This window comes from Zingiber officinale, chromosome 4A, assembly GCF_018446385.1.
Source record: "Zingiber officinale cultivar Zhangliang chromosome 4A, Zo_v1.1, whole genome shotgun sequence".
In the NCBI taxonomy this organism is placed as follows: domain Eukaryota; kingdom Viridiplantae; phylum Streptophyta; class Magnoliopsida; order Zingiberales; family Zingiberaceae; genus Zingiber; species Zingiber officinale.
This window is the reverse complement of record NC_055992.1, coordinates 153987136-154048083: the sequence shown is the minus strand read 5'-3', so window position 1 is coordinate 154048083 and position 60948 is coordinate 153987136. Positions and strand designations below refer to the sequence as shown.

General features: G+C 34.7%; 5 protein-coding genes across 17 annotated transcripts in view; 2 read left to right on the top strand and 3 right to left on the bottom strand.

Moving 5' to 3' along the window:
* The first annotated feature begins 7144 nt into the window (after positions 1–7144).
* LOC121971762 (ENHANCER OF AG-4 protein 2-like) lies at positions 7145–26759 on the top strand. 11 transcript variants are annotated; one of them, XM_042523179.1, is made up of 17 exons: positions 7145–7612; positions 8210–8286; positions 9466–11913; positions 11992–12508; positions 12670–12778; positions 13040–13152; positions 13408–13595; positions 18185–18785; positions 18860–19367; positions 19481–19564; positions 19658–19762; positions 19870–20079; positions 24496–24615; positions 25405–25498; positions 25584–25794; positions 25873–25938; positions 26543–26759. In XM_042523179.1, exons 1-11 carry the CDS (start codon positions 7502–7504, stop codon positions 19735–19737), a joined length of 4836 nt encoding a protein of 1611 aa, XP_042379113.1. In that variant the 5' UTR covers positions 7145–7501; the 3' UTR covers positions 19738–19762; positions 19870–20079; positions 24496–24615; positions 25405–25498; positions 25584–25794; positions 25873–25938; positions 26543–26759. The 11 variants fall into 11 exon arrangements, with proteins under 11 accessions (XP_042379113.1, XP_042379114.1, XP_042379119.1 ...); XM_042523180.1 differs by having other exon boundaries at positions 25869–25938; XM_042523185.1 differs by adding an exon at positions 21003–21081 and having other exon boundaries at positions 25584–25938.
* Positions 26215–36315, bottom strand: LOC121971763 (katanin p80 WD40 repeat-containing subunit B1 homolog KTN80.4-like). Of its 3 annotated transcripts, none has more exons than XM_042523189.1 (18): positions 35879–36315; positions 35468–35598; positions 35235–35352; positions 34924–35150; positions 34592–34694; positions 33840–33910; positions 32263–32337; positions 32054–32197; positions 31772–31943; positions 31121–31660; positions 29879–29935; positions 29687–29811; positions 28583–28705; positions 27849–27923; positions 27616–27728; positions 27079–27198; positions 26923–26991; positions 26215–26730 (listed from the first exon to the last, which is right to left on the bottom strand). In XM_042523189.1, the coding sequence occupies exons 1-18, from the start codon at positions 35907–35909 to the stop codon at positions 26667–26669; spliced, it is 2358 nt and encodes a 785-aa protein (XP_042379123.1). In that variant the 5' UTR covers positions 35910–36315; the 3' UTR covers positions 26215–26666. The 3 variants fall into 3 exon arrangements, with proteins under 3 accessions (XP_042379123.1, XP_042379124.1, XP_042379125.1); XM_042523190.1 differs by having other exon boundaries at positions 31121–31651; XM_042523191.1 differs by lacking the exon at positions 28583–28705.
* Positions 36316–38262: 1947 nt separating this feature from the next.
* Positions 38263–44224, bottom strand: LOC121971761 (probable prolyl 4-hydroxylase 3). Its single transcript, XM_042523177.1, has 8 exons — positions 43804–44224; positions 43643–43724; positions 42675–42772; positions 42496–42593; positions 41489–41618; positions 41195–41382; positions 40964–41041; positions 38263–38653 (listed from the first exon to the last, which is right to left on the bottom strand). Exons 1-7 carry the CDS (start codon positions 44037–44039, stop codon positions 40971–40973), a joined length of 903 nt encoding a protein of 300 aa, XP_042379111.1. The 5' UTR covers positions 44040–44224; the 3' UTR covers positions 38263–38653; positions 40964–40970.
* A 1633-nt stretch (positions 44225–45857) lies between these two features.
* On the top strand, positions 45858–49286 carry LOC121971760 (clathrin light chain 2-like). The gene is made up of 3 exons (XM_042523176.1): positions 45858–46345; positions 48458–48611; positions 48702–49286. Exons 1-3 carry the CDS (start codon positions 45945–45947, stop codon positions 49086–49088), a joined length of 942 nt encoding a protein of 313 aa, XP_042379110.1. The 5' UTR covers positions 45858–45944; the 3' UTR covers positions 49089–49286.
* A 9311-nt stretch (positions 49287–58597) lies between these two features.
* LOC121971759 overlaps positions 58598–60948 on the bottom strand; it is a 10572-nt gene continuing 8221 nt past the window's right edge. Inside the window, exons 7-9 of the mRNA XM_042523175.1 lie at positions 60276–60389; positions 60163–60202; positions 58598–58997 (exon numbers count right to left, since the gene is read on the bottom strand). Of these exons, the coding sequence (XP_042379109.1) occupies positions 58845–58997; positions 60163–60202; positions 60276–60389 (307 nt within the window). The 3' untranslated portion in view covers positions 58598–58844. The remainder of the gene's footprint in view (positions 58998–60162; positions 60203–60275; positions 60390–60948) is intronic.

Here is a 60948-nt window from a genome sequence, read left to right as displayed (position 1 = left end):
TTATGATTTCATACTGAATAAAATAAATAGTAAACCAAAAGAACCCCTGATTTGGTTTGTTTCAATTTCTAAGGGATTCTCGCCGAGCCCAACCAGTCCATGTGATACATGTACGCTTTGTAGCAACAAAAAACCAATTGATGCTCCATGATCAAAACCAAATTAACCAAACCAAAACAAAATTAAAACACATGTAGCAACAAACTTAAACCTCCCCTCTTCAAGTTCTCTGTTCCAACTGTAAACGGAATTGATGCTCCATGATCAATTAAAACGAAATTGTTCAACCTAATTCAAAGCAGCGACAACATAATATAAGAAAAAAAAAAAAAGAAAATCCAACCTGAGAAAGGGAAGGATCGACGAAGATATTCAATTTGGTGGAGAGCTTCGGAGGAAAGGGCTTCACAGGAGAGCGCTTCGTCTGGGAGAGGATGGAGATGTTCAGCAGAGAGACAATATTAGGGTTGCGGCAGAGAGTCTTCGACGGAGGGAGTTCGCCTGAGGAGGCTTCGGCTGAGAGGGCTTCGATGGGGAGAGATTGCGTGAGGAGGAGGGCTTTGGCTGAGAGTGCTTCGCCGGCGAAGATGTTGGCGGAGAGGAGTTGGGCTGCGGCAGAGAGGTTCGGCGAAGCGAATTTCTTTTGAGAGGCTGTGTTTTAGGTTTTGCGGGAGAATATAAGATTATTTCGCCGCGCGGGCAGCTTGGGTGAGAATAATTCGCGGCCTTAAGAAGCGCGGAAAATATTGGGAGAAATATTAATTTAGAAAATGTTGAAGATTATTAATGGCGCCTATTGTATGCTGTTAATATTTTTTAATATTTAATAATTATTAACAGCGCGCTCTACGCGCTGTTAATATTAAATTTTAACAGCGTACTTTGCACGTCGTTGAAAATTGTATTGACAGCGCACTTTTTCTGCACGCTGTTATTTGTATAAATATTATACTTTCCGCAGCGCACATAATTAGGCGCGCCGTAAAAACTATTATTAACAGCGCGCTTTAAATGCACGCCGTTGATGATGCGCTGCGGAAAGTGACTTTTCTTGTAGTGTGATCAACAATGATAATTAGAGAAATCTTTTTTCTACCCACAAATATACCTCTTTTGTGGCTTATACTTTAGATCTTTGATGAGGTTGTCGAGATATACTGTTGTAACGGATCAATTGGTGAGGAAATTCCTAAGGAATATTCCCCAACAACTTTGATAGTCTGTCAGAATGTTATCTGCTAAATATATCTCAGTCAGTCCTTAAGTTGGTCACTTAACTGGAATGTATTTCATTGAATCTATTTTAGACAGATATTTCATTTGGCTGAGCATTTATAGTGAACCCTATGAAATGAAGCACCTAACCTGTATTGGTATCAATATGCTCTGTCGTATATTAAATACTATAAAGATTTGTTCAGAGACTAGTATGATGGTCATAGCATGCTAAAGATCTATTCAAGGAACCGTATGATAAATTATGTATGTTAGAGTCTTTATTTATTTTAGGAACAATATAACATCATGTAACTTAAACTCAGTCGACCATTTATGTAAAGTTTTCTAAGGATAAGTGTCTTTAAGCTCGTGCAGTCTTTGACCGGTCGGGCGTACACATAGAGCATTCTATTTGACAAGCCTTTATCCGACCGATTGTATATTAAGGTCTTTGTGAGGCTGTGTCTTTGGGCCTGGTCGGACTTTACCCGGCTCGGCATACACATAAAGCCTTATGTTTGATTTGCCTTTATCCAATTGATCATATATTAAGATCTTTGTGAGACTAAGTGTCTTTGAGCTCGACCAGACTTTGCCCTGCCCGGTGTACATAGAAAGTCTTATGTTCGATTTGTAGGGGATCGATGGTCGGCTAGAAGGGGGGTTGGATAACTAGGTCACCTCCAATTCCCTTTCTTCTCTATACGGTTAGTTTGCGCAAGCGAAAATGAAACTAAAACAATTAAAGCAATAAATAAGAATACAAATGCTAACACGATTCCTTTACGTGGTTCGGAGATTACTTGCTCCTACTCTACGGCGTGTTCTTGAGGTGGACGAACCCTTGATCCTTCAGTGGATTAGTCCCCGGCAATCTCCGGCTAGAGCTTACTCCTTCTCGGTGGAGTACAATCTCTCACAAAGCACTCTTCTAATTTTATATGATGGAGATTAAGAGTAGGAAGAAGAGTATGACTTGGAAAAAAGCTTTGGACAATGACAAAGGAGTCATTCAGCAATAATAAGTAACCTCCTTCATGCCTTAAAGCTTCCTATAAATAAGAGAAGAGAGTTGATCATCATATCAACTCATCTCAGCACCAGTCAACTGATACTTCCATCAGTCGACTGGTGCTACCGTTGAAAATATCCAACGGCTACTTCACAGTGCCAACGGCTACTTACCAGTCGACTGGTAAAAGTACCAATTGATTGGTCACTACTGGCTGAGCGAACAGAATGCTTCTGTTCTCTCCCAGTCGGCTGTCACTTCTAGCAGTCGAATGATCCCGGTTGCACACTCACACTCATCCTCTCCGGAGTCGCCCTTGAAGCCCTCTTTGGCCTTTGTCCCTCAGATGCACCCGAGCCCGCGGCTCCTCTCCGTGTCATCCTTCACATTGCTTTGAAGTCCGCTTCCTTCAGCTTCACTCTGTTGCTCCTCGTTCGGCGATTCCTCGGATGTCTTCCACACCATATTTCATCGACTCAAGGATTTGAGCCCTTGGATGAGCTTCCCAAACTTGGTTGCACCAAGTTCCTTATGTGTTTCACCAAGTCCTACAAGATTAAACACATATCAAAATAATATGAAAGTCTAACTTAAACTCTTTGACACACACATCAAAATCATAATTGTACCGATCAAACTTAGGTCGATTGCACCAATACAATCGACTCTTATCTAGCCGATTGTATATTAAGATCTTTGTGAAGTTAAGTATCTTTGAGCTCGGTCGGACTTTGCGCGGTTGTGCATATACAGAAAGTCTTATGATCGATCGTCCCTTATTCGGCCGATCGTATATTAAGATCTTTGTGAAGCTAAGTGTCTTTGAGCCCGGCCAGGCATATACAGAAAGTCTTATGTTCAATTGGCCCTTATTCGGTCGATCGTATATTAAAATCTTTGTGAGGCTAAGTGTCTTTGAGCCCGGTCAGACTTTGCCTGGCCGGACATATACAGAAAGTCTTATGTTCGATCGTCCCTTATCCAGTCAATCGTATATTAAGATATTTGAGAGACTAAGTGTCTTTGAGCCCAGCCAAACTTTGCCCAACTAGATATATACAGAAAATCTTATGTTCGATTGGCCCTTATCCGACCGATCATATATTAAGATCTTTGTGAGGCTACGTGTCTTTGAGTCTGGCCAGACTTTGCCTGGCCAGGCGTACACAGAAAGTCTTATGTTCAATCGGCCTTTATTCGGCCGATCGTGTATTAAGATCTTTGTGAGGCTAAGTGTCTTTGAGTCCGATGGGACTTTGCCCTGGCCAGGCGTACACATAATGTCTTATGTTCGATCGACCCTTATTCGGTCGATCGGATATTAAGATCGATCTTTGTGAGGCTAAGTGTGTTTGAGTCCGACCGGACTTTGCCCAGCCAGGCGTGCATAGAATGTCTTATGTTCGATCGGCCCTTATTCGGCCGATCGTATATTAAGATCTTTGTGAGGCTAAGTGGCCTTAAGCTCGGTCAGACTTTGCCCGATCGGGTGTACACAAAAAGTCATGTTCAATCGGCCTTCATTCGACCGTGTGAGCATAAAGAGTTTTTAGAAGGCTTAAGTGCCTAAAGCCCGGTCGATCTTTCTTCCGACCGGGCTCTTTTGAACCCATCCGGCCATTTATCGCTCTAACGTATTATTTTTTTAGTTCTAGAGTAAAGTCCTTATAACCGATCAGATTTGTAGCCAATCTGCTTTATCTGAGTGTCCTGCTTTAAGGCCGTGCAGGTAAAACCTGAAAACTTTAGGACTGAGCGATCAACACACCTAAATGTGAAATATTTTTCTATCTTAATTTTAATAGTACACATCACTTTAACTTTGATTATTATGTTATCTTTTAAGTCTATTTATTATAACCCGTATCGATACGAAAATAGAAATTGTGTACTGAATTGTCAGAATTAGCTTCGATAAGGTTGATCTTATAAATGCAGTGTCTCAAATTGAAGCCAACTGCAATTTTCATATTCACTCATTGTTTCCGGTTTAGAACCTTTAGTCATGTTTTAACAGTTGTATTGGAAGTTAAAATTCAGAAGTGATAATGCATGTTACTATCTGTATAATATGTTACGGTAATGTTTGATTTTAGTAATTGGTCAAGGAACTGGATTATATAAAAAAACCAGAAAATGTAATAATTCTGATCAATTTGTTAAGGGCTTTTTAAAAGGGGCCGTCCCTCGTAAGATTCAGCCCAGAACCGTCTGTTTCACTTCATGGTTGAATTTATAATCATATAGTAAAAGACGATTCGCTCGTCCCCAGCGCCCCCGTCAATCCGTCCCTAGGTCAACACGGAGGAGGTAAATCACGGGTGACTACTAGCCATTAGTGCAAATGGCCAAGACATGGGGGAGGTTATGCTCGGTCACGCTGAGTTTCGACCCCAAGATCTCATGTGGCAACACCTCATATCTTAACCATCGCACCACCACGAGGGGACATGGTTGAATTTATAATTAGGACAATAATTATAAGGATACTCCTTCCTTATTATACAAGTCATCACGTACACACATTGCCCCTTATACCAGATAGGGTAATATAAGGAGAGATCATACTCTTCTTAATAAAAAAAATTAATTTAATTATTTATATTAGAAATTAAATCGATGAGAACAAAAATTATAATTAATCTTAGCTAAAGGTAGTCTATAAATTAGGTAAGAGTGTATAGACTATGGTGTTTCTCAAGAATACCAATAACAAGCTAATATAACTAACTTCCCCTTATAAAAAATTAATTTAATATTATACCTTAGCTAAAAATTGAGAAAAGTATACTTTTAATATCGCTGGCCCAAGGTATTTATAGAAACTTTTTTGTTATCACTTCTAAGATGTGGAACTAAAGAGAACTCTAAATTTTAATTGATTAATGAGAAAAATCCTCAATAATACACCACAGTGATCCCTGATTGATTAATAAGAAAAAATTCTAACAATACGTCTTAGTTGAGTCTCAAACTCTAGACCCCTGATTGATTAATGAGAAAAATTTCTAATAATACGCTACAACTGATTCTCGTATAGGGATAGCAATGGGTATGGGTTGGGGCAAGTTTGGTCAAACCAGTGACCCGCCCTCGCCTCCCTTTGGACCCCACCCAGCCTCATGAACTTGGCAAGGCGGGTTTGAGTTAGACCCGCTATATTTATTTTTTATTTTTTTTAAATACAAAATAAAAAATTTAAAAATTAATTAAACATTAAATTGATTTTCAACATTTATATTAATAATATTTTGTAACTAAAAAATATTATCACAAATTAAAATCTATCAATTTTGATTCAATTATAAATTAATTATCAATTTTTATTTAATTAATAATTAATATAAAAATTATACGGGGGTGGATCCGGTTAAACTCGGGACCCGCCCCAGACCCGCCTGAGACCCATTTATACGAGTTTAAACCCGCCTAGCTGGGACGGGTTTGCTAGGGGTCCGGATTTCAACCCGCTCCATTGTCATCTCTAGTCTTGTACTCTAGATTCGTGATTGATTAATGAGGAAATTTCCTAATAATACGCCGCAGCTGAGTCTTGAACTCTAGATCACAAATTGATTAATGAAAAAATTTCTTAATAATATATCGCAATTGGGTCTTGAACTCAAGATCCTTGATTGTTGTGTTTATAGAAATTACTAATAAATCTTGAAATTATTTTCGGTGTGAAAACATGACATTAACGTAATTTTATTTTAGTTTTCACGAAAATTAATTAGTAAAAGGCCTAGGTTCTTAACAAAATAGTAAGATAGTAAGATAAATAGAATAAAAGTAGATGATCAACCCTACAATTTATCCGTCAAGTAAATTGAGGAAGCGCGACAACGCTTAATATGGCATCCAAGTATCACTAAAATTGATTATCGTAAGCAGTGGCGGATCCAGAAATTTAAGTATGGACGGGTGATTTTTACGTGAAACAAAGGGCAGTATCTTTTATCTCCACCGGTGGAATCACATACTACTAGGGGTTCCATTACTGGCAGAGGGGCGACTGCCGATGCCGTCCCCCCTCTGGATCCGCCCCTGATCGTAAGTATATTCTATGTGGGAATTGAACCCCCACTCTTTGAGAGAAATGTCAAGTCTTTTATCATTACTTCAGGTCCGGGGGCAACACCCCCTTTCTATTAGAATTGTCAAATAAATGCTATTTTTTTATTTTTTTAATCAAAAGAGCACCTTATCCTATCAATCCATTGTAAAACTGATAGAGCTATCATTAATATATTATTAAATATTATTATCTTTTATCACCTGATATTAATATAGCAATTTCATATTATAACAATTATAAAACTGTAACTATTATAATATTTATAGCAATTATGATTTCATAATCACTATAACGATTAACATGTTAAAAAATATTTATATTATAATCATTCACTTAATATTTATATTATAACAATTATAAAATTATAATTATTATAATTTAAATTTCTCCATCTAATATTAATTTTATAGTAATTATAAAATCATAATTATTATTATAATTTAATTTATTTTATTCAATAATATTTATATTATGATATACTAGTTATAAATCATGACTATTACGATATGACTTTATGTTTCATACCATTGGCTGAGAGGACAGGATGATAAGAGAATAATATCGAATTATATATCAGAGGGTATCCTTATTATTTTTACAAGAGGAGCTAGTGCCTAGCGGGGTTGGGAAGCCTTTTGATTAAAAATAATAATAAAAAAAGGGCTTCTGTTGATTGATTCACATAAAATAGGTCCCTTTGATTTTTAGCCCTTATAATTATGATTTTTTTATTAAAAAATATACGATCAATTATATTATATAAATATTTTAGGTTCTAGGCGCTTTGATATTTTTATAAAATTATATGATCGTATAAAAATATTTTAGGTCGATGGTGCGGTGTTTAACCCAGTTCAGATCACCTTCAGCTCCTCCTATTCGGTCCCTCGCCCCATTCTAATCCCTTTCCCCACTCGTCGGCGCCGCTCTGTTGCCGATCCTGTTTGGCCCGTCATCCCTAGCACTACACCGGACGATTCTGCGGCGTAGCCAGCCGCCGCGGCCGCTCCCCGCCCACTCACATCAGGATTGGCGCAAAAAAGACGCGCTTCGGCTGGTCGGAGTCCGTCGCCGCTGTGGATAGGAATTAGGGATTTTTTTTTTTTTTTGACTTCTAGGTCGGCTGGCCTTTTTCTGCTGGGGCTCTGCTGGGGAGAAGACGGAAGCGCATTAGGGTTTGAGCGCTCGCCGCCATGGCTCCCGGGCGTAAAAAGGGCTCGAACCGAGTTAAGGCGGTGGGTCAGCTCAAGCTGGGGGATCTTGTGCTCGCCAAGGTGAAAGGCTACCCTGCTTGGCCTGCCAAGGTTAGTTCGTTTTTTCATCCTGAAAAGTTCGAATTGTTTTTATCCTTCTGAGGCTAGGAGCCTCTTATCACTTGTTTTTTTTACCTACAAAATGTCTTTGCTTGGAACCTGATTTTTTTTGGAGCAACGCAACTACGAGCTATTCTCCCAAGTTAGTGTTGGGATTTTGCTAATCTTTTTTTTTTTTTTATTATGACTTCTATGCTTCTCTCTTTCTTTGCTTTGCTTTATGGTTGCTTACTATATTCCTAATTTTTCCTTCAGTGATGTCTAGGCTCATCAAGACCTTTGTTTCACTTTGAAAATTTACTAGCTGAAATGTTGCTATTTATTTTATTCTTTTACCTATAAAGAGATCTTTAATTATCTTTTGCTCGTCGGATTCCTTGATTCCTTTTTTCTAGTTATTGGAACCTTTGCTTCGTTTTAAAGATCTACTTGTTTTTAAAGTTCTTCATTTTAAAAATCTACTGGTTAAAGAGTAACTTTTGTATATCTGGCAAGATGTTTACTGATCCATATGTTTAAGGAAACCTATACATCATCGTTTCCTCATGTGGTTTGACCTCAACTTAAATATATGCTACTTCTTTTCAGATAAGCAAGCCAGAAGACTTTGAACGACCACCAGATCCTAGGAAATACTTTGTTCAATTTTTTGGGACTAATGAAATGTAAGTTTGCTAGACTTTTTGCTGGGGCTCTCAACTATGTTTTACTCTGCTTGATTTGTCCACATTCTTCTTAATTGTCACATTTGGTTGTGATATTAATCTGGCATAGACTGTTGTTTATGGGAACTAAATGAACAAGAACTGCCTTTTCTGGTGTTAGAGAACTCAGTGTTGTTTTATTATTTTTGATTGATGAGTGAGGATTTGGCTAATTGGAACACAGTTAGCCCTTTGGATCTGCGATTCAATGAATCTGTTGAATGATTCGATTCATCTCTTTGAAAGGACATAAATTACCACAACTATGGAAAAACACTCCACAATATGTTGCACAAACTATTTTGAACTACGGAGAAACTTATTTTCTTGCGTTGCACCATCATTAAGCCTTTAGATTTCTGTAGTCAACATGCATTGTTCATTTGAGGCGAGGCCCATTAAAGAAACAAAATGAGATGATTGTTTTAGAATCAGCCAGATCTCTGTAGTTACATATTTTGTATTTAAACTTGAAAATAGCCACAAACGTCCAATTGGACTATTATGCTAGTGAAAGAAAATAAAGTAACTATGATTCTGACTAAGGTGCCATGCACATGATTGGAGTTCTCTCAAATATGGCTAGTAGACTATTAATTTTTCTTCATATTGTTGTATGGTAGAACATACTCCACTGATTTGATTTAATATAGGAATCTAATAGCCCATATGGAGTTTGAAAATAGAGTAGGAATGATGGCGATATAATAAGAGGCGAAATGATTTGAAAATGTAGGACTGCAGGGGTGTAACTTGGTAAAGTTGAACTAATTTGTTTAAATTGTAACCATTTACATTTAAGTCAAAATGGCTGGCGGAGAACAGGTTAAAAGGGGGAAAGATATGCAACTGGTAAAGTTCCTTGTTGCCCCTTTTCCTATTTTATTTGAGTTTCAGTTTACATGCCTGATGCCTTTCTTACATTCCAGAGAGTTTTGAGATCTTGGATTCTTTTCATTAGGAATGCATTTTTTTCTTCTCAATACATTTTTCTTAGTCTTATTGAAACTTGATGTTGGTAGCCTTTCTTGAAGTCATATTAGGTATGTTTGAATGGTGATTTTTGTACAGTCTATGAATTTATATGGCTGATGCAATCTGCCACCATCGTTGTTCACCATTAAGTTATACTTTTTGCAGTGCCTTTGTAGTCCCAGCTGACATACAGATATTTACTGATGAATCAAAGAGTAAGTTGATAGCCCGTTGCCAGGGCAAAACAGTCAAACACTTTGCTAGTGCTGTTGAGGAAATTTGTGAGGCTTTTGAAGAATTGAACAAGAAGCAATCAGTAGAATCTGTTGCATCTCCTTCAAATAGTGATTTGGAAGATATCAAACATCCAGTGGAACATAGTGGGGTGTCTCATTTGAAGGATCTTGAGAAAAAGGTTGAGAATAATACAAGTGGTGAGCCACTAGGTGTTAATGTTGATTCGAGGAGCCAAGAGGCTTGCATCTCTTTGGATCCGTCTTCAACTAATTTAAATGGCAGCGAATCTCTCTTGAAAAGGAAAAAAAGCTCAACTAATGATGGTCAGATTGCAAAAAAAAAGAAACCAGTAGTTTCCAAGTCAGATTTATACCCTTCTTCACACAAGGAGAAATTGGTGATCACTAGTTCTGATGATAATAAGGACACTAATATTGAGATATTACCTGAATTGGAAATTGGAGAGCCACTTCCGAAAGTTTCAGCAGCTGGGGGACATCACGATTGCAATGATTCCAAAAGTGAAAGTGAACATCATGGGAAAGATGTAAGCCATGCTCTTCAAGAAAATGATGGTATTGTTGCTATGAAAAAGAAAGTTTTAGTTTCAAAATCATCTTTTTTTGCTTCTGGCAAGAAGAAAAAATCAACGAGTGCTAGGCCAGATGAAATTAAGAACACTGATATACAAATGCTATCTAAAATGGAACCAAAAGGTTTGGATCTTGGCGAACTTGATAACTCTTGTGATCTGAAAGATGCTAGTAAAAGTCTGAAGGTTCAAGAAGTTCGTGCTCAGGCTGTAATGAGGAGAAAAGTTTTTGTTTCCAAATCATCTTCCTCTACTTCTTCCAGCAATGATAAATTAATGAGTATCAATCCTGATGATATTAATAATGAGGACATGATAATGTCGCCTAAAATGGAAACTGAAGATCTGTCTCCAAAAGGCTCAGCAGGGGGATTTCAAGATCACAGTGATTCCAAGGGTGAAAATGATAATGAAGAGGGAGATGCAAGTAATGCTAAGGTCCTGGAAGTTGGTCATCAAACAACAAAAGTGCTTACTGAGCCGAAGCAAAATGTGGATGGTTCAGGAATAAAATCAAGTGTGGCTTTACGAAAGCAGTTGAAGGGTTCTTCTGGAAAGGGAAACAAGCTGTCTGGAGGAAAAAACACAAAGGTTACCTCACATGACTCTAACAGAGAATCATCTCGAAATACTGCATCAGGTAGTGATTCCAAAACTAGTAAGCTGCCAAAGAGCTTGAAAATTTTGAAGGAAAATTCTTTTCAAAAAGGAAAAATGCATAATGATCCTAGCTGTACCAATGACCATTCAGTGGCTTCTAGTGATGTTGAGGAGAATTTCAAGGGCAGAAGTAAAAAGCACAAGTTCGACGGAAGCAATGATTCAGGCCCAGCTAAGAGAGCAAAATTGGTAAAAGAGGACCAGCGTAAGAAATCAATGCAGGGTGACTTATTCCTAAGTGAGAAGACAAAGAAATCAAGGAACTCCATACTGATTGAAAATCAGTTTATATCACCTACAAATAATGATGCTCATGTTCCAACAGTAAAACATGCTGAGGACATGGATGCAGGTGCAAGTTCTGCTGCTCAAATTACTGAAAGTTCAGTTCAAACAGATTCTAAACTTGTGAAAAAGCATGATAGGCCCTTGAGCACACATATCCGATATAAACGAAGATCATGTAGAATTGATGATGATGATGAGGTGGAAGAGATTAAGACACCAATTCATAAAACGTGCTCTGGGAACTTGGTTTTATCAGATTCAGGCACTTCAGTTTCTGAGCAGAAATGTCACCCTGTGATAGAGAGTAATAAGGATTCTCCAACCAATAAAGATGTAACTGAGAAGGCTGGTTTCACCAGTGATCAGAAGTCTTCAGATGGCATAACCTTGCCCATCAATATAACTGAAAAGAATGAGAGAAAAGCTGAAAAATCTCAAAGCCCTCAGACTTATCAGAGTCCGACAAAGCGAGAATATCAGAAATGTTCTTTTGGTGATTCCAGAACTTCTATGCTTTCACCTAAGGCTTCTTCTTCCCTTGATGAGGTATCAAAATTGACAGATCAAACATCTGTTAAGCCCCATGTAAAAACCTTTGATTCTTCAGGGAGAAAATCTCAAATCACACCCTCAAAATTCTCAAAAAGCAAATCTGAGAGCTTACACTTATCTACTAACCAATCCGTGCCTGAGAAAAACAAGGCATTGAATAAATCTATCAATATGAAGGCACCTTCCAAATCTAATTCACACAATACTGCACTTACCGAAAACAAACATGAAAAGAGAGTTTCCTCTGAACGGAACACTGGAAAGGATGCTTTAATAGAGAAAAGGTATTACTTGGTTTTTCAGGTATTAGTTCAGATCTTATCATGATTTAATTATTTGCTGATCGCTTTCATCAAATACAGATCAGGATTGGCTAAAGAAGAAAAACTGATTTCTGTAAGCGAGTCTTCATTTTCTGATTCCAGTAAATCAATGAAACACCTTATTGCAGTTGCTCAGGCTAAAAGGAAAGAAACACAATCACGATATGTACACCCAGAAAATCCTATTTCTGTTATAGTATCGACTCCAAATTTAATCCATGGAATGAGTCCAAGTCCTGCTGCATTGATTCCCTTCATTTCAGCAAATTTGGCTAACAAGGATATGAAAGGAGCCTATGCTGCTATGCCTTCTGATTCTCCATATGCAGTTCCTCATGAGTCTTCTTTAACAAATAAAGTCGATCATGAAGAATATGAGCACAGGATAAGTCCTGAATACAGGCCAGCCGGGGGTTCGCTAAGTGGTGGCACAGAAGCTGCTGTTGCCCGTGATGCTTTAGAGGGTATGGTTGAAACCCTTTCAAGGACAAAAGATAGTATTGGGCGTGCAACTCGTCTTGCAATTGACTGTGCTAAATATGGTATTGCTGGTGAGGTAAAATTACACACATAACTATGACATGCTTTCGTGTTCTTACTGTTTTCATAATTTAGCAAAATTTTAAAATTTTCTTTTAACTCTTATATTTAGTATTGGTTTGGGAAAATATGCTAGTGTAACAGTTCATGTGATACATCTTTTCTTCCCCTTCGCAGGTTGTAGAATTACTTATCCAAAAGTTGGAGAGTGAACCTAGCTTTCACCGTAGAGTTGATCTTTTATTCCTTATTGACTCTATCACTCAGTGTTCTCATACACACAAAGGTGTGCTTACATATAACTCATCTTTGTTGTTGTATAGGGAGATTTGGAAAATTCACAGTAATCATTCGTGCCATTCCTTTCATTATTTGAGGTTGTTGGTCAAATAAATATAGCACTGTTTCATCTCTTATTGTGACCACAACTCGTTTTAAACAATTTGACCATGTTCTTTGTTATGTGATATGACTTCTTTTCCTTCTGTATTCTGGATTTGGACTCATCCAAAATTGATTTTGTCAGTGATGGTTTCATAACTTATAGGAATTGCGGGATCATCATATATTCCTGCTGTTCAGGAAGCATTACCACGGTTACTGAATGCTGCTGCTCCAGCAGGGGCTAGTGCTCGCGAGAACCGCCGCCAATGTCTTAAGGTGACTATGCTACCTTAGTGACTATCTGTCAATTTTTATCTTTTTCTGAGAATTAAATTTTGGAAGGGGAGCCTTTGGCGCAACGGTAAAGTTGTTGCCATATGACCTTTTGGTCACGGGTTTGAATTATGGAAACAACCTCTTGCAAAAAGCAGGGTAAGGCTGCGTACAATGGATCCTTCCCCGGGGCTCCGCATGGCGGGAGCTTCGTGCACCGGGCTGCCTTTTTTTCTGAGAATTAAATTTTCTGTTCAGGTTCTGAGGTTATGGCTTGAGAGGAAAATTATGCCAGACTCTCTCCTTCGGCGCTATATTGATGACATTGAGATTCCCAATGATGACTTAAGTGCTGGGGTTTTTCTAAAGCGTCCTTCTCGAGCTGAGAGGTCTGTGGATGATCCTATTAGAGAAATGGAAGGCATGCAAGTTGATGAATATGGAAGGTATTTGGTCTTTTGTACTTTATCATTCCATTTGGTTTGGTAGGCACTTTAAGCCATTATTCATATTTGTTTCAGAGGCATTGCATGCCTTTTTTTTCTTCTTCTTCATTGATATCCTATGATTTTGGTGTTTGTCATTCATTTAAATCGCTCTTTTTCAAATGTCAAATTAGAACTGAATTTCTGGAATGTAAGTACTAGCATACTGGATACTTAATTTCATATATGTGATTTTTGTAATTCAACCAATTTTATCTCGTTTTGGTAAAAAAACTGAATTATGTTGATTGAATTGTCATTCGCCAAAGTTCTTACAGTTCAATATTTATGGGCAAGGTGATGCAACTTGTGCAAAGCATAGCTTGCACCACTTTACTTTCTTGTCTTTTCTTTATATACCTAAGAAGTAAGCAAGCTCTGCATTGATGTTTTTTAATATCTAGTTTATATATTCTCAATCTAAACCTGCCATTGTTGGTCCCAAGTTTGGATGCAAAAGGGCAAGAGTTTGCACGTTAGGTTGCCCGCTATCATGGACTTTTAGGCAAATATTCAATAAATGGATCTATCAAATTTCTGTGCTAATACTAGGTTGTTCCCTGGAACGAACTCTTTGCAAGGTCAGACTGTAATGTCCTGGCAAGGATCATTATATCTCTATGAGAACTCGAGTATAGTATTAAATATATAAGAGTTTTCATACTATAGATTGGTTAAGAACAAACATTATAAAAAAAACTAGTTGTCTAAGATTTGAAACAGGAAATCTAATAATGCTCACTGATAAAGCCATAAATGTAGTAGACACGATTATTAAGAGAAGAATTAATATTCTATGTGTACAAGAGACAGATGACAGCGAATTCAAGTTTTAAGTTATGGTATACAGGAAAGAGTAAAATAAGAAATAAAGTAGGTAATAGCTAAATGATTAAGTAGGAGTAGTTAGAAAGAGAATATGATTATAGCTCTTAAGATAGTAGTGGTGAAAGAAATTATTAATGTAATTACTATATATGTACCTCAAGTAAGATTAGATGAAAACATCAAATCTAGGTTTTGAGATGACCTAGATGAGGTATTATAAAATATTCCGCCAATTGAAATGTAATAGGAGATATAAATAATCATATCGGAGTGAAAAATAAAGAGTATGATAGGGTGCATGGGGTTATGAGTTTGGAATGAGAAATGGAGAAGGGAAAACTATATTGGATTTTGCGATAGCATATGACCTTATACTAGCAAATATATTTTTCAAGAAAAGAAAAGAAAACTTATCAAAAGTGTGAATAATAAGTCGTAAATTGACTTTCTTATGGTTAAGTTAAGAAGAAGGATATAAAGATTTGTAACGATTGTAAAGTTATCATTGGAGAAAACTTAAATATCCAACATACATTAATAGTATTGAATATGCGCTTCAAGTGTAGCATGAATAGAAGGCAAATATGCATGACTTTTAAAATTAAATGGTGGAAGTTAAAAGGATGAGAAACAAAGCATATTTAAGAAGAGGGTAGGGGAACACGAATTAGGAGAAATACATGGCGACTACTTGAATACGACATGAGATAAGATGACATCAAGAGTGAACTCGGTGAGTCAACGAGACATGTACCACCAAGTAAAGAATCTCGATGGTGAAATGAGAAAGTACAGGAGAAAATGAAGGAAAACGAACAACCTATAAGATATTATACCTAAGGAAAAATGAACAACGTATAAGGTATTATACCCTAAGGAAAACTTTAAAAAGTATACAATTGTAAAGAAAGAGGTTAGGAAAGCAATGAATAAAGCAAAAAATAAAATCTATGAACGTTTTTATCGAAAATTAAATACAAAAGTAGGGAAAGAGATATTTATAGAATAGCTAAAGCGAGAGAGAAGAAGAAAAGAGATTTTATCCAAATAAAATGTATTAAAGATGAATGTAAAAAGACATTATTAAATGATGAGGAAATAAAAGAGCAATGGAATAAGTATTTTTATTAGCTTTTTCATGAATATTTAGGTAAACAACTTAGGTAGTTTAAGCATGTCAAATGAATATAGCAATTTAATTTTTTATTGTTGAATTTAAACTGAAGTAAAATAAGCTTTAAATGGGATGTAAAATATAAAATAGTTGGATTTGATGATATTCCGATAGATACATGTGAGTGCCTAGGAAAATAAGATATTGAAGGCCTTACAAAATTATTTAATTTAATATTGAAAATGAAAAAAAAAAACCTGATCAGTGAAGTGCAGGGTAAATATTTTAGTTCCCTTATATAAAAATAAAGGAGATAAACAAAATTGTGCAAACTATAGGAGTATTAAACTACTGAGTCATGCCATAAAATTTTGAGAAAGAGGAATGAAAAAGACTTAAGGGAGGAGACCATGATGATAAAAATCAATTTGGTTTTATGCCTGGGAGGTTGACAATAGAAATACATTTTCTCATACAACTAATTGAAAATTATCAAAAACAAAAGCAAGACTTACATATGGTATTCGTCAACCTAATCGCAAGGGAAATTATATGAAGAATTTTAGAAAAGAGAGGTATTAACATAACGTATATTGAAATAATTAAAGATGCAGGCGAGCCTTAGGGCAATGGTAAAATTGTTGTATGACCTAGAGGTTATGAGTTCGAGTTCAGAAACAACTTCTTGAAAAGTAGGATAAGATTGCGTATAATAGACCCTTTCCCAAGATCTCACATTGGCAGGAGCTTCGTGCAACTACCCTTTATAATGATGAGTGAAAACTTTAGGTTGATTAATCGAAGCGTTTCCCATAAGAATAGGGATACATTAAGGATAACTCTAAATCCCTAGTTTTTTACATTAATCATGGACAAACTCACACATTCAAGATATGATACCATGGTGCTTGTTTGCAAATGATATTATTTTAATAGATGAGACACATAAAGGAGTAAATGCTAAATTTGAATCTTGGCGGGAAACGCTAGAAGTGAAAGATTTTAAGACTTAGTAAAGATAGAATATATGAAATTTAAGTTTAATAATATTAGACGTAATGAAACAATTTTTAAAATAAGAGAAGATGAGTTGTTAGTAATAACTGAGAGATTTAAGTATTTAGGATTATTTTTGCAAAATAATTGAGGAATTGAGAGATGTCTTATATATAATATAAGCAGGGTTGAAATGGATAACATAAGATGCTCTTTGTGATCATAAAGTACTACTAAAACTAAAAGGAAAGTTTTACAAAACAACGGTTAGACTTGCTATGTTATTTGAAGTTGAATGTTATGACTCGAGCATATCAGCAGAAGATGAGAGTTGTAGAGATGAGGATGTTAAAATGAATGTGCAAACATACAAGGATTGACAAGATAAAAAATGAAGATATTAGAGAAAAAGTCGGGGTTACAACTATTGAGGGAAAACTCTGGAGACACGTTTAAGATGATACAAACATGTACGTAGGCGACCAATAAATACTCCAGTTAGGTGATGTGAAATTATGATAAATTTGCACATCAAACAAGGAAGAGGAAGACTTAGTTAGCAACAAAAAAATAAGATAAATTTTATACAAATATAAATGATGATATAATAGGGGATAGAGCTCATTGACGTAGAAGGATCCATATAGCCGACCCCATTACCCCACCTAATGGGATAATACTTAGTTGTTGTCGTTGTCGTCTCAATCTCTACACATGTTCTGTATGCTCTTTTTAGATCATTTATTCCCTTTATTACTGGATTGTTCTTTGTTGCTTGATAACATATGATGTAAATCCTTGCTTGCTTATCATAGTTAACCTATAATGCATTGACAATTCTACTCATGGTTCACTACTACTGATTCATGATTCCATTAAAAAAATATTAGTATTAGATGAACTCCTAAACCAAAACTTCAACGAGACAGTGTTCTTAAATGCAAAATTGACTTGGTAAGTGGTTTATATATAATATTTTCAATCTAATATTAGAACCTAGATGCATGAAAGTCACGGTTCTCTAGTAGTCACACCGATGGTCCAAAGCTAGAGAATCTCTGTAGTCGTTTCTCATGGTTTTTGCTGCAGTATAATATGAGGAACACCCACTGATACCTGAGGGATTAGACCTTCATATTGAAGGCAATATCCATAACTCTTTTGGAAGATAACATCTTGATGTAATAATAGAACCTAAAGTAAGCTGGTTTTGACTAAGTCATGGCTGAACCACAATACTATCAAACTTGAAAAAGCATTGATAGTCGAAGGCAACTTGTAGTTATATGGTGTATCATTAATGCTGACTTTTCTGCCTAATCCACACGTTTTTTTAAATGGCAGAGTGATGGTATTTAGATTCAATGATTGGAATTCGTAGTCTACTAACCCTATGATACATTTGTTAAGTATGTTATCGTCTTACAACCTAAAAAAACTGTTTTTTTGCCTTTGAAGACCAACTGAGTCTGCATTTTTTATATGGATAGATTCTCTTCAATCTATGTTTCAATTGGAGTACAATCATGTTTATATTGAAGCTATCCCTTTTTTATTTTTGTTCTTGACATTCATGTAACTGATCTTCAGTATATTTGGATTTGTTTTGCAGTAATGCTACATTTCAGTTGCCAGGGTTCTTGTCATGCCGTGTTTTTGAAGATGAGGAGGATACTCCTGTCAACATTTTCAGTGATTCGGGGATTAAAATGCCAGTTGAAACTGCTAGTAAATTAGAAGATTTAGATTCTGGTGCAGTTACTCCTAATGACCGACACCATCACATACTAAAGGATGTGGATGGAGAGCTTGAAATGGAAGATGTCATTTTGTCCAAAGAAGAGAAAGGCATAACTAGAAACAATTTTCAAAACAATGAATTGCAACATTGTGACTCTAACAAATCGTTTGATCCAACATTTGCTAATTTGACTGAGCTGCCCCCCCTGCCTACTATCCCTCCACCTCCTGTGGATTCTCCCCCACTGCCACCATCACCTCCGCCTTTGCCTCTTTCACCCCCACCATCTCCTCCACCTCTACCTTCATCATCTCCATCACCACCCCCGCCCCCACCCCCACCGCCTCCACCACCACATCTTCCACTGTCTGGACAATTGTGTGTATCTTCTGTCTCACTTCCACCTGCCCCTTCATCTTCATCACCATCCTTATTTTATCCCCCAATGCAGGAAGAATTCAGAGCAGCAAATGTACGACTCTCTTGTGAATTTGCCTACAATGTTTTGTTTTTACTACGTGTTTGACTTTTGGAACCTCTGTGCAGTGCAACCAGGCGGTCCATCTCTCTAACAATACTATGATGCAAGGGCAGGAAGCTGCTTTAGGCAATGAAGTGGTTTTGCAGCAGCGCCCAAACTTTATGGCAAATGGAATGAGCAACACGCAATCAATGAACAGTTACAGTTCCTCTAGACCCTTTGAATATGGACAAAATGAATCGTACTTAGCTCCTCAGGCTTCTCATCATATTCGCCAGTTTCAACAAGGAAATACGCCCTTTCACCAAATACCTTATCCTTCACTTCCTCCTTATGCTCCTACAGCTGGACAAACTGCTGGCCATTTTTCACATGCTACTCCAATGAGTCAACAACCGGTGCAGCAGCAGTACAATCCTTATCCATTGCCATCTGTTTCTAATAGTCACAGACAATATTTGGCTGATGAACAGAGGAGAGTGCACACTAGTGGTTTTAGTCCAGATAATCAGCATTCTGCTTGGGTATCTACTGCAAGGCCATCATGTTCAGGGGCATCTATTGTACAGGATGGTACGCGGTTGTATGTTTTTCTCCACAAAGATTCTTATTTTTATTCTACACTGAAATAAATGAAATTGGGATTTCGGTATATAATTATTTTTTTATTTCCTCCTTTTGAACAGGATTTCCAAGGTCTAACATAGAAATGCCACCTCCTAACTCTATGGGATTTCAGCTTCCACTGCACAATTCTGTGCCTTCTGCAGGTTCAGTTTATGATTCTCTTAAGTTGGTTGAAGAATGTCTTCTACATCTCAAGATATCTATTCACTGCATTTTGATTGATTGATGTTTTTTTGTCCTTCCAGGACATAATTTTCCCCAGGTGTTGCCGGGCAGGCCAGATATTTCAGGTCTTAATTGTTGGAGACCTGGTTAGAGTCAGTTCTGTTTGTTTGAATATGGTATTCTTTAGTTTTTATTATTTCTTAAATTTGTAGAATGATTTAGATTTAGTTTTTATTTTACTAAATAATATTCTAATTTGGAATGCTTTTGCACTGTGTTCCAGATTTATTCTATGATGTCTGGGAGCTGGAGATGGAGAGCTTCTAATATCATAATGACGTATCAGTCTTCATCTTTCTTGTTGAAATTGATCTTAGAAACAAAGATACCATCAGAGAATCAGAGGCAGTGATACTCTGGTTTATTCTTTTGGCTGGACTATGTACATTCTAATTGTCTTAGCAACTGGATCCAAAATACTGACTCCGTAAATGTAAGCTCACTCTGTATAGGAAATCTCAGTGAAAATGCAACTTCTGTTGTTATACTCATTTTACCTGGTGGTTCGCCTTCATTTTGGTGTACATGGTTGTGATAAATCTACCTTTTTAAATTCATTATCCATATTCCACTATTGAAGGTTGAACTCAAAGTCAATTAGCGTATGACTTTCACATGAGCAAAGATCTGGTATCAAAGATGTGTCATCAAGCTCGTGTCTTTTATTTACTTACTTTGCTGTAGATGTTGCAAGCACATTTTTTCTGTCAAGATTTTAAAAGGCACATGCAGGCTAAAATTAGTTGAATGAGGTTATTAAAGAATATGAAATTAACACACTCATTGAGGTACAATTTAACAAATGTCTAGTAATTCATAATTAAATATATTGCTCACATTAATAAACGGCAAAGTTCAAATTCAATTTAACACTTGGCAGTAGGAAAAACTCATTTTACTTATGCAAATGTATGCTACCCTTGCCAAGAGGCTAAACACAATACATATACATAATTGGTCTGACTCTTCACTTTGATCATATAATCTAGATCTTCTCAACTGCAAGAACTCTTAGCTTTAGAAGTAAATCTGGTATCAAGCTTGATTCAAATGTAACCTCATCCTATTCTAATCATCATATATCCGTGTCACTCTTATTTTGGATTAATTATGATTGTATTAATAATACGTTAGATTACTCATCCTTGTCATGTTTACAGCTGTTACTAAATGTATATGTCAAACCAATAGATTAGTTTTGTCTCAATGCTCGAGAGCCAATTTTAAACATTAAACAGTGTGTGATTGAATATACATACGCAACCATTTGCCACACTATGAAGCATTGTATGTGTTTATGTCTCTTCATACCATTACTTCAGTAATATCTAAAATCTATTATCATTCCGATTACAGGGGGAGAAATTGATGAATCATGCTTTGAAGCTTGGGGAAAGAGAAACATTCTGGAGAATTAATTTGGTTTAATATCTGGGTGATCAATCTATTTGTTTAGTTAGAAAGCTAATGGCAAAAAATATACAGAAACAAATATGAATTTGCATATGATTTTTATTGAGTTAGAAAGAAAGCTTATAATAGGTCTTCTATACAACTGTTTTGGTGTGTTTTGGAGAAGAAAGAAATATCTAGGAGTTATATTGATATGACAAAAGATATAATGACTAAACATAATCACAATTAACCTCCTTAGTGTATGTTTATTTGCAGATAATATTGTATTAGTTGATGATAATATTATATTAAATTTGAAGCTTGAATTTTGGGGTAAAAGTTTAGAAAACAAAAGTTATAGTATAAGTAGAATAAAAATTGAATAAGTCAAAGTGTTAGTTCAGTAATAAGAAAATAATCTCAAAAATAGTTAAGAAGATGAAATTGTTAAGATAGATGGCTATGAAATTTTTGTAAGAAAGGTTTAGTTACCTCATCTATTACACAACAAGGAGATATTGATGAATGCATGATGTTGTGGAGTAAAAAATGCTACGATGGATGTTTGTAGTTACTAGTTAGGACAAAATAAAAGAAGAATTAGTTTCTATAGGTGGACTTGTTTAAATGTGAACATTAGTTTCTATAGGTAAAAGATCTAAATCTATTAGAGAGTGGAAGATGTAAGGCTGAATGGAAGTTAGAGAAAATATTAGTAAATGTAATAAAAATGATTTTAATTTATTTGAGTATTACTAGTGATATAGTCTTGGTTATAATTCAATGGAGGGATAAGATTTACATAGCTGACCTCAAATGGTTGGGAACTTAGGAGAAACACAGCATGGTGAAATTGAGGAAATGTACTTAAAGTCTTAAACAAAGTGTGTTATTGAGAAAATTAGCTTATAGTCATGTAATTTTGTTGACTGTTCTATGATAAAATATTTGCGAGTTTCCTATCTTATGTTATTGTATAAACAAACACAATTATGCTTAGCAATACTTCAAAATGGGAAAATCATCAAGCTCATAAAAGCTTGATTATTGAAATGATCTGCATCTGTGAGTTTCTACGGAAGGAGGCGCTTTTCCTTTTCTCAAAAACGGAAATACACTGCCAAGTAGGATTATTTCTTAAAATTTTAGCTGATTTTTAGTTAATGTTGATAATGCCCCTATTGTATTCACTGAATTTCAGTGAACCTAACTAAATAAATAACTACTTTAGATTTATTTTTGCTACAGTTTATCGAGGTGCTTCAACCTTACTGGCTTGGCCATTTTTGGTGATATTTATTCTGCTTCAAATGCCTATGTCTATCAAGTTTGGGCGTAGAGTATTTACTATTTCTGCTTGTAAAAACAATTGCAGCATTACCTGTAAACAAGTATGGACCTTAAGGGCATGAGCGTTTTTGTTTTTCGTTTGGGGAAATAGAGAATTCAACATGCAATCATTGTGGTGTTTCACTTGATCATGTGGTTAATTCATTATCAAGTTGTGTTACTTTCAACTATGTTGTGTCAATTATATTAATCTTATCCCTCTATGTACTTCCGCAAGAGTATATCACTAGTATCAATGAATAGTTGAGATGCGTTAATTACTTTTGCTAAAGTTTATTGAGCTGCCACAACATTGCTGCATCTTCCCCTTATTGGCTACATTCATTATGCCATCAATACCTAAGTCAAGTTTTGCCTAAAACACTTGATATTGCATTGAATATAAAAACAAATACAACACTAATTGTGTACAAGCTTGGGCCTAGAACAGTTGGCTTTTTGTATGGAAACAAATACAATCCTAACTGTGTGCAAGTTTGGGCCTTAAGGGCATGAGTGCCTTATCTTTTGGAGAAACAAGGAATATGCCTGTGGGCAATCATTCTGGTTTCGGACATGATTAAGTGTTAGATTAACCATTATCAAGTTCTATGAGACCCTAATAATTTCATCTTGTTCATCAAAGGATGGAAATACATTCAATTTACCTTTTGACAACTCATCATTGAATATTTTCACACACATCATTTTGACTTTTTCCTTTCATTGTTTTATGTATTAGAGCTACAATTAATTACTCATCCTAAGGGGCAAATAATAGTCACTTTCTGCTTCCTAAGAATCTTTTTAGGTCTCAAAATTTTGTTGAATAATTTGTTTAGTCAAAATACATATATAGTTTGCGTAAAGTCTTCCAATTTTTAATAGAAATATTTGATCCTATATCTTTTTCCTAACTAATGTTCCTTTAATCTCATGGATCTGTAATTGCTAAATTAGCTTTTCTGCACGATGCTCATGAATAATCTTGAAATATAATGTCCATGTTTCCTATTGTTCTGAAAGTTTCTGGATAGTCCCACGGGGGTGCCTAGTTGGCTAGAGGGTGACAGATTTGCTACAATGGGATAGGGATTAGTTCTCGGAGGATGTATGCCCTTGGGAAAAACTCCTCTCATAACTTGGGGCGGGATGTGAGGGACGCCTGGAGTGAACATTATCACCTTTTTGCTACAATGAAAGTTTCTAGATTAGCAACATGAAAAAAAATGATAATCCAGTTAGCCACATTGATCATCTCTGGGGGTGATCGACCCCACGGAAGTTTCCCACCGATCACCAGGGTAAATCGGGAAGTGCACGCGGTGGCCAGCCCAGAAGCTCAGCATCCTTTGGTTACGCCCCCTATTTGGAGGAAAAATTCCTACAAATACGCCGTAGCTGGGGTTCGAACCGCGGGTGCCTGGTGACAACATGGATGTCCTACCGCGGCACCATGACCCTGGGGACTAGATTAGCAACATGAAGGCACAATGCTATGAAGGTTTCTGCTTATGGCTGCCTAAGGATTATGCTGAATATGAAATAATCTTCTGCTTGTTAAATTTCAAGTCTTATAAAATTTATATCAATTTAATTGGATTGATTACATCGTAATAATATTGTGTTGCTTAGATCAATGTTTAAATTTCTTTTATATGGAGTGTGTTAGTCTGTTGAGATTCACTGTTATATGTTAGCTGTTTTGTGTAATGTGTTAGTTAGAAATATATGCATATATGAAATAATGTATTGTTATTGATGAATCATCTCAAATTCTAAAAATTTTTCTTGATTTTTTTTACTCTGTTACTTCTTTCTAACGAACTGCTGCATAACATTTACGACAATACTTGTGCCATATGTAGTTATTTTCATTGTACTTAATGATAGATCTTTTCAACTCTTCTCTGGTCATTTATAGCATCATTCTTTGATCAAGTTTTGGACTTTTGCTTTATGATCGTAAGTTTATACAACATACTTGAACCTCACCTCCGAGCTTTTATAATAATTGGATATGATCTTTCATTATTTTGTTTGTTGAGGCTTTTGTGGATATTCATCTAATTTGCAGAGTATTTTGAGTTCTTCATCAAGTTCGACTGATATTTAAATGCCACAGGTTTTGGTGCAAATGCTGGTGGCTTGTGGATATGTATTATATTCAGCATATATACTGGGAACAATTGAGAAAGTTCTTGTCAACAAATTTTGTACCAGCTAAACCACTTCAGATTCAGAGGTAAAAATTATGAACATTGGTCTGTAGAAATTTGTACAGTTGAATTTTCTCACTGGGCTTTTTGTAGCACCAGTACTGACTGTCATTACCCTGAAACTTAAATTGTAACTTTTTGCCAACCTTCCCTTCCAAAGGGCGGAAACTAAGAACCGGGATTAAGCAGCCGAAATGCTGTGATTACGAATCTTAAGAACCTTTTTGTTCCAATTTGAAGCTTGGTGTTGTCCCTGAAATAATGAAACTATGCTTCTGCAATCCTACCCATATAGATATCTCATAATTGCATTATGCTTTGCTTTGTGTCAAAGATTTCCTTCAAGATCAACGATACCAGGAATATCAACGAACCCAATTCTTGCAATTGCTTTCGGATAAAACCAAATGAAATAATTTGTTTGAGATGTCGAGGTAAACATGTGCATTAGCTTATATGTTAATAGGTATTGTTCGACCCTTAGCAGCAAACACTTTCAATAATAGTAATACGGTGCTTTTTAGGCTTTCGGTTTTTACACAATATTATCTATAGAAAATTAAACAGAAGATTCAGATCAATAACCTTACTGAAACTTCATTAGGTCAGATGAGTTGTTTGTGGAGATTGTTTTACCTACAAAGTAATTGGTTTTATTTTAGACTTTGATAGACATCCTTGACGACAATTACACGCTTTTATTTTACTTGCTCAGTAGTTGAATTTGTCGCAAACTTGATAAAATCTAAGATGTTGCTTCATAACACTTGTGTTATTCTTCACTTGTACTCCATGTTTGTGATTCTTTCCGCAAGACTCACCGCTACTGAATGCATCCTTGGTACTTCAATGGACGAAGTCGGAGACGCGGGTGGTACCTTTATTTACTTCCGAATTCTCAATAGCATGGTGCGTTTTGGTACTTTTGGCTTAACTGGTTTGAATCTTCTTTGAAATACCTCCTCTTTAACACCCATCTTATATCTGCTCATAGCAATATCAGTCGTCAAAGTGCCGCGTAACTCGTATCTTTTATCAGTAGGCACTGTAGGAAATGGAGTTCATATTGTGTCTATGAACTTATCTTACCTCATGTCTCTGAAGTTTATGCTACGACTGGTGAGATCATTTGCTCATTTGCGGAACTGTTTGTTTAATCAACGAGAGTTCACTTACAATCTCTTGTTAAAGTTGGGAGCGTGGAGGTGCGTAAATTCCGATACAAGAGAAAATTGAGTCAATTGAACCGACTAATATGGATGCTGACTTGATTATCTAGGCAGGTTGTATGAATTCACATGAACATCGTCAATCGAACAATTCAACAGACATCAATATGATTGAAAATAGTAAGTGTCAAAAAAACTATCAAATACCATTTACAGTCCTGCAACGTTGCTCTTTTTTTTCAGTCTTATGAAATCAGACTTATTAAATTTAATGTTCTTTAATCATTCAAATCCTTCATGCGCAGTAGATCTTGGAATGAAAAAAGAAACAAAAAACAAATTCATGTTAAATGAGAACACGCCAACATTCTTTTTGCAAGGATGTTATCACAACAATACATAAAACACCAGCTACGAGTTTCAAAATTCCGATGCCGAATGCAGCGGTACCATGACTTTCATTGTAACTACCTAACGGAGGCAATTTTTTTTTTCTTCTTTTCACTGTGATGCGGGATACAAGAAACTTTTACAAGGAAATGAAAAGGAGTTGTTCTGTGGCCTTCTCATCCTAATGATCTACACAATTCAATGGAGCAAATTGAAACTTGTGCTACAAACAACCATATCATGTAGGAAAACACAAAACACACAATGCTCTTCAATTTATCAAACCTCTTATGGGTGACATTGCAGTTCATTTTCAATGTGTTCCGTTCGGTCACTGCCGAACTGCAAGTTCAACTGGGGTTGTATTGATATTCTTTGATGTGCTGCATGACAGGATCCAATCCCTCCAGCAGATTAAATACTTGGATCCCTTACAGGCGCAGGCAAGCAATAGGCGGCTCAATGATGATCGACTCAAGATGGCAAATCAACTATATAGACGTGTATGTATATGTTAGTCATAGCACTTCCTGGAGAGCAAGATTCAGTTCTTGTGCAGTCTTTGCAATGGATCCTCCTTTTCTGTTAAATGTCAAGTACCTAGTCAATTTCCTTCGATATGAAAAATTCAAGTATCACAAAAAAAAAATGACAGTGTCGACAAGAAATCCTAAAGAACCACTATGGTATTTTCCATTTCGATATGCTAGTTCGTATTCCTCTATTTTTAAAAAACAGTGGAGTCCTTTCTCATGGTGGTAGCAATTTATTTACCTTGTCATGGAAGGAATTTTTTGCTGGACCTTCTCCAGCTCAATGAAGCACAAATTGCATCGTTCCAACCTAGCAATGATCGAGATAGGTTTAGGAGTAACAATTGTAACTTGTATGAGAAGAACACAAACATGGTAAATGTAACTGAGAACGGACCTCTGTTCTGCTTGAAGATCAACACCAACAGAAGATGGGTCCGCCGACAAAGTTGAACGGATTACAGGACCGAAAATCCTGATCAGCTTCAGCAACATTTCCAGGGAAACACTCAAATGCCTGTGAAGGAGAGCAACCTAAAATGCATCAGGCAGATTTTGGTGCAGAAATAATGTGCTGATCAAATGTGATATGCATGAAACTTACCAAATTATGGAGGGCTAGGGCAAAATGAATAAAAAAGAATAATAAAAAAAATTGTTGTCATTTATCTTTTAACCTAATAAACTACGAAATAGAATGTTAAGGGAAGGAAACAGAAGGTAAAAAGGAGATCTAAAAGGTATAACATGAAAAAGGATAAAGGCAAGGGAACAAAAAAGGGTAGGTTGCAGATACTTTCTGATAACTTGACACCATACAGTGGTTAACAACAGTTTGATGATTGCCAATACAACATAATGTTATGTTCAATATCAAGGCAAGATATTATGCTATCTCAGGCGAAACAATTCACAGGAACTGCTGGAACCATACCTATCCATCTTGCTTTCGATAAGGCTGGTGAGATGTGGCAGGAGGGATGTGCATATATCCAAAGTGATAACATCACTTTTATCTTTGAGAGCACTGACTATGTCAGCAGAGACCTGGTTATGTTATTACAGAAGTTAGACGAGGTTTGTAACAAAATTACAATTCTTCATAGTAGTATGATAAACCATGTCCTCATCGAGATATCCAATAAATTGGAATAAGGATGTACATACACTATGATCAGACATTCGCTCAATAGCACCTATGACACCTTTAACATCATTTCTTCGCCAAAGTCGGTGAACTACCTGCACAGTGTATGTAAAGAATATAAACATTAGTAACTCATTTTCAAGTAGTTTGCTGCAATGGCAGATAGCTTGCTTGTACGAGGAGAATCAACACGATTAAAATAATAACCAAATAACGCACAAAATGGGTTCAGCTAACTAGAATTTTCAGATAATATCTATACTTTTGTTCATTTACTGTGTTGACAGAAATTAGAAGGAAAGCAACTATTACACATGATCTTAAATACTACTAAGGCCAGGAACTACCAGAGTTAAGGATCTGCAAGATAAAACATCTCAAAAGAAATACTCAAAAAAAAAAAGATTAGTCATGCGTAATCATGCTTCCAATTTGATTTGACAATAACTAGTTAATCAAAACCTATTTTTCTAGTTCAACATTTGAAAATGCTAAAATGCAATCACAAGAGCAAAAAAATCCAAGAGCTTCCTGAGATAGCTATATGAAATTGTAATATAATAGATATCCAAAAAGTGGGCTTATGTTGACTGCACATTTTATTCATTTTAGTCCTGCAAAACAAGGAAATAATTAGTGAAGAAACTTGTGATTCACACTTAAGGATCTTCATGATGGCATTGGTTGTTTCTGTTGTGTGCAATCAGTAAACTGACCAGCCAAAACTGCTAACTGCTGAAAGTAAAAAATTTACCTGTAATTTGGTCAACCGAGTTCGGGCCAAATTTAAAAATTGGTGATGTTTTTTCAATAAAAATGCAATAGAATTCTCATCCGAAGCAGATAAGGTTTCTTCTTCAGTATATTGATTTTGACTCTGTTCAGAATGTTTAAAAAACGCTATGTCAACAGTAATTTCAGAAGAAATGAAGTGATCTGAGCACATACTCTAATTTTTGAAAAAAAAAATAAAAACAGTTAAAAGGAAGAGTATATCCACTTGTACATGAAATTGTTGGTGAATGTAAAAGCACTTAAAAGTCAGTAATGTGTTGGCCTCAAGTGCTTATGAGGCTAGGCTTGATTGACCACCAAAGGGCGAATAATAGGGCATCACTCTGCACCATGAGGTCCTGGCCGAGACACAAATCTCATAGTCTAGGTAGTGAAGTGCTACAACTAACCTCGGTTAATGACCCAACTAAAACTGTTGCAGTTGGAAACCACAGAGCAAAGTTTTTCCTGTTTAATATTTTCATGGTAATGGACATAAAATGAGTCATTGAGATAGTTGAGACCTCCAAAATTTTGAATTGTTGGGGCGTTCTCCAGAATGCACCAATTAGAAAGAATCATTGCTCAACACTGGAAGAGAGAGGATACTCTCTTTCAGAAGAGAGATCTGCAGTTAGGATTCTAGCTCCCATGAGAAACATGGAGTGGAAGTGGTGGCAGAAGGTGTGCAAAAGGCAACCCTGGGACAAGTTCTAAATAATTTTGAGAAATCACACCAGTGATCCTAAAAAACCATAACATGCATCACCTTTTAGCACGCATAAAAGTTTTGGTCAATACTTTACTTTGTATATGGGTTGAGGAAGAATATTGGGCATGGATGAGGGTCATCTATGAAAAACGGATCTTTTCCGAGCAAAAACTAAAAATTGAGACCATTTTAGGGCAATTTCCCTTTTAAATTTTTACAAAATCATCTATACACAATTGTTTTTCATGATTTTGGTTGCAAAACATATTTAACTTATTAGACAGCCCGTCTAATACAAAGTCAAATGTAACAAATTACTAACAAGTAACAACATAGTGAAACTAATGACATGGGTAAGATTGGATAATGTACCAAAGAATTTGAGATAGCTCCAACTCCTGTCTCAGGAGAACTACTTAAGCTTGGTCCATAGCTTGGAGATTGTGCCCTACTTTGATCCCTCCTTTCAAAATTTGCTACAAGCGACCTTGTTCTTCCTAAAGCATCAGAAAATTAAAACATGAACTATAGCCACTACACCAAAAAGCAACAGCAAGAGAATACCTCCTTTGGGAACTACAAAAGAAGATGCTTCCATTGGCTTTTGGACTCTAATGTTGTCTGTACATAAGCCAAAATAAATCATTTATAACAATAAAAAACAATGTCTGATATTTTAGCCAATATCAATATGCAATTTGGATATCCTGATTAGATATTAATTACTGAAACTGTTAGCATCTGACATGTGAATTCCTGATCATGGCTGTAAAATTAACTAAGATGCAGAGAAAACTAATGCTGGCATGATATCCAAGTTATCCCTATGCTGTGATTGAGTAGGTCATATCCAACAATCATCATCAATCAAGTGGTAATTTTCATAACTTCCACAGGCTAAATAAACCATTATAATCACCTATAGTCTTCTAGCAAGGATCATGCCTCTGCTAGACCTTAACTAGTAGAAAGAAAGACAAAATTTTTTAAGTATCTTGCTTATGAAATTAGTATTTGTCATAAATCAACAAGTAAGATTTGTCAAATGATAATTTCTTCTTTTATGATTAGACAACTTAATGCATCTTATATTTTCTGGAGCAAAATGTAAAAATCTATAGAAAGCATTTTCCTTCTTTAAACCCAATCTAATATGTGCATTTAAAATAGATATCAAACACTAAGTAACCTCACAGTTTATAATTAGAAAATATATTACTCTGCCACAAATTACATGTCAAAATCACTAAAACGTCATAGAACAAATTGCACAGCTCATAAAGTAACTCAACAATAAGTTTAATTCATGAGCATGCATCAATTGTCATGCCCCCATCCACCATGTAGGCCAGCACAACAATAAAAATAAGTCAAGTTTGAGAACAGCATAAACAATAAGTCACAATCAAAAGCACAAAGCAAAAAATTTATGTTGACATATGCTAGTTCAAACATAATGTTAGACACTAGCTGTCTAGTTGGCTGAGGCAAAATTTTATTTGACATATTGGAGTGCCAAATAGTATGTATTTCAACTTCTAAACTCCTCAATCTTATGATCAATAAAATATGGTGGGTGGTGCAGAGTCATTGCATAAGGGGGTGTTCACAAAAGACTCCAAAAGCTTCTCATTCAACCCACTACTCTCAGTTTATAACTTCATACAATTCAAGATCATAGATGCACAAAAATTGACAATATAAAATGTACAGTTGTGAACTGGAAAAGAGTGAATAATCACAAATGAGTGAATAATTACAAAAGTGTCTTGCAACATATAAACCCAGTAAGGATTTAGAACTTACAAGTTTCCTGATCATAATTTGAAACTGTCTCTCTGAATAAATTAGTTCTGGCCCTTGCTGTTGCAACATGTCTAACATCATCCAAGTTGTTTGCTCCAGCTACTGTCAATGCTTGTGTTATGGAAATGCCAGAAGATATAGCATTTTGGCCCAGAAGTTCATGCTGCTCAGTATTTCTACTCGCCACAAATCCAGACTTCGAGACATCTGCTTTGTCAGAATCTTCTCTGATGTTTGGTGCATTTCTGAAACTAGAAAATTTTGACTGGATATCAGATTGTATTGTCCTTCCAACATCAGTCTCTTTAGCAGAATCAGAGGATGCAGAATCAGAGGATAAATCTGGCCTAGGGCTACTTCTGGGGACAATAACAGGTATAATATTTGTTTTGTTGATGGCCTGCAGACTTGTGGCAACATTAGATTTTGTTGAACTTCTTTTTGCAGTAATAGAAGCAACCGCTGAAGGTGCTGTAGCAGTTGTTTTGGGGGCACCACTTGTCCCTACCTTTTGAGGAGTGCTAAGGATGCCTGTACTTGCTTTATTTAGAAAAGATACAAAAGATGAGAAATCTAAAATGCATTTAAACAGATTCACTATTGCATCTATAGAAATGGAGATAATTAACTAAAGATAAACCAATAACTTACAGGGTGGCAATTTTGTCTCCTTAGGATTAGGTTCTGAACTTTGTGAAATGGATAGCTTCCCCATATTAGACTTTATATTACTATCAGTTTGCATAGATAAATTACCACTTAGGATAGACTTTGCTTCCCCATTTAAATTGGCAGCAACACCAATTGCATATGGTTCAATGAGCTGTAGTTCAGATCAATGGGTTACTATATGTAAACTAACATCATGTTGAATCTTTCTGCCAAAACTATAAATGAAATAACATTAAAATTACGAATAAAGTTAGAACGCACAGAGAGGTCCACAACCCACACTCCAACACAGCTTTGATTATATGAACATCCAAGAAGTTTTCCTTCATGAATATTCATATCTGATAATCTAGACCACCCCACATCAACAGCATCATGGCATCTTATTGGTTCCCAAGAAAAAACCTGGATATGTTTATAGTCAGTACATACAGAAGCTATCAGTATAGTAATTAAGAGATTAAGGTTACCTTGAGACTTTCATGCAGTCCACAAAGCAAAGTTCTCCCATCAGGATTAAAGATCATAGAACGCACACCAGAAGTCTGGAGTTAATTTCAATAAAAATTGCACATTAGCTTTCAATGATAATGCAAGGACATACCGGTTGCTTAACGAACCCTGTTAAATATATGATTTAAAAAAGGATATACCAGTTTTTTTTTAATAACCTATTGGTTTGTTGAAACTAGAAAATGTGTCTACATTAGACAAGACAAAACGGTTCTATGCATAAATATCTGAAAAAAATGATCTAAAACATTAATACTTTTTTCCTTCCGTTTCTCTCACCTTCCCTAGCAGGAAAAGAAAATGCAAACTCTATTAGTAGCATTACAAAAATAGAGTCACTAAAACATAAAAGTTATATGCATTATTAAATGGTAAAAAAAAAGTGGGTCAGTTTATATAATCTTCAAGGTCAAGTTACTATGTAAAAGAAGAGCTATGGGTATACTTAGATAACTAATTCCATTGGAACAATTTTTATGTGATTTAATATCACCAGATCAGTGATTATTCCCATTGTTATATACCATGATGATTAGCAATCAACTTACTAATCTGCAATCATAATAGTATTCTTGTAAATTTGACTATATTTCCGTATTTACTCAATTAAATATCTTGTTTCACGAATGTGAGGATCTAGGCAAGCACCTACAGTTTGACAAAAAAAGACAGGATCTTGGAGCCCTATATGAGCAAGTAACTGTCATAGAGACTCAAATTATATACCTAAGGAGAAATTCAATAAATTTCAATAGGACTGTTGGCTCAAGGTTTCAATCCACATGCTAGCATCTTAATCTCTAATTGCATATCCTACCTTTTAATTTAAGATTCATTATATATATAACAATTTTGTTTAATCACCAGTATCCATATCTTCAAACAAGCTACAACAACATTCTGTTTTGCCAACATACTGCTACACGTGAAGGTTCTTAATTGAATCATTCATGCAAAGTCTTCTGATAGAGGCTCTTTTCATCCTATGAATTGCAATGAAATAAAATAAGGTAGGCCTATAATTTTGAGTGTTTAGTAAAAGTTCTATTTGATCAAGGTTTTATTTCAGTCAGATTTCTCCTAAACCTCTTTAAGTTATTTAGGCTTCAATGAAATCATTGTCATCGACAAACAAGGGCATTCAAGGAGCTTCAAACAAGGAAATTGATAATGAAATAAGTACATTGATAATCCTTTTACTACTTTTGTGGTTAATTTTGTATAGTTAAATGTGTGTATAAGTGCTCTTAAAAAGAGCACTATACTCACATTTGTATATATATTACATAAAAGGACTATAGTTCAATTTGAGAAAAGTCATTCCATGTGGTTTGTATTTTAATTTGAAGCAATAAGATTAGTAGCGTAGTAAGGGAGTGGAGTAGACCACTCAAACCACCTTAATTTTTCATGTTTACATTATGGCTATTATTTTGTTAGGTAAGAGCACAAATATCTTGGTTTTTAGTAAAATAAACAATTAAAATGAGAAAAAGAATACAAGAGTACCAATAAAATTAACATGATCAACTACCTCAGGTCCAGCAGATCCTATTAACTCAAAAGTTTCAAGATCCCAAAACTTAACAGTTCTATCAGCTGAGCCTGCAAATTAAATGGAGAAATTCAGCTTTTGAATTGGCAACACTGAAATAACCAACTGTAGACATGAGATATATTTTGTCCGACTGTTGAATCCATTTTGTCTGAGATTACATACCTAATTTCTCTAAGTATTAATCCTTCTTGTTTTAGTTTTCATAATAACCCAAAAGATTTATGATTTTACCTTAAATATTTTCACCTAAGTTGACATCAAGATTTCCAGTCCCAACAAAAATAATAACAAAAATACTAGAACGCTGGTAAAAGAGTTGACAAAAGAACTAAAATCAATATTGAAGATAGTTACTCTAAGAAAGGTTCAAAAGAATGATCACTAAATTAAACTAGTCACTGCATCAAAATGGCGACATAATTGTAACTCAAACATCAAAATTATGCAAAGGCAGCATGGAATTATTATAACACATCACAGTATAAGGTGTTCTAAAAAACAATCAAAAGAGCAAGGACATGAAGAAACAAACCTAAATTAATAATAAGGTAGTAGAATTTGTTTGGCAGCGTTATCTTATATAGGTTTGTGGAACCACAATTAGGGAGAATAGAGATGAAGAGGTAAAATAATCAAAGCCATTTGCTAAACAATTCACATCAAATTACATGCGTAATATTTTACACATGGTCACTGTTTCATCCCAACACAAGTGGCACTAATCTAACCTGTTGCCAGTAGAAATTCATTGGGGTGGAAATCAATGCACTGAATCTGACCCTCATGAAATTTGAAATCGTGCAGAAGTTTTCCAGCAGTAAGATCCCAAAGCTGTCGCCAAGATTGGAAATCAAGATACATTTGATTCAGATTCCATCCATAATAATGTACAGAGGAATTTTTGTGCTAGGAAAATATAATCAAAATTGTCTAGTATGTTTTATTCTACTGCTAAACTCGATGTTATTTCAGAAAATTTGATGATAAATGACAGAGTACATATCATTTAAGAATCCAATCAGAAAAATAAAACATGTGAATGCACAAGATTGAGGAAAACCTTCACAGTGTTATCTTCCCCACCAGAAACGACCCACCGCCCATCCGGAGTGAATTTAATGGCATTAACTCCTCGAGTATGACCTTTGTAAGTATGGATACATCCTTTTCTTCTGATATCCCATATTTTTAGATTTGTATCTAGTGATCCAGAGGCAAAGAATTCACCAAATGGATGAAAATCAACTGCTATACAATTTGACCTGTGGCCTGTGAGAGTACGAACAACTGCACAAAGCAAAACTAAGTCATATGAAGCAGCTTCTCTGTTTTCTGTGATACCTAATTACTGCTGAAAAAAAGATGTCCTACTTTTTGCTTCTTCCAAATCCCACAACTTTATTGAACCGCTAGCTGCACCTGCAGCCACTAGTACCTCCGACAAATCAAAACTTACGGATTCAACTGCACTCATATGTCCTGCTAGGCTCTTTGTATAGCCAAAATGGGGGGAAAAAATACAGTTAGAATAGAAGTAGAACACTTCATCATACATGAAATCACCACAAGCTTGAGTAGGCGATAGAAGGTGGAGAGGTACCCACCAATATAGCGTTGGGTTTTCCAATAGCCCAAAGATTGACCTTGTGATCCTCTCCTCCAGTAACCAGAACCCTCGAAGTCTTCCTTCCTATCTTTAGACAATTCACATTGGAGGAATGTGCAACAAATTCCTCTATATTTACTTTCGTCAAGGTTACCAAATCTCATTCAGAAATCAAAGAGATCCATAGCTTAAAGCAAAGCGAGATCTTGAGATCATATGACTGCGATTTATCCAAAGCGGTCAGGCAAAAAATTGTTCTGAACACTAGAATCTCCAAAACAATTTTTTACCCAAAAGAAAAAGAAAAACAAATTGTTTTTGAAAACAAAGGCGGGGCCTTTTAGAATCACTAGACAGTAAGCCTCGAGAAAAATTTGAATCCCACAGAACTGTACCAATAAAAGGATACGTAGTTTGTAAGCACGCTTGGCGGTCGCCATGGCGCTTGCTTCTACGCAACAAAGAGCCGCCGCCTCCCCTGCTTCCCGGACGGATCAGACCACCCACGAACTGCAAGCCGAACTCGCCCTCGCTCATCATAGATCCGGCCGCTCTGGCCAGGTGCGAATCTGACAACCTCGACTCATCGGCATTTCCTCTCCACGGCTGGCGAAAACCCACTCAGCTGAAGTCGACACCCCACAGTCGTCGGTGCCAACACCACCTTCCACTGCCGCCTCCCCTCCGCCGCGCAACACCCCACCCCAAGGGACAAAGCAGCGATCTTAAACCGAGAGAGGAGCAGAGAAGACCCTTCGGAGAGGAGGGACGGAGGGAGAAAACGGAGCTTTCCGGAAGACAAATTTGGTGCCTGTGTGGCTGTGCTGTGATTTGGTCTGGTTCAAAAACCTGCCCTCTTTTCATCTCCCAAAAACGCTTTTCCATTTTTTTTTTCCCCTTTTTCTTTTTTCCTTTTTTTCTACAATTTAAAAATAAAAAATAAACACCGAATTATTTTACTTCTCATTTTTTATTTAAAATATATTTTCAGCGGATGCAATTATAGTGTTTACTCTACTTAAACCACTTTTATATATGTCAAATTTATTAGAAAGAGTTGAATCGTTCATCCATTTTTTTATTGTTAATTTGAATTGATTAATTTTTAATTTAAATATTTAATTTTTATAATCCGATTAATAATTATAGAGATGACATTCATACAAACCACTAACATAAATTGAAAAACATAAACAGTCCAAAGTTATAATTTTTTAAAATTCTTTAAATATAATACATCATGAATGAAACTTAAACCTTTATTATTATTTAAACAACTCATCCTATCTCTTATCGTTGCCCCGAGAGGCAATTTGATTTGCTTTTGCCTCTATTTATCATCTAATTTGTTCAATTTTAATTCCAATTTATTTTACGAAAAATATAAGGTCCCCATCCTCCCCAAATCACTCTCAATCTTCATCGTCACTCGTTTATAGTTCGATGAAAGAAGCAATTGCTCACCCACCGAATCTATGCCATGATCTTTTCGAGCGATTTACTTTTTTTCTTGATAATCTATATATTCAAATTTTCAAACCAATTAATAAAAAATGACCCATCCAACCCCACAAATGAATTGGAGAAGAATCATATCAAACAAAGAAAAATAAATAAAAATTCTCAAAAATTATTATAATTTTTTTGTAAATTATATTCATTTAGGAAATCGGTGGAGCTTTATATTTTAAAAAATAAAAAATAAAGAAATCATTTTGGTGATGTGGAATTGCAAAGTCCTAAAAATGAGTTTGGAAATGACAATCTTTCAAGTAGGGAGATTAAGCTACTTAAAAAATTGAGTCCTAACAGCTGTTGAACAGTAGCAATCACATCTCAACGTTTATTATCCAAAGCTTGTGCACACTTAAAAATAGACTTTCAAAATAATTCATTTGTTGTTTATTCGAGTAATAGTCGTTTTATGTTAAACATGCCCAATAGTAGACTAAATTCTTCATGTTGCTACAGAAGTTTTTAGAGTATTTTAATGATTTTAAAATATTAAAGGGAGATTTGAGAAACAAAACAAACAAGATGAACACTAACGGATTTTGTTTCTTTATTCCTTTATTTAATTTTTAGGGACACTAATAAGTTGCCTCCCTCAACTTTCCTTGAGATGAAAGAGACCTAAAGGATATTGATTGAGGGTGACCACAGGGACATAATCAAACTACTTCCACATGTTGCCTTCTGCTATTAATGTTCTTCCAGACAATAGAGAACACAAAAAAATGAAGAAAATAATTTGGATCAGTGGCAAAAGAGTCTAATAATGTTGCCTAATGCATCAATCACATGTAGACTTTGGCAAGAATAATGGTCTCAAAATAATTGCTGGATCTTCAAGTATTGTGATCCAATAATATAGATCGGATTAGTTAAATATTGTTGGAATTTGTATTTAGAATCCAGAAAAATTCTAGCAAGTTGTTGAAATGAAAGCTGACTTTGGTTGAAGTGGCTTTGGGTTGGATGCATGACATGAAAACAATATTAATGTTATCCACTGTATCCATAGTTTAATTAAATACAAACAGAAGTCTAGGGTTGCAAATCTAACCCATATCAAAATGCATGGATGAGAAGTATTCAGCTAGATCCTTTTACAATTATAAACCTAAAGTAGTTTAAAAAAAATATGTTTGTGCATACAATTTGCATAAGCAGTTGAAGAAAAAGAAGCCTATTTGGATCATTTGAACTGGATTAAATTGAAGCAAACTTATTAAAATCCTAAAGTTTTCCTATTAGAAAGTTGGTAACCAGTAATATGCAACATTATCTGTATATATATTATCTATTTGGCATTCCTTGACTAAGTAATTATGCAATAATCTTACATCAATAAGCTAAAGATTCAATGAAAAAACAAGATAAAGCACATTCCTATTCTCTTACATATATTTCCCTGGTGGGTTTTGATAAACATCTTTATTTGATGTAGCATGCTAAAATATACTTTAAAGGTCTTGGTAATTATTGTTTGGAGGTAACAGGAAGTTGCTTTGCCAATCACCATGGGAAAATGAATTCGTTTACATATCGGTTGGCAAAGTATATGAGTTCGCAGAACTCTTGGTATGCTATGCATGTTAACAAAATTGTGTATTCCTACCAGTGAAGAATGCTGTGGTTATGTTTGGCCAAGAGTTGGCAAATAATGACTGGTTAGCGCGATCTGCAAAGAAAAATAAATAAAATGACAAATTATTATATAAAAAAGTGAATAAAAAGGGTGGAATGCTGCATTCACCCATCAGCTACAATTATAAATGGTGTCATATGACAATGTCTCTTTAATTTGTAAGAAATATGTCATAACGAAATGGGCCTTTTTCTCTAACTATCAGCTACTGAAGTGAGTCAAAAGCCATAGGAAAAGAGAATTCTCAACATATGATTGCATATGAGGAATGATGTTTGTCTAAGAATCAAATTGGTTCATGAACTTTTTCATAGGATTATCCATTTGCTGCTTTTATTTTCTCTCACAAAGAATGGCTTAAACATAGCCTTTGATTCCCACTCTTCAGGCAAAATTAGTCCACAGTTGGATTGAAAGTCAGGAGACGATAAAGAAAGCCTCACAAAATTGCATGTGAAGCTTCATCCTTTTATATATCTTTTATGTCACTTTCCCTACATCCTTTTCTATTTTCATCCTAGTAAACTAACCATAAGTTTGCAAAACATTGCGGACCCAAGGAACTGAAGTGGCTGAACATAGCCATTAATAGAACCACTATAGGATTTTTGAGCAATAGATTATGCAACTTGAAGACATTTCTTGTTTCTTTAAACAGAACATGTGTTGGTTCTTCATTGTTTTTGTTAATGTAGGCATTAATTTCATTTCATGTTGAGTGACAGGAGCCTTCATTCGACAATACCAAACTCCAAATAAGTATGCAGCCACTCATTTTTATCTTAAAAAAAAAGGACAGCCTGATGCACAAAGCTCCCGTCATGCAGGTCCCGGGGAAGGATCCATTGTACGCAGCCTTACCCTGCTTTTTGCAAGAAACTGTTTCCAGGATTCTAACCCGTGACCTTTTGGTCACATGGCAACAACTTTACCATTGTGCTAAGGCTCCCCTTCAGCCACTCATTTTTATCTATCCTTGATAAATGATTTTTAAAGATGTGAAGGAAAGCAAATAGATAAAAAGCTTTGATACTTTCCGTGGTATTGGAAGGCAAGTAGGATCGTACATGAAGTTCAAAATAAAACATCTAATAACATGAAATCACGGTAGAAAGAATGGAATGAATATAATTATCAACTAATAAATGGATTCAAGAACCAGAATGACGACTATAACTTTATAATTAATAAAATAAGAAAAAAGAATGGTTGAATTAGATGAACAGAAAAACTCTAAAAGTATTTAATATCCTACATATATTATTCACTAATAATACACTCTTGAAGAAACTATGACTAAATGGTCAAAATGGGAAGCTCCCTTTTATAAAATTTTGAAAACAAAAAGTCTGCCCTAATATTTTCATTAATGTCCTGTCAGGCTCCCTCTATCCAAAAAATTGCTAAAATAAAACTCCTTTTATAAAATTTCAAAAATACCTTTGCCTTCACTGCTGTATTTGTTGGCATATACTACTGGTGATTGATTGGCTGCCCAAGCCTACCAGAACCATCCTGACAGCCCATCGCCAACGGTTGGCTAGCCACTGGCAGTTGGAGCAACTCCAGTGAAAATTAATTTAATAATTAACATGGCACATTTTTAAGCCCTTGAGCTCTTAGGTGGGTTTAATATGCTGATATCATCCCATGTGGTTTTAATATGCAGTATCATAGGATCGTTTCGTTTAATTATTCTTCATGTATAGAAGGATGTTATCCTTCTTCTCATCACATTTTGCTCACGTAGATGCAGCTTTATATATGTTTTGATACCCAGGTTTGTCATTATATTTTTGAACCATCCAAGAATTTACGTATGAAAATTTCAAGTAATTTGAGCTTTTAATTAACACATTCTTTGTGGTGTGATTTAGCGATTGTGGAAGTAATGTTATAATAATTCTTGTGGTATGTAGTTTTGGTGAATGATAACTTTTCGGATCAGCAGATGCTGAAGAGATGGTCTTGTGGTTGTCTAGGTTACATATGACCCACTTGGGGGTGCAACAGAGGTTGAACGAGCTTAATGATGAATTACCTTGAAGTATCATGAGATTATCCTTCTTGCCCCACAATTCATTCCCCCTGTTTTACCTTTTCGGCTCTTAATCATTTTTCTACTTTACGAATGGTAATTGTTCTGCATCAGCTAATCTGTGTCTTCCAAATATTTGTTGCATAATGAAAGAAACTTATTCAAGCATTGCACAAAGTGTAATCACCAAGACAGTATATTGAAAACAATTTTACTCTAAAACAAACTTTTGAACTTGAATAAATGGTTAAGAAATATCAAACAATGAAAAAAAAATATAGCAATTTAGTTAAGATAAAGGATACCTTTGCATCAATGGTACTCGTGTACATGCATCCACTTTGTAGAAGACCACTTATTTCCCTTGATCACTGGGCAGCCACCTGTAAGCATCATCGAAATGGATAACCAAATGATCAGATTTCTGAAAAATTAAAATTCAGACATATGCAACAAATAATGCAACAAATGCTTCTTCAGAGATTGAAACTCTGACCAAAAACATTTCCCTGGAATAGAAGTGAGAAGTAACTAACCATGTAAACTCAATGGGTCTATAGTGGCATCAGGCTTCATACTCCAGAAAAGCAATGCATCTCCCATCTTTGGCTTAAGACCAAGACCCTGTTTTCCGCATTCTGATAACTCATTATACCATGGTAAAGAACTGCTGTTTACTTTGACACTGGGAAAAATTGTCTCACCGCCTTCTTCAACATCCGAACTATACATACAAATATAAAACAGCAACAATTGCAACATCATTTCCAGTAACTTGAAGAAAACATAAAAACACAAAGATATTGAAGATGTAAAGAACAGAGACATACAGATACATTAGAACAGTAGCCATCCGCTGACCTCCATTCTTAATGTTATATTCGTCAAAGAAATAGTCAAAATGAGGTTCATATTTCTGTCCAACTTCATAATGCAGAACCTGAAGCCCTTCCCCATTTTCTACAAAATATGGATAATAGATTAAGGCACAACCATAGTGAAAAAGGCAAAGCAAATAACAACCTACAAGTAGATGTCTAGATGAGTCAATTAAATCATGAACAAAACAGAATAATCATCATTAAATTAGTAATGAATGCTTGAACTCATAGGAGTCTAGACCAATCAGCAAAAATCACTAATAAGAACAGATAAATAGCCTTAAATGAGTAGCATTGTAGCAAAGTCGTATTTGATGTCTACCTAACCAATGAACCTCTCAGATACAAGGCAATTTTACGAGAAAGTATTCACAATTATTATCTCATAATTGAGCATTGCGCTTTTTGCATCAAGTAAAATGATAACAATTCTATTTTTGCAAGAAATAAGTGTATGCAGCTTTTTTGGCAGTCACTTTTAGAATGCATATATTATGATAATTCTCCAACAGCATCATAATTTACAATTGCTTCATCTTGGACACAAATCTCTGTAATGAAAGCAAAATCAAAACTCTTATATAATTGATCAAGAACATATGCGTAAAACAAGAAACAACTGTGTAAAATATACAATCATAGTCAAACACAAAGCCACCACTCAATTCCAATGGTTTCTGGTCCAAGCATTCTGTTATTTTCCCCAAAAAATTTGTTTCTTAAAAACTTATATAATTCTACTTTCTACCATACTTCAATAATAAACTTTGCAATTTTCAAGGTTTGACTACTGCCCCATGTCCTTTTTTCCATGCCAACTCCACCAGTTCTACATATCCTTGAGTCCTAGTTTCCTTCTGTCATTGTCTAAAATAGAACATTAGGTGCATCTATCATTAGGAAAAAGATTAACATTTTACCACTTCTAACAGAAAGAAGACATCACACTAGCATACCTACTGGGATAAAAGAATAGTCTGCTATCCTTTTCTCAATAGCCTTGATTACATTATCTTGCCCCCGACGGAGAAATGTGCCTGTACTTGTCCGGACCCTACATAATGAAGATATAGAATGTTAAGAAATAGTAGTCTGAAAATTTTCTCATTCTAAGGAACAACTGCAATGTGCTAACCTGCTGTCCTTACTCTTGCCAGTAGTGCTATCAACAACTGTTGACTTCTGCATATGAGGCTTTGCCAACTCAATAAGATACTCACATTCTTCCTTGGACTACAATCGATAAGTCAAATTTCACACATATATAGAGACTCATCCAAGCCACATAGGACAGCTAGAAAGATAAGCGAACGAGAAAAGCCCTAGAAAAATTCTACAAATTTTTTCTTTTATTTGTTAACAATTTAAGTAAATAGGATCCAGGTCTAGCAAAAATGAATATGTAATCTGGAAAAAGGTTATAATGGATGTATCTTCAGAAGAAAAAGCGTAGCATGAATTCAAAATGCAAAATGCCTAATAACTTGGAACCAGTCAATATGACAATTTGTGATCATCATTCAGCATAAATTGTTCTTCATATGGTCATTTAAAGAGGAGCTCCAAGGAAGAAAAAGGAATATGTCGTGTATCAAAATCTCGAATTGTCATTAGATTATTTACTTATTCAAACATTAGACCATGAACTAAATCATTGAGATGATATATATTATATTTTAAGTAGGACCAAGGTTCAAGCATGTAAAAGTATTTCATATTTTTGTTCAAATTCAACCAAACAAATCATTAAAAGCAAACCTTTGTCCAAGATTTGGCACTAACATAAACAGTTTTCGAGCCATCCAAAATTAAAAATAGGCCTAAACAAGCCAATCGTCCAACCATCTAGCATCCTACTATCATCTCTAGTTACCACGCTCGAATTTTCAGGAACCTAGGTCTCCACAAACTCATGACTCCTATATGATAAACCCATGTCTCCCCATGTGGAGCAACAAACTCGAAAATTTTGCGTTCTAAAGAAAAGAGCAATCTTTTCAGGCCTTATGCCAACGGCACCGTAGTCGAAGTTCCAGAGTCCATCTCCCAAGTCGCTAAGGTGAAAAAAAAAGCTCAAAAGGAGTAAATATTTCTTAGACTAACCAGAAAATTGTGGTAGACAAACGCTCGCGGTTCCCAAGAGACGACCTCCGTCCACTGCGGCCCTCGATGCCCCAAACCCTCCCTGCACCAACCGAACTCGCTCAGTCAGGTCTCCCTCCAATCCAAAAATTAACAACAAGAGCAACAAATCAAGCACCTACACTTCACGCACGAAGTTCTCGCGGATGCGGGGGAAGGAAGCGTCGTCGGAATGGACAGGGAGGGAGAAGATCCCGAGCCCGATCAGCAGAAGTAGCAGGGCGAGCGAGGAGACGAGGAGCACCATAAGAGCGAGGGCGTAGGTCGATCTGGAGAACTTCCGGACGGGGAACCCGCGGGTGTACGACCGACCCCCTCGGGCCGCCCTCGCCGCCAGCAACCGAAGCGGCGACGCCATGCACCGAACTCGAATCTGCAATTCCGCCTCTCGCCAACCCTCTCGCTCCCGATTCAACACGGAAAGGAAGAGAATCCAAGGATCGATGTGGTGAAGGAAAACTGGAAAAGGGGGACGAACCGTTGGGGATTTCCGGGGTGATCGCCCCAGGTTTGCGACGAAACAAGCTCCCCCTTTTTTCGGCAGTTTATTTATTTAAATTTATGCTTCATTCCGTTTGCCCGAAGGAACATGGCGTTGCGGTGCCTGGGCCCCGAGGATCCGCTGCTTCGTCTAGGTCGCCCTCCACTGAATTCTTCCGCTTGCTGCGCTCCTATTAAGTCGGTTTTCGATCACGGCCAATTGAACAGAATCATTGACTGCTTGGAGACTTGAGGAATACAGCAAATCCTTGCAATATTTTTGTCTGACTCGGCTGACTACGCGCGTGGAAGGAGGGGGAAAAACTAGTTGGGTTTGGTAGCCGCCGTGTTCTTCGGATTGAGGTAGATTACGACAAGTGTCTCTTCTAGATTTAATAATTTAGTGAGAATTTTTTAGATTGTATTTTGTTTTCGATTCGATATATTTTCTCGGGCAAAAATAGTCCGGCTAGGGGTATGCAGTGGTGAGGATTTTAAATTATTAATTAAATATTCATGGTTTAATTTTTAATTATGATAAATTTATAGGAATTAAACTGGATCCGTCGTCTAACAACTAGTCAATTAGACTAATTAAATTTATTTATTTATTTAAAAAAAACATCTTTTGTTTTAATAATGAAAATTTATTTGATGTCTAACTTTAATTTTTCATTGAAAAGATAATTCGACCTATTATTTATCTCTACATAATTATCTAACTATACGTTCAGTATTATTATTTCCTATCTAAATTTTGAACTAATCGAGTATATTATAGTAATTATAAAACGGTAACTTGTACACATATTATAATAATTATGATTATATAATTGTTACAATGCATACTTATAATGCGCTACAAAGTAGTAGTCATTGTAAGTATGTATTGTAATAACTATACTTTAGATTGTAGCAATTACGAAATTATAACGATTACAATTGTTATAGTAACTATGAAAGCATAGTTATTACAATGACTATGAAATCGTAATTGTTATAATATAAATTTAACTTGCTCACTTAATATTTATATTGTAGCAACTGTAAAATTACTATAACATATCTGATAAAGAAATATTTAGACGAAAAATAATAATATTGAATAGTACTGGATGAAAATTTGAGGTCAGATCCTCTCATTCAGAATTTTCTGAATAAGAAGAGATCCTATTCATTTATTGATTAGATGGATTAGATCTCACTTATTAAACAGATGAGATCTAACTTATCCCATCAATGAATAAACAAGGAATCAAGATTGGTTTAAGGATCTCTGTTCCTGAGAATTGTGTAATTGTATATGTGCGATAGATGTTGTTTTGATAAAAAATTAAAATGAAACATCTATTAATGATTTAGAAAAAAGAACACTGATTTATCTAATATTCTATAAAAAAAAATATAAAGCGGGGTACACATAGTTGAGCGCAATGATCACTTTTGTTTCTACAATAAAAATTATTTTAATATTAATTAAAATCATTGGCAAAAAAAGATAATTTATATATATAAAAAGGTTAAAAGGTCCTTTTAATATTCTTTCAACACTAATAAAAATAGGAGCATCTTTATTTTTTTATTTTTGTCCCCCTAGATTCTGAAAGCATTTATAGAATTTTGAAGAATATAGAGGTAGTATTGAAAATTAGATAAATTAGTGGGGTAAAATGAAAGCTTTCGATATAGTGCCCATCGCCCAAGCCGCGCAGCCGGGGAACTGCTCTGCGCGTCCTTTTCTCGTCGGCTTCCTTGGCCGCTCTCTCGCGAGAGAGGAGGAACCATGTCGTCCTCTTTCGGATCTGTGGATGGCGACGAGGTGGCGGCGAGGAGTTCATCTATCCCCTTCGACGACGACGAAGAGTACCTCGGCGATGACCCCCGCCTTCCCTCCCAGCGCTTCGACGCCTTTTCTTCGTTCTCCCCGGTCGCCTCCGGAGGACAAGAAACTGAGGACGATTCGGAAGTCCCAATCGGAACTTTGGGTGGCGGAGGAGTTGGAGGATTAGCTAACTCGCCCGGGGGATTTGGGTATGGCCCACAGGATTTCTCGGAGGAGAAACTGAACGGGGAGGGTTATGTGGAGGTAGATGACGGTGGAGCTTTCCCTTCCGATGGGCCGATCCTGCCGCCTCCTGACGCGATGGAGCAGGAGGAGGGATTTCTTCTGCGAGAGTGGCGCCGGTGAGTCTCCCCTTCTGTTCGATCTAAGCATATGGTTATTCATTATTGATGGTTTTGTTGATTTTTCTGAAGGCTGCTTGCTATGTTTGGGTTTTCATCTTTTTTATTGTTTTCCAAGTGTTGTTCATTATTGAACTAGGCAGTTTTTGTGCAATAATATGATTCATCATAGAACTTCTTGTAAAAAAATGGCATGATTATCAAGATATTAGTACTTTTCTGTTTGAAAGAGAGTAAGAAAACAAATATCTTGAACCAAATAATCTTGATTTCTAGATGAGTTAAAATCCTAAATAAGAAATCCATGAATCTTGATACTCCTTTATGTTCAATTCAACTCGGAATTGACTTTGTAGAAAATTGCGAGTGCATATTATCAGCAAAAAATGACATAGAAGTATCTTATGGTATTTAAAACTTAACTAGATTGCCTTTACTTAAGGCGAAGCTAAACACACCATTTTTTTTTTCTCATGGAGAAGTTTAAGACTGTTAAGGTTGATTAATTATGCATGCAAATTGCAATGAACAGCAACATCCATGGCAAGATTAGTTCAAAACTGAAAGAAGCATGCCAATTGGTTGGGATTATATAAATATCAGTAGCAAAAAGTCAATCTATATTTCAAGTTTTAACAATTACATTTAGTGCTTGTATATTATTTTTCTGGTCTTCCTTTTTTTTTTTTTTTTTTTTTTTTTTTGTAATCTAGGTGCTAATGCATTATTTGGACCATCTTGAGGAACACTGTATGCACCTAATTTAGTGATATGCAAGTCAGCTAACTAGAAAAACATAATGTGCTTGAGCATACCTTGACATACCTTGAGCTTAACTAGAGTTAAAATATGATTTACAGGATCTAAAATATGACTCAAAAACTTGAACATAGCTTACCTGATCTAAAATATGTTTTTTTTTATTGTTTTCAGTCTTAGATGAAATTCATCATATTTTTTAATCAAGTGCAGGTATCTGTATACATATAATGGTTAATTGTCCTTAAGGTTTATATAAATCATCATAATTATGTAATCCATCTTCCCCTCGGGATGGACAGTTGGTTAGCGCATGGTGGTGTTGCCACCATGAGATCTAGGCGTCAAATCCCGACTAGTAGCTGGGTGCTTGTCCTCCCTCATGTGGTATTCAACTACCTAAGGTTAGTTGTCACCCGTGATTTATCTCTTCCGTGTTGACATGGGGACGGGCTGACGGAGGTGCTGAGGGTGAGCGAATCGCTTTTTACCACCATGTGTTGTGTGTGTGTTTTAGAGAAAATAGATTATTTTCTATTAGTTCGATGTGATACTTAAATTTGCTAAAACAAAAAATTCTCTTTGGTACATAAATGAGAAGATATTTTCCTCTTCCATCCAAACATCTGATTCAACCCATATAAATTGCCAGGCACCCCCTCCCTTATCAACCATCCTTGGTTTGAGCAACAAGCTCAAGCCTACCGACCCACTTGGCCTGACCGAATCAACTGGCTCAGCTCACCCAACCCAACTGAACTGTTGGTCCACCTAGCCCACCAAGACTGACTTGATTGTCTGAGTCAGCCTTCTTGACCTCTTTGCCCAACCAACCAGCATACCTAAATGGATTAATTTACCTGTACATTGGTAGAGAAGAGTGATTTATTGGTGGAGTGAATGACTTGCAAATGAATGAGGAAAATCACTTTCACTCTTTTTCCAAAGAAATCATTTTCCTCGAAAAAAAATTCTATCTGCCAAAAGATTTTTTTGTGTTGACTATGATTTTCCATTCTGCCGAGCATTGAAATCTCAGGAAATGTTTTTGTGAAATTTACGCTGCCTTAGTATTAGAGGTTTTGTGGTCTTACACTTGCTTACGGTTAATATATCAGTATGAGATGTACAATTTGATCTTCTAACTATCAATTGTTGTGGATCAGTTTTATGAATTTGTAAGATCTTCATGTCTAACATAAGTTAAGCTGGATTGCTAATATTGTACAGAAAAATGTTTAATACCTTAGGGCTGATGTATGTTTTTGCATTAAGAAAAGCCTATTTATTTCTTGATATCACATCTTTTCTTCTACTAAAATTGACAAAATTGTGTAATTGAATTCCATGCAGCCAAAATGCCATTCATCTCGAGGAGAAAGAAAAGAAGGAAAAGGAGATGCGCAATCAAATTATTGTCGAAGCTGAAGAATACAAGGAAGCATTTTACGAGAAAAGGAAGTTGAACCGTGAAACTAACAAGCAGCAGAACAGAGAAAGAGAGAAGGTAGACCATTGTTATTGCCTAGAACATGTATTTGATCCCAACATCATGTACTAATTAAATTATTTTTCCCCTGTTAAATTTTGTTGTCAGCTTTTCTTAGCCAACCAAGAGACCTTCCATGCTAATGCGGACAAGCAGTACTGGAAAGCGATTTCAGAGCTGATCCCTCGTGAGATAGCAAATCTGGAGAAGAAGAAAGAGAAGAAGCCCTCAGTCATTGTCATTCAGGGACCCAAGCCTGGCAAACCCACTGACCTTGCTCGTATGCGCCACATTTTACTGAAACTGAAACATTCACCGCCACCCCACATGACACCCCCTCCACCACCACCACCACCTCCACCTCCACCTCCACCAGTACCTACGACTAAAGATGGATCTGCCAGTGTTGCAACTGCAAGTGCTGAAGCGAAACAAGCCTCTGCATCAGGCTCCAAGGAAACTCCTTCTGTTTCCCCTGAAGGCCAGCAGACTTAAAGTACCAGATCCACTTTTAGGATGTTGTTTGCAGTCAATATCTATGTATTTATTAATCACGACATTGTACTGTAGAACTGGAGATTGAAGCTGGGTAATTGTTAGTGTATATATATGTATGTAAAAATCTTATTATAAAGGCTGTATATAAGTGCGGTGAATTCAATGTGTAAAAGTTGGGAGCATCCTTTGACTTTATTTTTGAAGTATCAAATGCTAACAATGAGAACCAAACAAAAAAAAAATCATGCTTTGTAATTTATGCATATATATATATATTGATGGTTCGTTAAACCCCTATTTCTTTGTTGGACTGAGATAATATGAGAATTTTGAGCAGTCTAAGATATGGTCTGTCAGCCCAGATATAAAGGTGTTAAACCATGGGAATTTAACCCTTTTTTTTTTTAGTTTACACCAAGTATCTAGTTTACGATTAATTCTGGAGTGATCGGTTTGATTTATGGAATTTTTTTCACCAATCATCAGGATAAATCGGGAAGCCTCGCAACGGATGACTCATCAATTCAGTATTTTTAGGCCATAAATTCATTAAAGTTAGGGCTCGACCCTTAGATGCCTGGAAAACTGAGAAGACATCCTATATTATTATCTTGGAAAAAAATTTTGTAAGAAAAATCATGAGAATTTCACCTTGTAGGATTGAGAATACTAATTAACTGCATTTAAAGAAAGTTAGTTGAGTGTGATCCCGCCACACCGACCATGATTCGGCTTAGTACAAGTTGGATTGTTTTGAGCATGCTCTGGTCCATCGATCTAGGTCATAATGTGTTTGGCTTGACTAGATAAATCAGATTATGTTTTGCGCTGGGAGTAGGCTCATGTGAGTAGTCTATTGGTTCAACTTGACCTCAGAGTATGAAATCTGGACTTCGAACCTGAGTCTGTTGGCTTGCAGGTTCCAAAATCTTGCCTAGATGACTCGATTTTAGCTTCAAAGAGTTCACCAATTTTCTAGTGTTGTAAAATACTCAAAAATTCATGTTCTTTCATTCATAACATATAGTCCAAGTCTGGACGAGGAAACTTACATACAACTAGGACTTAACAATCAGTTCAAAACTAAAAGGATCGAACTAAATTAATTAAAATTTTTAAACAAATCAAATTGACTGAATTTTACTATTAAAATCGAACAAATTAACTAATATAAAATCAATCGATTACTGAATTAATCAAATTTTTTTATCAATCGATTGTTATTATACATCAATTGACAAATATTGAACGGTTGAATTCACCTACTGCCGACACTCTTACCTTCTGTTTAGGAGCAGGTGAGAGAAGGGGAGGAAAGGGAAAATAAGAGAGAGAAAATTTTTTAACCTTATTTGGGAGGGGGTGAACCAAAGAAAAGAAAGGTAAGAAAAAAATAGAAAAATTGCTTACATCCTAAATTGGGGTGTAAGGAAGAGTAAAGGGAATTAAGAAAATTTTTATTCTAATTTTATCCCTGTTCATAATATTAATTCCCAAGTGTTATTTTAGGTTTCTTTTATTCCTCTTGTTACACCATTCCTTCAACTTCCTCATTCCATCGCCCAACTAGGTGACCACACAACTTTTCACACTCCACGGCATCGGTGTCGACGTCGGCCCTTGCAGCATATCTCTCCAAAGGCAGATAACTCTAATCTTTTCTTCTTCTTCTTTCACTCTTTGCTTTTCTGCTTCTTCTATTTTCACTGATGGTCAATGCTCGATGATATAAATTCACATTGTTATCATGTCATACAGTCATGTAATTTGCTTACAAATTATATATACAAAAACTTCAACATGAAAAAGTTTATCAATTTTGATGTTGATGTATCAAACCTAATCCAAAAAGTCAAATTTCGAAAGATTCATATTTATGAAGGTATAATAGTCATGCTTAACTTCAGCAAAGAGAAACGTCAAAACATATTATAAATTTAAAAATAATTTGAATCATTTTGAGAAAATGGACTTACCTCTAAAATCTTAATCAAATAAGAAGATACATAGATTTGGTATACAATATAGTTTAACAAGTGATCTTCACATACAAATATAACAAAGTAGTAGAAGGGAAGGGGGTAACAAGAGGTAGTAATAAACATCAAAACGGGTAACAAAATCTAAAATAAGGAACAGTACTGAGAGCCTCACATTAATAGAACATAGTATGTTCTTTAAAAATATCTGATTTATCTAAGGTCTGATTCTAGCAACACAATCAAGAATGAGGTCATCATATGGACTCCCAAGGAACTTGCAGTAAAGCCTGAAACACAGTTTCAAACCTATTGGATTTGTTCTTCCACAAACCTCAAGATGTCATCTTTCCTTCAAAATAGATCTTCAAATTTTTATCTTGGCTTAGGCATGAGTGATTATTGAATCTTTGCGCACTAAACTTAATACCACATCAGTAAACACAAATTTTTTATCTGTAAATTTTAAATGTTAAACTGAGTTATGAAATTATTGATTCAATAGTCAAGCAAAGATAGTATGTGTGTTTATTCTCTCTATTTTGTATGTGTGTTTATATTGATGTGTTTTTGAGGTAAGACTAAAGTTGCCATGGTTTAAAGCATAGATATTACTTGTTTATAATTTATTTATTTTTTCATTTATTTGATTATAGATGGGTGATGAAAACGGTAAACATAATGATTTCATTAAGTTGCATAATATGCATCAACTCGCATCGGCACAGGTTGTTTGTTTAGTTGTAGCTTGGTATGCACAAAATAGACACAAACAAAATAATCAAATTCCTCGTGTTGTACAATTAGAAGCAAAACACGTATGAAATGAATTAATGACAAAAGTGCTAACTAATGATCAATATCGTAATATAATTAGAATGAGTCCTTCTGTATTTATGGAATTGTATAATCTTTTAGTCAAAGAAGGTGGTTTACGACCTACAACAAGAATCACTGTGAAAGAACAAGTAGCAAAATCACTTTATTTGCTAGGTCATAATGTTACAAATCGTGCATTTAGTTTTTTTTTTCTATCGATTGGAAGAAACAATGAGTCGTCATTTCCATAATGTTTTAAGAGCTATAATAGAATTATAAGATAAATTTCTCAATCAACCAGATAGGTCACAAGTTTCTTTAGAAATCTTCAATAGCAATCGATTCTACCTATTTTTTAAGGTAAAAATATTTTTCTTATCTTTTGACTAGTATAACTACATATCTATATATTCAAAATTATTAATAATTTAGATATGGTATATTAGGATTGTGTTGGAGTAATAGATAGAACACATATTCATGTTAAAGTTTCTCCCATTTATGCCCCAAAGTTTTGTGGTCGAAAGGATTTCCAACTCAAAATGCTTTAGCAGCATACACATTTGATTTGGAATTCACTTATATCTTAGCCGGGTGGGAATGGACAGTATCCGACTCGAGAATAATAAAAAATACATTAACCAGACAAGATTTTCTTAAAATTCCAGAAGGTAAATTAAATGACATATATTATGATTAGATTTTCCTTTAACAATTTAACAACACATAATTTTTTTGTTAGGAAAATACTATCTTGTTGATATTGGATTCATGTTAAAAACAGTTTTATTACACCATATCGAGGAGAGCGTTATCATTTAAAAGAATATACTCGTAATCCACCACGAAATGCTCGAGAGTTATTTAATCTTCGACATTTTTCTTTGCGCAATGCAATTGAAAGAGATTTTGGAGTCATTAAGAAAAGATTTACTATTATAAGAAGTTCAACGGAGCCACATTATGGAATTAAAACACAAAAACAAATTATTAATGTTGATCCACATTAGGGTTTGTTTGCTGAGGTTGATGTTGAACTTAATAATAATAGTGAACATCAAGAGGAAAATCATAGTAATAGAGATGACAGTGATGATGCAAGAAGGGGAGAATTGTTAGGGATTCTATAGCTGTGACTATGTGGTTAAATTGTAATATGTAGTATTTATGTTTATTTGTTTATCTAGTGATTTTGGATAAATTCTCTTGTAATTGGATGACTATGAATGTTGGCATTCTAATTTATTATGTTACTTGAATTTTATATCATATGAATATTTGTGTGATTGTGTGTTTGATTATTAATATATTTTTATTTTTAAGGATGTGAAAAAAGGACTTGCAAAATGCTAGTGCAAAAGGCGAATAATGAGTGTGTCTGGACTAAAGTAATGGATGATGCTTTTATTGATGCATATTTGAATCAGCATAATATTGACAATAGGGTTGGTGGAACCTTTACTACACATGCATTTGAACATATTGTGAGTGAATTGAAAGCAAAATCTTCCAACAAACTTATCGATAAGGACATGACTCAAAATCGCATGAAACATATTAAAAGATGCTGGTTTTCATGTTATGATATATTCAAGAGTGGTATGAGTGGTTTTGGATGGAATCCCATCACAGAATTTTTCATTGCTGAACCTGAAGTTTGACAACAACTAATTGAGGTGTGTTTCATAATATGCATTTGAAAACTATATTTTATTTTCTTCTGTGATGCTATCTATAAATGAATGTCTAATGTAATTATATTGTAATTTGTAGATAAACCCAACAGTTGTTGAATGGAAAATCAAGCCTATTTGAAATTATGAGAAGTTAGTTCAATGATATGGAAAATATAGAGCTACGGAACAATATGCCAAAACTGCATCAGAAATGCACAAAAGAAGATCTAGCACAGAAGTAGAGAATAATGTTGGTGGACATAATTTTGAAATCATTGATGAAGTTGGATTTATGATTTCTCAACAGGAAATCCATTTGGACAATTTAGATGCAGTTACTAAGGATGCCCAAATTCCAACTCAACCATCTAAATCTCAAGCTGACTCTTTTGTTGGATCATCATCAAAGAACAAGCGTGCAAAGAAAGGTAAAGTTGATGATGAGAATATAAGCAATACAATTGACCATGTAGCTCAAGCCATTATTAGTTCAACATATGAAATGGTTAAGTCAAATGAGCTTCCTATTCCTGAGCATGAAGTGTGGAGTTTGTTGAATCAATTAGGCGTCGAGCAACATATAACTTCTACATGCTATTTGTTTCTTGTTCAACACCTGAAGATGTTGAAAGTTTTACTTGGATGTCCTTTTGAACATCGCAAATATTTGTTACTTCAAATGTTGGATGAAGAAAATCTACGACATGATTAGTTTTTTTTTGCTTGTTATGTGAGATATAAATTTGGATGAATTATTTGGATGCTATGTATTATGCATTTGGATGCTATGTACTTAGAAGATTTTGAATGTTTGTTGGATTATTATTATGTAATGTAAGACTTGTTATTTGATTTTGGATGATTTATATATACTTTGTGCCTTTTGTATTTTTTTTCGGATGTTATGTACTTTATGTTTTTTGGATGATTTATTTGTTATCAATCAATTAGAGATGACACAGATGCAAGCAATTCAAACATAGGAAAATGAATATAATGCCGACCTATTTCTAAAATTGAAATTTGATTGTCTAAATCTGCCACTTTTGCAGTTCAACTAAGTTACTACTAGTTAGAAGCAACAGAAGCTATAGTACGTCAATACAACAGATTTTAAACTGTCACGGTTTATAATGCTGGATGATTTTAAAAATTGTAAAATGATTTTTATAGTTTAAATGATATTTTTAAAAGTGAGGGTAATTTGATAATTTTATATATTTAACCTTTATTATCCTTCCTTTCCTCCCAAATACGATAACATATGTTTTTAATAAACATTCTCTCCCTCTCAAATAAGAAGAATATAAATACTTTACTTCCCCTTCTTTTTCTTCTCTTTCCTTCCCTTCTCTTCCCCTTCCGTTAATAAACTTTCGCTCACCCCATCCAAATAGAGGGCTAGATGCATTCCAGAAAAGATGAACTTTTATAGTATTCAACATTTGAAGTAATGAATTAAGAGGTTCTATATAACAAGATATAATCTTACACGTCGTAAGCACTAAAATAAGTAGCTGAAAAAGGCAACTTCTCTAACAAACATCAAACAAATAATTGTTTTAATTTTCACAAGTGTTAAATTTCAAAGTTCAAACTCACTGTTGTTTGGTAACTCTAGAACCATGATCCATGGAGTGAAGAATGCACCAAATTGACCTCTGATCCCTTCAGACAATGCACATAACACATGTTGATAAGTACACAAGTAAAGAAGGTTATTATAGTGGAAACTCTAAGATAACAAAGAACAACTCTCAATTATTTTATTCATGGAAAAGTTCTATATTGAATCATCGAAGTGACAGTAGTTTCATCTTTTACTATGAATTTATAAAAAAATTCTGGGTGAGAGTTATGATTAATAGTATCATTTACGGAAAAAATCAATGTTATTAACCATCTTTGACAATGAAACCACATAATAAGAATATATATTCTAATGAGCTACAGATCTAGCCTCCACTAAAAGTTCAAACTAACATTAAGGCATCGTTAAAACCGAATCGATTGAACTGAACAAATTAAAAAATTTTAAGTAAATCTAACCAACTAAATTTTATTGTTAAAAATGAACAAACCAACTAATATAAATCCAATTAATTACCAAATTAATCAATTTTTTTTTTAATCAGCCCACGATCATCTCAACTTCTTCAAGGCCAGAAAAAAAATTTAGGTCTTTAATCATTTTTAAAAAAATTTCTCTTATGATTTTTCATTCAGATTTGAGACTAACATCCGTGGTTTTAATTTTTTTATTAATTTAAAATAGATTTTTTATATAAAATTAAATTTTTATTTTTATTTTTATTTTTATTTTTTAGATGTTATTAATTAAATCTTTATATTAGTTTTGATAAAAAAAAATCAATCAATAAAATTGTTAAATTATTTAAATTTTCTTATAAAACACATCTGTGAAAATTAAATTTATGAATTCTCTTTTCACAGAAAAATCAAAGTATATAAATAAGTATTAGTTAGTCAAATAATTGTCATATACAAAATCAAGTTATCCATGGTCAGTACGAATTAGCATCATATGAAAAGCCTATACTAGTTATAAGATTAAATGAGATAATACGATTAATCATGTGACAGGTAAAAAATTTACGATTTAACACTGCTGGGGTAAGGCTGAAAATTTACAAAAGACCACTCAAATACAACACAATTAAAACCAACAATGTTATTAAAGACATCATGAAAACTGAAAAAAAAAATTGATATTTAAAAAGACTAGCATTCTACTTTGTGTTGTGTAATAAAAAACCTTTAATTCATACTTTTACCGAGGAAGAAAGAGTAAGGAAAAAAAAATTATCACCAAGTGACAAGAAAAACGTCATATGAAAGTACGATCCTTTAGATTGCAAAAAGTGATTCAGGGGATAGTCCCTTGATCTGGATTGATTCAAGGGATGATCCCCATTCATAAAATAGATGGGGATCATTTATCTCCATCAATCCAGATCAAGGGACCATCCCCTGGACCGCTTTTTGCGGTCCAGAGGATCTGGGCTGGAAAATACCACTGATAAGGAAAGAGAAATGTACGATGATCAATAGAAAATTATCATTGAAGAAGGAAAATGATGTGAAACATTGGTAAGAGAGAAGTTATGAGATCAATATTTTGAGAGAGATTGCTCAGATCTTATCACATATAATTAATAATAATTATAAAAAATTTATGACAAATAAAATAATATTAAAACTGAAAGTTTTCTTTAAAAAATTTGAATATTTTTTGAAGTGTTAAAAATTAATGTTTGAAACCTTTTCATCATGAAAATACTTGAAAACAACACCGATTTTAAGAAATTAATATACAACAAGATAGGCAACAATGTAGTATTTATTTTTATTTTTATTTTGAAAACAAGATAGGCAACAATGTAGTATTTATTTTTATTTTTATTTTGAAAACAAGATAGGCAACAATAATGGTCCAAATAAAATTAAGGTCACATATACCTTAAGGATATATGTATAATCTTGGTTATGTGATTATCTGGTAATCACATAATCAAGGTTATGAGAAATAAAATATAACCAAATGTTGTTTGGTTCAATATAGATAATGCAACAAAAATTTGTTTGCTTGAAGATTTTAATGAATAATCTAGTTTAATATTTTACTATATTACCCTTAGTTACAGAACCAACTATACATAATAATAATAATAATAATAATAATAATAATAATAATAATATATTATTATTTAAATTCTACATTTATTTTTTACTTTTTCACATTTTTCTTTATTTTTATATTTTTTTTATTTTGTTTGTTTTTGTTATGTTTTTAATTTGTTTTAGTTTTTTTTTACTTTTTTTACTTTTTTTTTATTTTTAAAGTTTTTTTACTTTTTTTATTTTTTAGTTATTATTATTTTTTATTTTTTCACATTTTTTAAAATTTTTTTATGGGTTTTTATATTTTTTTAATGTTTTTTTAAGTTTTTTACAATTTTTTAATTTTTAAAATTTTTTAGGTTTTTTAAATTTTTTATTTTATTTTTTATTTTTTTCCTGTTTTCTTTTTTGTCACATTTTTCTCTTATCCGAGGGTATTTTGGGTAAAAAAAATTTCTTAACCCCGGAATCAAGAAAAACTTCAATTTTCCGAGATTTTTCAATTCCTGATTGCATGCCCCTTTTGCTGACGTGTCGGGCATTAAACATTACTCGGGAATCGATCCCGAGTAATGTTTTTTAAAGTGTTTTCTATTTTAAAGTTTTTTTTTCATTTTTTAAAAAATTTTTATGGGTTTTTATATTTTTTAATGGTTTTTTTATTTTTTAAAGTTTTTTACAATTTTTTATTTTTTTAAATTTTTTATTTTATTTTATTTTTTGTTTTCTTTTTTGTCACTTTTTTCTCTTATCCGAGGGTATTTTGGGTAAAAAAAATTTCTTAACCCCTTAATCAAAATTCCTTAACCCCGGGTATTTTATGTTTTCTTTTTTGTCACAGTTTTCCTAGTATGATTTTTGGTTGCATGTCCCTTTTGCTGACGCGTCGGACATGAAACATTATTCGAGAATTATCGATTACCTAAATCAAACAAAATTTTTGTTGATAACCTTGAATGAAAATTAAGATTATCAAAATAATCCCCAACCAAACACATTCTTAATAATCTTACATATAAATTCATAAATATTGAATAGTCGGATCCACGTAGGAATGTTGAGTCACCGACAGCCTATGGAAAGTAAGTTAAGTCGTGATTTGATAAGTCCATCAATCACATCAATTTGATTTAAACAACTTAATTAATTTTAAAATTTTAAAAACAAATCCTAATAAATCAAAATAATTTAAAATTTTTAAATAATAATAATAAAATTAAAATTAATCCAACCAAACTTCTAAATTGAGTGCGTTATTTTAGTTTAACTGATATTTTACTCACGCTACACCCAATACGTCCTATCGTGTTATGACTTTGTTAAATGTGCTCAGAAGGGGAAAAAAACAAAAGTTAAGCGGTCCGTTCGGTAAATGTGCTCAGAACTAGAATGCATGTTAATTGTGACAGCATTAATAATTTTCTTCCACAAATAACATAACAGCAGAATATAGCACCACAAGCTCAAACTAAGATGAGTATATTTTCTAACATAAATTGTCCACACGCAGCTATGTCATAACCAAAAGTGATTTTCCTAGCATTAAATGACATTTGCCCCTTAAAAAAACTGTCAGGATCCCAAAGTAGCTTCAGTTCCTGGTTCTTTCTCTCCTCTCTCTCTTTGTTTTTTTCCTTCTATCTAAACCACCATCTTTGAACTGCAGATATGGGGCTGTTTAAGAAAGGGGCATAGCGATAGATATACGGATTCACGGTGCGACCAATCCTGGCCCACACACTTTGGTGATAACCAGAAGTAGCAGGAACCTGGTACATGAGCTTCAGCAACTGCATCAGCAATAGAGAGAGAGTTAGTGACAGAATGACAACAAAGAAGTCTAACTAGCCACCTTGCAATTTGAACAAATCTAGAGGCTAATGCCCATTTGGAGAAGTTCCATAAGAAGCAAAAAAAAGTGGATGAGATTTGTCAGTTCAGTTTATATAAAAGTGGAGCAAGGGCAGGCTCATAGATATCTTTTACATATGGCTGTATGTATCAAATGTGGTTTCAGACATGCCCTCAGTTTCCATATCCAAATGATACAAGAACTCTCAGAACTTGGATCCAGATATTCCCCACTTCTGTGTCAGCAGGTCCAAATATGAGTAGATCAAAATGCTGAATTATTGACCAATTGCAGGGTATTATTTTCTCATCTCTTTTTAATACATATTTATTCAAAATTCTTTAAGTGGAATTGTCTTTAATTATTTGTTGATATTGACTTAATTTAAATAATAATAAACTGAGATATGATATCAATTCTTACTACAATGTCATACCCTTGTTGATTTTGTAGCATTAGAAGTTACTGTACTGCAGTTTTTATAACACACACACACATTATTTTAAAAAAGTCATTCTCATCCTTAAAGCGCCCATAGGCAGACGTATCTCAACTACATTATATTTTGCAAGTGACATTTGTCTAATAGGTTTAGTTAAGGGTAGGAACTTTTATAGACTGTCGAATCAATTTTTAGTTTATCCCTAGCTTGCTATAATGGGATTCAAGGAAAGAATGCATCACTGCTCAGCCATACCCTAATTAATTAAAAGAATGACAGGTCTGGGAATAGCTAACAAAAACAACTGATTTGTGCCAAATCTAATATGCCTATTTCATAGTCGCTTCATTAGAACACAACAGCTGATTATCATTAAACCGAAACCTTTGCTTATCTGTATCCTTTTAACCTCATTTTGTATATAGGAGACACTATAAGGAGGTATCCTAAAATGACAGCTATCAAAAGACAAATTCCTTGACCAGAAGCTCTAGTAGCGGTCTTAATAGTTTGGGAATAAGGATCTGTTAATGCGAACTATATGTGGTTGGCTCCATGGATCTAAACACTCCATTCAACTCTATGCAAGTACAGGCTGATTTTTTTTTATTATTATAAACATAATGTTAATGTCTGAATGTTTGTGGCCAACATAACTAACCTGCCAATATATGAATGTCTGGATTATATTCCGTTGCCACCTGTATCAAGTGAAATTAGTAACTCCATTGGTAGAATTTGATATGATTAAAACAGAAAGAAGTATAGACTAACGAGAATAAAGATAAAATTAGAAGAAAGCCCAATCCAATCTCAGCATTTGAACTTAGAATAGTCAATGTAGTTCCATTTGCTTCTACCCACACACAAGGTTCCTCCAAGTATTTCCTGTACATGAAATGTGAAAGCATTACCTCAATTTTTAAGGAATTTGCTCCCAGAAAACATCGAGAACAATAAACATGCTTTTGCATGACAGAGAAATTAGTAAAATGATGGCAAAATCAACAATACAAATCCATCTGATAAAAGCATAAACAACACTGTGTTGAAAGACATGAAATTATTGTTTGGATTTTGTAGCAAAATAAGAAATTAAAGATAAGAACTCTCAGTAAAAAATTAGCCAAAGATTGGGAAAGCTTTCAAATAATATAGCAGCAAAAGAGACCGTGGAAATGTCATCAAATCCATACTACAGTTATTAGTAACAATTCATTATCATCATCTGTGGAAATTGAAGTTATTAACTGGACTTCATTCTCATCTCAAGAATTCTGCAAACTGGGCATTTTTCTCTAACCTTAACATTAAATAGATAAGAAAATTCCTGGATATCATATTTAAACAGAATAGTTCCATTCACCTTCACAATTTCCCCAAGTGATTATTTGATTTGATGTTGTAATTGTTCTTTTCATTATTGTTGAAAGCCAACTTTTGTTTG

Coding starts and splice junctions, on each gene's coding strand:
- LOC121971761 (XM_042523177.1), bottom strand. CDS start 44,039: ATGGCGTCGCCGCTTCGGTTGCTGGCGGCGAGGGCGGCCCGAGGGGGT. Junction 42,773..43,642: donor TTGTCTACCACAATTTTCTG/GTTAGTCTAAGA, acceptor TATCGATTGTAG/TCCAAGGAAGAATGTGAGTA. Junction 41,383..41,488: donor GCTACTGTTCTAATGTATCT/GTATGTCTCTGT, acceptor TTGTATGTATAG/TTCGGATGTTGAAGAAGGCG.
- LOC121971762 (XM_042523187.1), top strand. CDS start 7,502: ATGGCTCCCGGGCGTAAAAAGGGCTCGAACCGAGTTAAGGCGGTGGGT. Junction 13,153..13,407: donor ACCGCCGCCAATGTCTTAAG/GTGACTATGCTA, acceptor TTTTCTGTTCAG/GTTCTGAGGTTATGGCTTGA. Junction 19,565..19,657: donor CAATTCTGTGCCTTCTGCAG/GTTCAGTTTATG, acceptor GATGTTTTTTTG/TCCTTCCAGGACATAATTTT.
- LOC121971760 (XM_042523176.1), top strand. CDS start 45,945: ATGTCGTCCTCTTTCGGATCTGTGGATGGCGACGAGGTGGCGGCGAGG. Junction 46,346..48,457: donor CTTCTGCGAGAGTGGCGCCG/GTGAGTCTCCCC, acceptor AATTCCATGCAG/CCAAAATGCCATTCATCTCG. Junction 48,612..48,701: donor AGAACAGAGAAAGAGAGAAG/GTAGACCATTGT, acceptor TTTTGTTGTCAG/CTTTTCTTAGCCAACCAAGA.
- LOC121971763 (XM_042523189.1), bottom strand. CDS start 35,909: ATGGCGACCGCCAAGCGTGCTTACAAACTAC. Junction 35,599..35,878: donor CAAGCGTGCTTACAAACTAC/GTATCCTTTTAT, acceptor AAGTAAATATAG/AGGAATTTGTTGCACATTCC. Junction 35,151..35,234: donor GGATTTGGAAGAAGCAAAAA/GTAGGACATCTT, acceptor TGCTTTGTGCAG/TTGTTCGTACTCTCACAGGC.